General features: G+C 44.9%; 2 protein-coding genes across 2 annotated transcripts; both read right to left on the bottom strand.

Annotated features, from left to right (window-relative positions):
- Nucleotides 1-6,501: 6,501 nt before the first annotated feature.
- Nucleotides 6,502-17,541, bottom strand: GARIN1A (golgi associated RAB2 interactor 1A; the record flags this gene model as incomplete). The annotated part of the gene is given in 6 exon segments (XM_079711790.1): nucleotides 6,502-6,700; nucleotides 11,449-11,522; nucleotides 11,524-11,571; nucleotides 13,122-13,368; nucleotides 14,323-14,507; nucleotides 17,389-17,541. Coding segments are annotated over 6 exon segments (906 nt in total).
- Nucleotides 17,542-26,544: 9,003 nt separating this feature from the next.
- On the bottom strand, nucleotides 26,545-27,409 carry HILPDA (hypoxia inducible lipid droplet associated; the record flags this gene model as incomplete). The annotated part of the gene is given in 2 exon segments (XM_079711366.1): nucleotides 26,545-27,259; nucleotides 27,262-27,409. Coding segments are annotated over 2 exon segments (189 nt in total). The 3' UTR covers nucleotides 26,545-27,218.
- Nucleotides 27,410-66,737: the final 39,328 nt, after the last annotated feature.

Genomic DNA, 66,737 nt, shown 5'->3' with positions numbered 1-66,737 from the left:
CCAAAGGGACTTGAAGCCACTGACAAGGATAATGTGCCCTCGTAAAAGGGAAATGCACAAACATTCAGGGACCATGGGGACTCTGAGTTAACACCAGTGAGGGGACCCAAAAGGCTGTGTAGTCTGCCAGTCAAAATGGAATGCCTCAGATTCAATGTTGAGTAAAAAAACTGTTTCAGAGGAACATACAGAATATAACATCATCTGTCTAAACATTTTATCCCTATCTGAAACATGCACTTGGGTAAAACCACCTACAAACCACTCAAAGATAGGTAGGTGGTAGGTAAGTAGGTAGGTAGGTAGATAGATATACAGATATAATATATGGACAGATATAGAGATACCTAATGATATATATGGATATACATATCTGTTATCTATTGCTGCATAATAGATTACTCCCAAAACTTCATATGTTTATCCCCAAAACACACATTTATTATCTCACAGCTTCTATGGGACAGGAATCCAGGCATGGCTTAGTTGGGGTCTCTGCTTCTGGATCTCTTATGAGGCTGCAATCAAGGTGTTGGCCCAGGGTCTCTCATGAGACTGTAATCAAAGTATTGGCCAGGATCACCATCACCCAACAGTTCAACTAGAGCAAGATCTACTTCCAAGCTCACCCCGTGATGTTGACAGGATCCAATTTTTTACTATCTGTTGGCCTGAGGGCCTCAATTCCTCGCTGGCTGTTAGTTGGAGGCCACCCTTGTTTCCTGGCCAGGTGGTCTTCCCTATTGGAGCAAGCATATGAGAACAGCCAGAGAGAGAATGCCAGCAAAATGGAAGTACAGACTTATAATCCAACCTTGAAAGTGACTTGCTATTCATTAGAAGCAAGTCACTAAATCCAGCCTACACACAAGGGGAGGGAGGATTAGGGGTATTACAAAAGGGCAGGGAGGCTTCTAGAAGGAGATTATATATATATATATATATATATATATATATATATTTTTTTTTTTTTTTTTTTTTAAATTGTAAATTATAAGCAGCAAATTCAGGATAATAATCATCACTTCTGGGGTTCAAGGAACTGAGGACCTAACTGATTAACGAGGCGGGTGACAGAGGGACCTCAGCTGTACAGCCAATACTTCTGTTCATAAACTGCATAGCAAGATGCAAGTTTCTCCTGCATAATTTCTATTTTATCTTAATTTTTAAAGTATTTTCATCAGCATTTTACATGAACATGGTATACAAAGTCAAATCAAGGCCTGTTATCAAAAATAGCAGTCACAGGACTTCTTTGGCAGTCCAGTGGTTAAGACTCCATGCTTCCACTGCAGGGGTGTGGGTTCGAACCCTGGTGGGGGAACTAAGATCCCACATGTCATGCAGCCAAAAAGAAAAAAAAAATCAGCAGTCACTTGTTCACATACCCTCCATTGCCTCATTCATTTCTCAGAAATAAATAAACTCTTTTAGATATTTCTTTGAATAGTTATCCTCAGATCTCTCAAAAACACACTTACGTTGTTACTTCTTGATTTTTCAGTTTTGGGTATTAGCTACTGATTTCCAACTATAAAAGATGAAGATGTATTCTTTATCACCTCCCTCCTCTCCCACACCTTCCCCCCAACCTCCACACAATTGCCTTTCACCCATCCTCCAAATACAGCTCTTGCTTCTTTGATTAAATCTATATTCTATCTAAATGTACATAGTATTATGAATAGTCACAGACAAAGCATACACTTGAATTATATTTCTTTTTAGTACAATTTTTCTTCTTGGAGTTAATAATTATAGCATCGTTTTGGTTGCTTGGTTTTATATACTATTCTTAATACACCCCTAAACTCTGCCATATGTGTAAACCTCCTCTCATTACACTCAAGCACATCAGGTATTCCACCAGTGTGATCTCTGTGGAGACACATTCAGGCACATTTAGTTCCAATAAGAACTAAGTGCTCTGCTGTCATTCCAGGCTCTCCCTTCATCGACATCTTGGATTTCCTGCACTTCTCTCCTACTTTGAACCCAACCCTTTCCTGGGTCCATGTTTTCCTCCTTCTGAGGAATTTTAATGGAGTGCATCCTCCAGGAGTTCCCAAAGAAAGAGTTGTATGGAAAATTTTCGTAAGTTGCATGTCCAAAGTTTGGAGATTTTTATACCTAAGGATGGAAATGATTCCATCAGAGGCACAAAAATCATTCCACTGATTGAAAACTGAGCCTGATGCTGCTCGTTTGGGCTCCTCTTGCCATGAGGGGAACATGGCGATTATGTATAAAAGGGGGTTCTGGAGTTGTTTGAGAGCACTGACTCACTATCAAAGGCAAAAAGTGTTGCTTCTACACAATAGGGGCAGCGAGGAGTAGGAATGGAGCCCAGGTGTTCCTTGAAATGCCTCTTTACAGCACCTGCTCAGTTAACAGAAGAGCACATGACCCTACACAGCAAGACCAGCGAGGCCTTAGGTTTTTCAGGAATTAAGTTTTGTGTTCTCCCTACCAAGAGAAGAATCCCATCCGGCTGAGGTGCTCGTTAAAGAGAGATGTACCTGAAATGGAAGGTCATAAATACTAGCTACTGCCTGGTTACCAAGATGCAGAAACAAGAACTTCCACCTGTATTTCTTTCTTTGTGGTGATATATATAATTTATGTTATTCCTTCTCTCATTATTATACATAGGGTGTATTTGGAGCATTTCAATTTACCATTTGATATAGAATTTTTGGAATATAAAGGCAAGATAGAAACAAACCAGGGGAAGAATAGACATTGCCCAGTGAACCCAAATTTGGAAATGGATGCAGTTAATTGAGGAGGCTTTGTGTTTTCCCTATAAAGAGAGATTCCCCCACCGCACCCCAAACACAGGCATTATGTTAGTTGAAGATTATTTTTAATAGTGAAAATAACTATAGAATAAGAGTGTATACAAGGGGTTTGGACAGTATCAGAGAAGAACCCAGGTCTCACAGAGGATGGCAAGGAGAAACAAAGAAATGACTCCAAAGAAAACGGCTAAGGAAGCAATCAGATGGACTTACCAAAAGCCCAAAGTTGCCCAAAGTAGACAGCAAGAGTCAATAGATCGGGACTTCCCTGGTGGTGCAGTGGTTAAGAATCCGCCTTCTGGGTTTCCCTGGTGGCGCAGTGATTGAGAGTCCGCCTGCCGATGCAGGGAATGCGGGTTCATGCCCCGGTCCGGGAAGATCCCACATGCCGCGGAGCGGCTGGACCCGTGAGCCATGGCCGCTGAGCCTGCGCGTCCGGAGCCTGTGCTCCACAACGGGAGAGGCCACAAAAGTGAGAGGCCCGCGTACCGCAAAAAAAAAAAAAAAAAAAAAGAATCCACCTTCTAATGCAGGGGACAAGGGTTCGATCCCTGGTCCGGGAAGATCCCACATGCTGCACGGCAACCAAGCCTGTGTGCCACAATTACTGAGCCTGAGCTCTAGAGCCCACGAGCCATAATTACTGAGCCCACGTGCCACAACTCTGAAGCCTGTGGCTCTAGGACCTGCGTGCCACAACTACTGAGCCCGCGTGCTGCATCTACTGAAGCCTGCTCACCTAGAGCCCGTGCTCCACAACAAGAGAAGCCACTGCAGTGAGAAGCCTGGGCACCACAACAAAGAGTAGCCCCTGCTTGCCACAACTAGAGAAAAGCCCAAGCACAGCAACAGAGACCCAATGCAGCCAAAAAAAAAAAGGAGTCAATGGATCAAAGCAAGACAGTTTGTTATAACAGCACAGCAAACAGCAGGAGCATCAGCATGGCAGTGCCAGGCCCCCAATCCCCACAGGCAACATGATGGGCCCAGGTGAGGGCTATGCCTGCGGTGGATTACATTGCAGCTGAGGAACCCAGGTCTAAGGGCTCAGCAAACAGTAACTAAACAGTAACCAAACCAGTGTCCTTCCCCAAGAGCAAGTCATCGTAAGGTAGTCATGTGTTAGTCACCTTGATCTACTTAACTGCCTCTGTGACTAGCTACACAAATGGCTCAAGGTCAGAGGACAGTTAGGCCTTGAAATCTGGCTTCCTCAGCAAGGATGTACACAGATGCTTGAGGCCATGGCAGAGTGCCTCTCTGAACACAAAGTCAGACTGTGGTGGACATTTGTTATTATCAGCCACCAGACATCCATTCCCCTAATTGTTCTTTTGTAACAGCCCTCAGTTTCCTTTGGGGAAACCACCCAGCCTGCTGCAGCATTTGACAAAATGTTCAATTAGCCATCCTTACCTGAATCCCCAGAGCTGTTCTGGTGTCAGTGCGTTCCAAGATTGACTTTTCAGCTGTCCCTTTGATGCCGTGAGCCAACTCATATTTTTCCAATAAACTCCTTTTGGTTTCAATTAGAGTCAGCTTCTCTTACTGGCAATCAGAAAACTTTAATATAAAATGGTATCTCTTCTCATAGTCCCACCAAGGAAACAGACAGGTAAGCAACTACAGTGGTGTGAGAAAGGCTGTAAAATGGGTACACCCAGGGCACAATGGTAGCATAGAAGAACTCCATCAATAAGGACAAGTATCATGAGAGCAACATGTAGAAAATGCAAGGACAGGTATTTGAATAGAGTGAAGGATGTGCAACATCCTTGCACTATCTAAACACACGGTGTATTATGGAAACCACAAGAAATCTGGCATGGTGGAAGCATGAGGCTCAAGGTGAGCAGTGGCCAGTGGAGAGGCTGGAGAGAGAGGCCTGGTCATTTTGTAACAAAGAGTTTGCTTTTATCAAGGGTGAAGTGATGGATTTATGTTTCAGAAAGATGGCTTTTTAGAAGTATAGATGGGAAATGGATTGGGAGTAAATCGAATTCATAGGAGTATGAACTTCAGAGTTAGACGGACTGGGTTCAGATCCTGGTTCTGCTACTCGCTCCCTATATGACCTTAAGCAAGTTCTTGAACCTTTCTGTGGCTCGGGTTCATCATCTGTAAAATGTGATCATAGATTATCTACATCCTAATGAGTGTGTCGCTTAAGTGATCTTTGTAAAGTCTTAGCATAGTGTTTGGCATACAGTAAGTTTCTAATGAAATTAGCTATTATTGTTACAATGATGACAGAATCTGGGAGACCAGTTGGGGTTACCACAATAATCTAGGTGAGAGTTGATGGAAGCTTAAACCAAGGCAATAAAAATGAGGATGGAGATCTCCTAAATGTTTGTAAACTTACCATATTAGGGATACTTTTGAGAGTGGAGTGCATACCCATTAATAATGATGCTAGAACAACAGGCATAAATTGGGAAGAGTGGTCCCCCTTCACATTAGTCTTTTCTAAGGTCTGCTTCTAGATGTCCCTCACCAGCACCAACAATGCTCAGCTTGTTTGATTGTAACATGCTGAAAGGAAATTTGTTGCTTTAATTTTTATTGGAGGCAGGAAGAAATCAACAAATGCTAGGCATCCTCTCAGCTCAGTCTTTTCTGACCCAGTCTAGCTAGGATTTACCACTCAGCCCAACTGAGCATGCACAAGGGGAGGGCAGTCATGTCCTTTCTCCTTCCATCACTGTATTACCCACGTGTGAACTATAGGGAAGCAGGTCCTCCAGCCTTGATTTGCAGACCAGGTGGCTCAAACATCATGTCAACCTAAATGGCTTTCCTGTGTCTCCAAAACAGGGCTCAGTATCTCTCCCATATGCTCCCTAAAGGCAAGTATCATGTCCATCTGTCTTGTTCTCTCTAATATACCCAGCGACTAGTGCAGTGTCTGGCACCTAGCAGGAGCTTGATAAATGCCTACTGAATGCTGTGGTAGTATCCCTCAAGTCAGTATTCCCCATTTGTTCAGAGGTTGGTCAAGGGTCCTGTTCTATCCCTGATATACACAGACACTGTGTCTTCCACTTGGGTTTCATTAGGTCCTGGGTAGGAAGAGTCAATCAATTAGGACTTCCAGTGATGGGTGATCACCATCTTCCTTGACAGAAGCCCCATCTTCATTAGCAACCAAAGTTTGCATGGCCAGGATGACCTTTCATAGCTTTACCTTAACACAGGGAATGGGACAGGAAGACTCATGTTCTTGTTTGAGGTAAGTGGGGCAACACAAAAACATCTCCTAGCTGATCGCCATCACTCTCAGGATTCTTTCACTTTGGGCTTGTAGCAGCCCTGTCTCTGTTTCCCCCTATCCCTTTGTAAGAGGAAGTTGGATTGTTCCCCAGGTCCTTTCCTCTGGACTGGCTTTCTTGGCTTTGCTTGGCTGTTTGGGGGTTTCAACTGAGCTAACAGAATGTTTTTTCCATTTATATCCCAAGCAGTGAGCTATTGCTCCTAATTAGTCTTTCTCCAGCCCCTCCCCACCTCCACCCCCCATAGCACAACCTATAACAATTAGGGACTCACTTGGAGGTTTATTGGTGGAAGTACTGGAGCACCTTGTTATAAACACCATCTCCCATGGTCATCTGGGCCACAATAGGAAAAGAGCATTATAGAAGGTTGTAGCAAGTGGACTGAATGAAGCCTGGGAGGATGACCCTGTTTCAGCTAGGTGTTAGGGTCCCAGGAAGTTCTCTCCTAGGGAACTGGCTACAGGAGCCTGCAGGAAGTGCTCCTCTGGATTCTTTTGTTTCCAGAGACTGTGGCTCAAGGTGGCTCTCATGGGTATATTTGAATTGACAGGGGATGCCACTGGAGAGGATGTCTTGTCGTAGCAGTTGAAATTGTCTATTTCAGTGGTGGTATCGGTGTTTCTGGAGTAGCCCAGGATATCGGGGTCATTGAAAGCAATAGAAGAAAAAGAAAGCATTGTTAAGAATCTGATTTTGAAACTTTTAAAATTACGTCTTAAAAAATAAATAAATAAATAAATAAAATTACGTCTTTTCCAGCATGAGTGCCTTGAACCTAGATCTAAATATGGAAATGATGGGCAGTGACAACACGTATTTATGGCATGAGGTACCTACAAGCAACTTGAGCAGAGAAAGCCAAGCGGGAGGGAGGCTGGAGCGAAGGCATCTCTGCTGAAGTGGAACAGATACCCCTCCAAATCTTAAGCCTTGCTTTTATGTGTTGAGAATGTAACATGTTATGAGTCAAAGGCAAGACCTGAACCCACTGGGACCTGCCTGATGCCCACTATAGCCTGCCAGGTATCAGCATAAGTGCAAAGAAAACCTCAGACAGTTCTCCAAAACAGTAACAACTGAAAAAAAAAATCACAACCACTTGTGTGTCTAGAAAAACACACCCTGGGCTAAAATTTTTAAAAATTTTGATTTTAAGTGAAATACATGCTTATTTTAAATGAAAAAAAACCTATAAAAAAGCACCCAAAAGAAAATAAAAATCACTCACACTTACTATTCAGAGATAAGTACAGTGAGTTCTTTTTTTTTTCCAATGAAATTAATTTTAGGGTTATTTAGCCAGAGACTGGCAATATGGCCTAATATCTAAAAATGTCTTTGCCACAAAACACCTAGAAATGCTGAATAAAATACAATCTACACAATTTTAAATGCATTGTTAAATTCACAAAAAGTAAAGTAAAAATCCCAGGGACCAAAATTAAAGATCAGTGAAGTATGAGCTAAAGTGGGGCTGCCTGAGGGACTGGCCAGTCTTGGTGACCCAGGCCTTGGGTTTTTATGGCCACGTGACACAGGAGATAAAGTCTTGGGCCCGAGCTAGGTAGGGCATTAACTGAGGTATTTACATAAGTCCAGGACTTTCAAAGCCACCTTCTCAGCACCAGAAAGAAATCTGGGACACCAGAAAGAAATCCATCCACTGCCACAAGCTCATCTATATCAACTTGGATTCTGGGTCAAAACAGAAGTTTCTGCTGAAAATTCTTATTTTTGGGACTGTCCCAATAATGGTTTGAGGTCTGAAACGATATATGGTACAAGAACTTCCAAGCTGAGAAACTAATATAAAATTTTGGGGGGCTTCCCTGGTGGCGCAGTGGTTGAGAGTCCGCCTGCCGATGCAGGGGACACGGGTTCGTGCCCCGGTCCAAAAAGATCCCACATGCCGCGGAGCGGCTAGGCCCGTGAGCCATGGCCGCTGAGCCTGCGCATCCAGAGCCTGTGCTCCGCAACGGGAGAGGCCACAACAGTGAGAGGCCCGCGTACCGCAAAAAAAATAATAATAATAACTTTTGGACTTACTTGGTGGCGCAGTGCTTAAGAATCCACCTGCCAATGCAGGGGACATGGGTTCAAGCGCTGGTCTGGGACGATCCCACATGCCGCGGAGCAACTAAGCCCGTGCGCCACAACTACTGAGCCTGCGCTCTAGAGCCCACGAGCCACAACTACCGAGCCCGTGTGCCACAAACACTGAAGGCCGCGTGCCTAGAGCCCGTGCTCAGCAACAAGAGAAGCCACTGCAATGAGAAGCCCGCGCACTGCAGCGAAGAGTAGCCCCCGCTCTCCACAACTAGAGAAACCCGTGCACAGCAACGAAGAAACAATACAGCCAAAAATAAATAAATAAATAAAATTTACATTTAAAAAAAAAATTTTTTTTCTCCTGAGCCAGTAATATCTCTGATGTGGAATCAAACTTACAATGGCTCTTTGGGGTTAACCCCTGCCCCTCCAATTTAGGCCAACATGAGTCCCACAGATAAAAGCCTGTTTGAGAAAAGCTCAGATAAAATATTACAGCTACAGACAGCTCCAAGGCCCACAGGGTATCAGTCTCTGTGTGAGAGGAAGCAGAGAGAAGCAACAGGGCATCTGATATGCCTGTAAACAGGAGAGCTCCTACACCTCCTGCAGCTTCTCAGTGGAAAGTGCAGCCAGCCAATTTGAGAAGAAGGAAACTGGAAGTAAGTGCAAGGGGTCCGTGGTACAGTCTGAAGAGGCTGGTGAAGTATGTGCCTTAAGAACTCTCAAAACCACCAGAACACTCTCCCTTGCAGGACGCGTCCTCAAACAAGGAAAAACCACTGGAAATGGAATCCAAATTGAGTAGGACAGGAACAATAAAAGCAAAGGAAAGAGAGAGGTCAGGGAAAGATAGGAGAGAGGAACACAGCCCTGGAATCCTAAAAAATACAAGGCCATAAACACTTCACAAAAATGACACAAGAGGGAGCTCTGGAGCCCAAACCAGAAAGCTGCCTCGACCAACCCCTCACCCGCAAAGGTTCAGGAAAAACGTTCACATCAGAGATCATAATCCAAGGCAACACAAAATTATATAAGGAGGAAACAGGTTGGGACTTCCTCAGCGGTCCGGTGGTTAAGACTCTGCCTGCCAATGCAGCAGGGTGCGGGTTCGATCCCTGGTTGGGAACTAAGATCCTGCATGCCGCCCAAGGCGACCAAAAATTAAAAAAAAAAAAGAAAAAAAGAAAAGAGGCTATGAAGCATCATAAATCCTTACAGACAATGAATGCACACTAAAAAGATGTGCCTGCAAAACAAATGAAAAGTGCAACCTAGCATTTCAAAATGAGCTAAAAGAAGTTAAGACAATGACAGAACATATGAGAGAACAACTAAGTCAGAATTTAAAGATTTATAGGAATTCCCTGGTGGTCCACTGTTTAGGACTCTGCGCTCTCACTGCCGAGGGCCGGGTTCAATCCCTGGTTGGGGAACTAAGATCCCACAAGCTGCGTGGTGCAGCCTAAAAAATAAAAATAAAATATATAAATAAAAGATTTATAAATGCGCTGATAAAACTGAGAAAAGAATTAGACATTTCTAAAGAAATAAAAATTACTTCCTAAATGAAGCCTAAAGCCAGAAAGAACACAAAAACAAACAAACAAAGCAGATAATGCCTTAAGAGAAACAGGAGGGTAGAAGCAGGAGAATTTCAAGAATAAAAAAGACAAAGTGGCAGGTAATTAGATACGCAAAGATGATCCAACATACAAATAGTAAGAGTACCCAAAGAGGAAAATTTTACATTATAATTCAAGAATACTATCTTGAAGTTGAAAAAAAAAAAAAAAAAAAGGCTGGAAAGTACCTATAAAGGCGCACCATGACCTGGGAGAACTGACCCAGCATGACCACAACTGGGACCCTGCCCCAGAGCAAGGCTATGAAAGCACTGAGAGAGAGGATGTGTGGAGAGTCCTTTGTATAGAGCTTCTCCTTCGTTCTCCTCCAGCTGAACAACAGAGGCTTCCTGGGAACACCCAGAGACCTTGAGCAGTGGCCCCTGGGGTCTGGGAGACCCAGTAGGTGGCGGGGCACAACTCCGACCCAGGAAACATGGAGGGTGGCGGAACCGGGAGAGCAGGTTTCTTTGATGACAGAGTGAAGAGGAGCTGCTTCTGTGTCCAGGAGGCACAGTCCTCCCTCCAGTAGCGGGTCAAGGTCTGAGAGGACATTTCCTGAGGACAAGATGTCACACAAGATGTCAACTGTACCGGAGAGAAAGAGCCTGCCTGGAGCCACTGTAGACCCTACCCGCAAGGACTCCCTTAAAGGTGAGGGGACTCTGACAGCTCGTGCCTGAGTGCATGGATGCCTGCAGAGCCAGGGCCTGAGCGGGGTGGGGCTTGCATTGGGGTGAGGACTTCAAGGAACCCAAGAAAGCTCCTAAGAGAAAAAGCCAGCTTTAAAATCAGGAAACAGAAGGAGAGGAGTGACAGTCCAGTCCCCACATGAAGGGCTATCTTAATATGAGGCCAAGCTGACTGAAGGGGGGGTGATGTGATCACTTTAGAGTTTTGATAATTTTCAGGCACTAGATGTTTTAATTTCAGAACTGATGCTGCTTTTGCAGTTTAAAGGGACCAAAGAACTCTTTTATATTCTAAGAGGGAGCCCATATATGCTATGGGGCCTGCCCAGAGACCAGCTTTTATCCAGGGGCAAGAAGACAACTTCTCCCACTGAAAAAATTATAAAGGAAAGGGAAAAATTTTGCATTTTGATGATACCCTACAAGTTGTACTTCTTCAATGTATCGATTGAACAATCTTGCTTTGGTTTTCTATCTCTTGTTACAGAAAGAATCTAACACAATGACTTAGTAGATGAGTAAAACTTCGGAGCCAGCAGTGGTCTCCCATGTGGGTTAATGTCTATTCTGTCCATTTTACAGAATAGACAAGTGAGGCAAGGGGGCCTTGGGATTGTCTTACCCCAAGGGACCCTTGTGAGTTGGGGCTGGAGATAGTCAATATATAACTCCATGAGCCTGCTTCATTGCCCTTCTTTGAATTAATTTATTCATCCCTCACTCCTTTTACTGAACACCTTCCATATGAAAACACTGGGGTTTACCTAGGGACTATTCAGATCAATCAGCCACTGACCCTGTTCCCAAGGACAGGCTTATAATAAAATTAAGGGGACACGTCACATGCAGAGGTCTAAAGTGAAGAGAAGGAACTGAGATGGGTAGGCAGAGAATGTCACTGACCGCCGCCCCACCCCCACCCCCCGCCCCCCACCCCTCCCTGCGCCATGGCTCTGTGCTGCGGGAAGGGATGCCGGCGCTGCCTGCACGGAGGACCCGCCTGTCTTCTGTGAGCTGGGACCTTCCTGAGAGATTTGAGAAACAGTCACTGGTCTGCTCGGCTGCCAAGAGCTTTCATGGAGCTTTCACTGGACTGGCAGGATGACAGGAGGCTGCTTCCAGACTGGATGGAGAAATGTGCAGTCAGATGGCCAGTTCTGCTCCCTGATAGCCCTTGGCTTCCTCGGGCCATAACCTTGAAGGAACTCACTTGTGTCTGCCAGCCTAGTCCTGGGAACCTGCTCCTTCAACATCAAGCCCTGAAATCATCAGACCAAAAATGGGGCCCTAGCAGGATCACCTCCTCTCCCTGATGGGCTGCTGTGGCTATCTGCCCAGAGCACAGGCTCTGAACCTTGTGAAGCGGAGCAGCAGAGCTGACTTGCGAAGTCAGCGATAGAGTGCCTGAAGTATGCCACTTACATGAGACGAGGAAAGTGTTTCCATCCTGAAATCTGAAGGTTTAAGGCTATCCAATCTATCAAGCTTTTCCTTCCTGACCTTCTACCCTAAGCAGGTACTGGGAAAGCCTTCTATGGGTCAAAAGAAAAGAAAAAAAACCCTTAAATAAACTAAAAGGGAAAAGCAAATCCTTAGGGGAAATATTTGCAAAAACTTGAGATTAAAAGCTTAAAAATCCTGATATATAAAAAGCTCTGGTTTACAAATCAATTTAGAAAAATGCAAAGCTGCCAATAGAAAAATGGCCAAAGAACACAAGAGCCAATGCAAAAGAAAAAAAAAGGTGAGTGTTCAAATTCATTGAAAGATCAGAGAATCCACTTTTTTTCAGCCTATCATACTAGAAAATTTAAATTTATACTTCTCAATTGTGATAAGGATACAGTGACACAGTCACTCATATTATTGGAGAGAGTATAATTTGGTATGAACTTTCTGGAAATAATCTGGCAGTATGTATCAAGAGCCTTAAAAATGTCTGTACCCTTTGAATTCTGCTTCTAAAAATCAATTCTGAGAAAACAATCAGAAATGTGGACGATACATAAATGCTTGTTGTAGCATCAGTTACAATAATGAAAAGTCAGAAACAACTCTGAATGTTAAACAACTCTGAATGAATGATATTAGGGGAATGGTGAAGTAAATTTTAACCCATTCATACAACTGAATAGCATGAAATTACCAAAATGATGTATATAAAGGGCTTCTAAAAGAAATGGGAAAATGCTTATGATATAATCTAAATTGGAAACAAAAGCAACATTCAGAAATGTATATATATTTAATATCCTCAAATATATAAATTAAAAATTAAGATGAAAGAATAGAAGGAAATATGCCAAAATGTTCCAAGTGATTGCTTGGGGCTAGAGAGAAGTGGGGGTGATTTTTCTGTAATTTTCTGATTTTCTTCGGTGAGCATTATTCCTTTATAACACTGAAAAAAAAAAAAAACCCCAGCAAAAAACAGCAAACAATTTTTAAGTGAGTGAAGTACTTTATAGCTCTTTTTTTGGAAGACAAAATTAATTTACTTTTTATGTCTGTAGACCTCAATTTGGTGTGTGCGTATCATTGGCCCTTGAAAAAGAAGTCTGCTCATCCCCACACAACACTAGACTGTAATACCCATCAATTCTCAGGAGGTGATATGTTTCCGATCCCCAGCTGACCCTACGGATCTCTTGGCGGGATCTTGGTGAAACTTACTGTTTTGGTGGAGCTGCAGGGCAACTTGGGCACCAGGCAGTGAGAGAACTGGATTCTTGGGTCTTTCGTGGTGATAGACAGACCTCTCCGCAGAATTTTCACCAAGCGGATCCAGAATTGAAACACAGCCTCTGGGTGTTTTTCGTGGAGCCTCAGGTAGTAGATCTTTTCAGTCACTGTCCTAACCCTCAGGATGCGTTGGAGCCGGTCGCAGATTCGTAGCTCCACGTACTTCAGTGGGAGAATCCTGGACACAATCAGGAAATTCCCATGGCAGAGGCATCAGTGATTTTAATCAACCAAGCTGGTGCCTTCCTAGAGCTTGGGTCAACCTCACTAGGTGCTCACTTCCGCTTGGGGGACACCCAAGGGAGAAAGCTCATGGTCTGAGAGTGGGAATGATCACTAAGACCGACTCTTCTCTGATTTCCAGGGCCTTAGTTATTAAAGAATCTGCCCACACCAATAACAATGGCTGAGAGTCGATGTATAATATCTTGTTTAGTCCTCACAACAGCCCTTTGATGAAGGAAAGATAAGTAGTATTAATTCCATTTTACAGAATTTGAAACTGTGGCTCAGAGAAGCTAAGTGATTTACCCAAGTTTAGATCTTCTTCAGTAGGAAATGGAACTAAGGTTTTCTGGCTCTATTTTCAGGTCTCCTCCTCCCTAGATCCTGATTAACTGTGCTGAAAGATTAAGAAAATGGATGGAGGTCTCCTATACATCCAGTATTTTTTTTTCAATCTCAACACCTCATAATCCTATTTGACTATCATATCACTCACCTTTCTTTTTGAAAACCTCTAAGTCGATATTGACAAAAAAAAAAAAAAAAAGCAAAAGGAAGCCAAGATTCTCAAAAACTAGGCCAAGCCAGGGATTGGTGCTCTACCACAGCACCAAGCACAGCGCTTGGTACACATAGATACTAAGTAAATACTTGTTAAATGAATGAATGAAGTCTATATAGTTCATCAGCTAAAGAACACTGTCCTTGCTTCTCAGCTGAAGTCCAGCAAAAACTAACACAACATTGTAAAGCAATTTTACTCCAATTAAAAAAAGAAAATTATGTTGCTAAAAAAACCCAAACAAACACAAAGGCCACAAAATAAAAAAAATAAATAAGTCCAGCTGCAAAACAATGCAGTCATTCATCCTGCCCCATCCGGCCCCTCCCTCAAGCCTTTCTTTACCTGCTGAGGGTGATGACTGGGGCACTACCAGGTGGGCTCCAGGTGGAAAACTGACCCTGGGGCCAGGTGACATTGGCCATCAGGAGGACGCTGGGGAGTGGCAAGGAGGGCACCGAGGAGGTCACCCCGAGGATCACAGTGGTAGACCCTTCACAGACATCCATCCAGTTCCCGGGCTTAGTGACCTAGAAATCAGCCCCAGGCACATGGGTCAGAGAGAAGCAGAAGACAGGGGTGGAAGGTTACAGATGCTAGAAAATGGCTCTTCAACTTGGTGACAGGCTTAGAGCACCTGTGCTTCTTGCAGGTGTGTGGCACACTGGACCAGGTCATGACCTGAATGTGTCCTTCCTGTGGGTCTCCCCAGAGAGACTTAAGTTCATTGGCAACAGGAACGCTGTGTGCCCTTCTTCGAGTCCTTTGCATTACTAATTTTAAAAGGATGCACTAGTAAGAAGCCAGCACAGGTTCCTTTCTTCCTTTCTTCCTTCCTTTTTCTTTCTTTTCCTCCCTTCCTTCCTTCCTTCCTTCCCTCCTTCCTTCCTTCCTTCCTTCCTTTCTCTCTCTCTTTCTTCATTCATTCATTTATTGGCTGTGTTGGGTCCCTGTTGCTGCATGCAGGCTCTTGTCTAGTTGCGGCGAGTGGGGCCTACTCTTCGTTGCGGTGCGCGGGCTTCTCACTGCGGTGGCTTCTCTTGTTGCGGAGCACGGGCTCTAGGCGCGCGGGCTTCAGTAGCTGTGGCTCGAGGGCTCCAGAGCGCAGGCTCGGCAGTTGTGGAGCACGGGCCCAGTTGCTCCACGGCGTGGGGGATCTTTCCAGAGCAGAGATCGAACCCATGTCCCCTGCATTGGCAGGCAGACTCCTATCCACTGCGCCACCAGGGAAGCCCCAGCACAGGTTTCTAATGGTCTGGAAGGGAGATTGTGAGAAGAAAGTTCCAGCAGGGGAGGAGAGTGAGGAAAGAGCTGTTGAACGAAGACCCAGGCAGTCCAACTTGAGGGAGGTTTGGGGAGCTTCTCCCAAGATGAGGGAGTGTCGGGCTTGTTGCTGGGTCTTGAGTGTAATAAGGACCTGTTCTCTTGCAGCACTCGGGGCTGTGGCAGGACAGGGAGATGGATGCCTGGCACTGGGGCACAGTGTCTCAGCTAAGACACCCCTACCTCACTCTCCAGGGCGGGCAGAGAAGCACCAGGTCTGTACCCTCTAAGGAACCACAGGGACCAGGGTAAGGAACATCTGAGGAGTGACCCCTACGTTCCCAAGACCAGAGGGCCTTCTCCCAATATCCTAGGCTTTGTAAGACCAACAGGGCCATTCACAGCCCGTGGTGGAACTGGGGACCAGGGGAAAGCCCCAGGAATGACTGAAATGTTAGCTCCCACAAGCCTGAGTAGATGGTGCCCCAAGAAAAGTGAATTTTGATTTTTGAAAAAAAAAAAGTAACATTTCTTGGAGCCCATGTTGTGGAATGAAATTCATATGTGCTACAAAACACAGAGGGCCACACACACTGAGAGTAATAAATAAACGTTTGCGGGTGATGTTTCTTGGCGGTGATGATAGTGATGGTGATGCTGAGGGGAGGGAGCAGCATAACTGTGTGGGCTGGATCAGTTCAAGGCAGCTTTTAGCTCTGCAGCGGGCCAGCTTCAGCAGGCAGTCTTTCCCCCTCCCTGGCACAGTCTGAGTCTCTTGCTGCCTGAGTCACCTAGTGTCCATCCAGAGAATCTAAACAGTTTTAATACTAGGCCAAAGAGAACATATTAGGAGAATAAACCTGCCGCCATAATCTCACACCCAAGGACATGACTAGAATTTGATATCTTGAGTCTGGATTTCCCACGATACTGCTCATTCTCCTCTGAGTGTGTGTTAGGCATGAGCACGCCCCCCCCACCACGCCCCGCATGCTGCCAGCTGATTGCCCAGCTATGCAGCTCCCTGGGGCAGTGCAGGGACCACAGAGCACCCGGAGCCATGAACCTTTAGGGGACCTCGTCAGAGAGTAGCTCGCTGCTCTGTGAAGCGGTCTCCAAATTAAGCCCAACGCCCACTTCCAATTGTTCCCACCCTCTCTCCTGTGACTCCGCATCACTCTTCAACTCCACCGAATGGATTCCTGACTGCAGACCCTCCCGTGCATTCCAGCCTCCTGCCTTCACCCAGGAACTTGAAGTCCCTCTGCCTGGAAGGTCCTCCCCCTGCTCTTCTACCAAAGTCTCAGCAAGACCTCAAAGAATGGCTTACGACCCCGTCTTCTGGGAAGCCTTCCACTACCGCCCAGGTTGAAGGAGTGCTCCGCTCATGCTTTGGGGTTCAGCTAGTCCAAACCCTCTGACACAGAGCTTTCGTAACAGCTACCATTTTATACTATGTCCTTTAAACCTACAAATTCACAAGCTTCTTGTCCAGGGACACTATCTGATCTCTCTTTGCATCTCCTGCCTCTCACACAGCTTGCTGACTGGTTATGCCATACCCGCAACGGAGCACAAGTGGTCACCAGCCAGACCACTGGAGGGAAGGGGGTAGCACCTTGGTGAGATGTCACACGGATTGAAATGATCGCCCCGCACTCCTGGTGTCTCCATGCTTCCCAGGCCACAAACACTCACTTCCATAGGTCTGGGGGATGGTCGAATCTGGGCAAGGCTAATTTATCCAGGGACCTTGGTCTCATGCAAGGGTATTTGTATAATAATATCCCAGAAAGAAGGTTGGGTTTCAGAGCAGGGATTCCTACAGCTGCCTTCATCCCCTCTAATCAGCCAGTGTGGACTAGCGGCCCCAGGAGGGTACCTATGAACCCTGCCTGGAGAGTGGGTTCTGCTGTCTCCTTCTGCAGGTGTAACTCTATTTCCCGAAAGCATTTGACCTGCAGGGAGTCCCGTGATGCTGTGGGCACAAACTGAGGTGAACTTGGGACCCAGACCCTCTCGTTTCTCTGGCTTTCCTGGCTTCTTCCTCCTCCCCAGGGCTTTCAAAGGCCTTAGCATTTTTGGACCAATCCTCAGGAACAGGTTTGGAAAGGGAAGGAGAGCTGGCCCTGAGCTGCACAAGGGTACCTGGATAAAGTTGCTTTCAAACACCACCGAGTCAGAGAACAAGTTGAATTCTGGAGAATGAATCAGTTGACAAAGGAGGCCATCTTCCACCCCAAGTTCCACTCCAGGGCCTGGTTCCCTGACCTCAGGTGGGAGGCTCCTAATTTTACTCATTGGTTCTTGGGAAGGATGGGCTGGGGAACATCCCTGGGGCTCCACTCAGACCCAGCCCAACTCCACGGTGTTGGTGTAACCACCACTCCCCCACCTCCACAGCTCCACCTCCCCTCCTGACTTACGGGCTGTCCCCCAGGCTGGGAAGGGCCTGTCGGCTCACAATGGCAGGAATTACATCAGGGAATGTGACCTGTAACAACAGGAAAGGGAAAAAAAAAGAAGAGGCAAGGAAGGACTGGGAGTGAGCAGGGTGTTTTTCTCCCCTTTCCTACTCACTACAAACGAGCAATAATGTAGCCTGCTCCATTTTTCAGTCCATCTCCCCACACACAGGAGGAAAACAACTCTCCCAAGGTTATGGCCAGACTGCGAGCTGCCACAGCAGCAAGGGAGGCTATCGGGAAACCCACAGCCTTCAATCCTCCCCACTCAGGGCGAAGCCTCCCACAAAAATTTTCTCTGTAAATGTGACCTGTTCGCCTGATGTCAGGCCCTCACTGGGCCGAGAGAGCTCAGGATGCGGCCTGCAGTTCAGCCCAATCTTCCCTCCCCCATCTCATGGGATAATTTTCTTTTTCTTTTTTTTCTTTTTTTTTAACACCAGGCTATTAACAAACCAAAGAGGTTTATTTGGAAACTGTGAGCAAGTGAGGAAATGTGATACAGTATATGCTGGACCATCACAAAAAAGACCATGAGAACCAACTGTTAAATCTCCAGGAATTTTTTTTTTTTGCGGTACGCAGGCCTCTCACTGTTGTGGCCTTTCCCGTTGCGGAGCACAGGCTCCGGACACGCAGGCTCAGCGGCCACGGCTCATGGGCCCAGCCGCTCCGTGGCATGTGGGATCTTCCCGGACCGGGGAACAAACCCATGTCCCCTGCATCGGCAGGCGGACTCTCAACCACTGCACCACTAGGGAAGCCCATCTCCAGGAATTTTAATGAGTCAGTTGTTAAACACAGCCATTGTTAAAAATTTAATAATATAAACTTAAAATTAAATAAGTTATATAAAAAACAAGGTAATAAATGCCCAAACTCATCACTTCTTAATTATTTTACTATATTTCATGTCTCTCTATTCCCTTGAGGTTATCTGCATCTATCATATCTACATGGTAGAAATGATACATAATGTTGTGCTACCACTGCCTCTCTCTTCTCAGTGTGTACAGAAAATTCATGGTGGTCACTGTCTTGAGACCAGCCATGCTGGGAGTTACTTACACCATGGAAATCAGCCAATGCTACAAATTTGGCCTTGATTTATTGTTGTTTTGATTGTCTAAGGTGATAGAGAAAATGCCAATGATGCCGATTAAAAGTGTGTCTGTAGCTGATATATTGTGGGCACCAAAAAAAAAAAAAAAGAAATCTGAGGAAATGATCTTCCAGTATTTGAAAGGTATTATCTAAATTAGTAAAGAAGTTGCTTGTCTTTAACATTAACAGATCAATTCCAACATGCAATTTTATTTCACATTCCCCTTATTGATTAATGTAAGTGGAAAAATCAGCCAACATTCATGTCAGAACTACACTGGCTTGTCAGGTACATAGGTTGGCTAGGAATACAAAGTTTGACAAAAATCCATGAAAGCTTTCTATGAAAATCAATTGACTATCTGAAAATTACAATAAAGAGTATTGTATATTCTATTGTTAGTTGTAAATTGTGTGCTATGTATAAAGTAAATTTTATGAAGTAAAATTTTATGAAGTAAAATTTACTAATAAAAAAACATGTATACTGGACTTCCCTGGTGGTGCAGTGGTTGAGAATCCGCCTGCCAATGCAGGGGACATGGGTTCGAGCCCTGGTCCGGGAGGATCCCACATGCTGCGGAGCAACTAAGCCCGTGCGCCACAACTACTGAGCCTGCACTCTAGAGCCCATGAGCCACAACTACTGAGCCCGTGTGCCGCAACTACTGAAGCCCGCATGCCTAGAGCCTGTGCTCCGCAACAAGAGAAGCCACCACAATAAGCCCATGCACTGCAATGAAGAGTAGCCCCTGCTCGCCATAACTAGAGAAAGCCTGCACCCAGCAACGAGAACCCAATGCAGCCAAAAAATAAACAAAGAAATTTATTAAAAGACAAAACAGAACATGTATACTTATACGTATTATACATATATTTTTTCCCTCGGAAAGCTGGTTGTTAAACATTTACTATCACACCATTGTGGTGGCACCAACTCCTCCCCTCCCACTGTAGTCTCCTGTCCCTAGTATCAGGACAAGAAACTTTCACTTAAAGACTTCTTCAGGTTGCAGGAAGTTGAGGAGGGATGAGCCATCAGTTATCCCTCTCAGACTTCGACTGTACAGCTACAGGCTCTCTCACTTTGGCGCTTATTCAAGGAAAAAGCCAAGGGGTTGTTAGTTCTCGTCTTTTAGACTCTCAAGACACACACTGCTGTAGTCCACACATGACTGGGGTTAAATCTCCTGGTGTTTCTCTTATCATCAGGAGGGAAACCTGCTTCTCATTGTTTTCCCAAAGCTGTTGTATCAGAAGCAGGAGCTTATATCTCATTAGCTCATTTCTTCTTAAGACTTGCTCATTAGAAGAGAAAACTTTTCCTTTTTATTGATGCAAAGTCTATAATACCAGGCATTTAAACATTCCAACACACTTAAGGTTATTATTTTTGCTTTCTTAATCACAGTTCTCTCTGTTCTTGACATTTTTTCTCCTTTCCTTTTTTCTCCTAACAAAAAATAGGAAATTTCTCTTACAATGTTTGTAGCATAAACCAAAAATTTAAATGACACAGAGAACATCAGTATGACCACATGTGCTAGAGTACCTCACTTACTTGTGTAGAAAGTTCTAGTGTGAAATAAGTAGAAGAATATTCACTGCAACATTGTTTGCAGTAACAAAAATCCATCAACTGGGCACCAGTTAAATTATGACACAAACCCTAACCTTACCCCTAACCATAACCCATATGATGTAATTTTTTTAAAATTTATTTTTGGCTGCGTTGGGTCTTCATTACTGCATGCAGGCTTTCTCTAGTTGTGGCTTGCGGGCTCTAGAGCACAGGCTCAGTAGCTGTGGCACACGGGCTTAGTTGCTCCGTGGCATGTGGGATCTTCCCAGACCAGGGCTCGAACCCGTGTCCCCTGCATTGGCAGGGCGGATTCTTAACCACTATGCCACCAGGGAAGCTCCTTTGACTGACTTTTAAAAAACTGATTTAGGAAAAATCAAATATGTGCATCCATCAAAGACACTGAATTTGTTATCACACCACAAATAAAACTCTAGGCCCACACAGCTTCACTGGAGGAGCCTATCAAACACTTAAGGAATAATGTCAATGTAATACAAACTCAGGAAACAGAGTAGGAAATAGTTCTCAACTTGTTTTATGAATCCAGCATTACCAAAACCAGATAAAGACAATTTAAGAAAAGAAAGCAACAGACCTCAGACCAGCATTACTTGTGAACATAGACACAAAATTCCTTATCAGCACCACAGAAGGAGAGATATATCACGTTCATGAACTGGAAGATTCAATATCAAGATGACAATTCACCCCAAATTGATCTGTAGATTCAATAAAATCCCAATCGAAATTCCAGAAGGCTGGGACTTCCCTGGTGGCGCAGCGCTTAAGAATCTGCCTGCCAATGCAGGGGTCAGGGGTTCGATCCCTCATCCGGGAAGATGCCACATGCCGCAGAGCAACTAAGCCCGTGCGCCACAACTACTGAGCCTGTGTTCTAGAGTCCACAAGCCACAACTACTGAGCCCATGTGCCACAACTACTGAAGCCCACGCGCCTAGAGCCCGTACTCCGCAACAAGAGAAGCCACCACAGTGAGAAGCACATGCACCACAACGAAGAGTAGTCCCCGCTCACTGCAACTAGAGAAAGCCCATGTGCAGCAACGAAGACCCAACGCAGCCAAAAATAAAATGAATAAATAAATAAATTTATTTTTTAAAAAGTCCAGAAGGCTTTTAAAAATAGACATTATAAAAGGAAAAGATTGATTATAGGCATTTTTTTTTTTTTTTTTTTTTGCGGTACGCGGGCCTCTCACTGCTGCGGCCTCTCCCGTTGCGGAGCGCAGGCTCCGGACGCGCAGGCCCAGCGGCCATGGCTCACGGGCCCAGCCACTCCGTGGCATGTGGGATCTTCCCGGACCGGGGCACGAACCCGTGTCCCCTGCATCGGCAGGCGGACTCCCAACCACTGTGCCACCAGGGAAGCCCTATAGGCATTTTTAAAAATAAAATTTTGAACAAGTAACACATTCACACATACAAACATCAAAAAGTATCAAAAGGGAGACGAAGAGTCTCCTTCCCACCCGTCATTGGCTCAGTTCCCATCTTTCTCCCAAAATGAAGCCATTGCTGTCATCTCTCGTTTATCCTTTTAGACAATGTTTCTACATATTTATGCCAATATAGTACATTTAACTTTTCCTACCCCTTCTTATATAAATATTCTAATTCTAATAAGTCTTATGAATATAATGTTCTCCAATTTAGAATTCCTCAGATTACATAAAACTACCTGCTTTTATCAATTATTTAATTCTGCATTTCATATTAAGCAAAAGGGGAAAAGGAGTCCAAACTGACATCATACTTTTACAATATATGCCTGATGTGTATGGACAAGGTCTAGGAGAAAAGGGTAATAAAAAAAAAGAAACAGTAATAAAGACAGCACTCAAGTGACGAATTACGAGTTAAGTTGGTATATGTTTGCCATGTAAAGCAAATCAAGTTTGTGGGCATTACTGATATTCTATGAGCAAAGCAGCATGTAAAATAAACATCGTAAGTTATAGCCATTTTATAATTTTAATTTTGTTACAGGAAGTTTGCTTAGAAACAAAATCTCACATGTGCCCACATAAGAATTACCTCAGGGGTGAAAAAGCTCATTGTTGACATATTTTGCTGTACTGAATTTTGAGGAATCCTTGAAAAAGAAAAAAAAATCATGCTGTAGACAAAAGAGCTGCATACTGGAAATAGACCACCAATTAATTCAGTGATATTGTCTAAGTCATTTAGTTTCCTTCTGTTTCCTCTGTAGTAAAATGAAAAGACGCCATCCAATACACTAGCCACATGTGATTACTGAGCACTTGAAATGTGGCTAATCCAAATGCAGAAGTGTTGTAAGTATAAAATACTCACCAGTACAAATACACACTTAGTACAAAAATAAAAGAATGTAAGACATCTCATTAATAACTTTTAATGTTGATTACATATTGAAATATTTTTAATATATTGGGTATGTGGCTTGCATTATATCTTTACCGGACAGTGCTAAACTAGATCATATCTTCCAGTCCTTAATCTTCTGATACCTACCTTAAGCTTTAGGAGTGCAGCCCTTCAAACCCAGAAAGCATCACACAGCATACACTTGAAGTATTTCCTTCCTTTCCTTCCATTCCACGAGATAGCACTAGAGTTAAGGTTTCAAGCTAATAATTAATATATATTTTAAAATATTTAAATACATGCAGTTTTCTAAATATGTTGTGCTTAGTTTCATCTCCATGCCCTTCCTCACACTGTTTGCTCTACTGGGAAACTTCTTCCTAACTTGATAGCCTATTCATTTTTTAAAATTCAGATCCTCTGGGAATTCCCTGGCAGTCCAGTGGTTGGGACTTGGCGCTTTCACTGCCGTGGGCCAGATTCAATCCCTGGTCAGGGAACTAAAATCCTGCAAGCCACATGGTTCGGCCAAAATAAAAAAATTAAAAATAAAATAAAATTCAGATCCTCTAAGAAGCTTTTCCTTAACATCCATCTCCTGCCGTAAATAACTTTACGTAGCCACTGTCCTATACACATTATTCTCTAATAAAATCATGAAATATTATTTGTTTACATGCATCCCCCCTTTCATCTTGTGTATGTTATCTGAGGTAGGTAGTGATGAAATCTTAGTCAATGGCTGGCACCCAGTAGGGGCTGTAAGCAACGTATCAGTCAGGATAGGCAAAGTTAGCAAAAAACCCTACGTCACAGTAGCTTAAGACAACGAAGGTTTTTTTCTCACATACACTACATGTTCAACAGGAACCAGTTGAGAGCTCTATTCCATGGCATCCTCACTCCAGGACCTACACTAATGGAACAGTTCCATTTGGAGCATTGCTGGTCACTGTGGAAGAAGGAAAAAGAGGGCTTTGGAGGTTTTTGAACCTGTGCTTAAATGCTCCAACCTAGAACTGACACAAGTGACTTCTACTCACAGCTTATTGGCTGGAACTAATTACATGACCCCATCCAACCACAAGGATGTCAGGAAGTACGATTCTATCATGTGCTTGGAAGACAAGGGCAGAAATATTTGGGGAACATTAATGAGGACTACTAATGACCCTGCTAGTCAGTATTATCTCCCAGCTCACTATTCCTCAGCAGGTGGAATATATTCACTACATGTTTCCCCTCACCAAAGGAAACAACCCAAGAGTTCCCTATAGTCACAACGTCAAGTTCAAATTAAAGAATCTGAGTGATGCACAGTAGTTCCTATACCAGTTTCAGATGTGGCGTGAGCTAGAGAACTATAAACTAAAAAGACAAGCCATGTGCTACACACCTAATATACACTGGTGGAACAGGGACAGGATAGATGCCATAAGGAGAGAGGGGACAAGTGGGAGACACAGCAGCCTAGTGATTGTGATGTTCCACTGTGCAGATGTGATGAAAGCCCCTTACCCTGAGGGAAGGGGATATTTCTTGACTAGCCCCCAATTCTTTTTCTTGGGAGGGCATCCTTAGGCAATTGTTCTGTTTGAAGCTGCGAAGATTTTAGGGTTGTTGTTGCAGCATAACCTAATTTGTCCTGACTGATATGGAGATTGGAATCTAGAGGGGGGTGTTGCATACTACAAAAAAACAAAAACAAAAACAAAAAACCCTAATATGTATGACAATAACATGTGGAGGGCAGCAAAGAAATCTTATTGGAGGCTGGAAGGATGGCAACCCATGTCATATAGTAGCGAAGTATTTGGTAAAACTGTTGCCTGCAGTAACTTAGAAGTCATACTTTAATAATCTACCTAATAAACTAGGAGAAAGCATCAGAAAACAGAATTTTAGCAGCAGGAATTGTATACAATTGGTTGCATTGACAAAGCACTGCAGGATGAGTTCAGAAGAGAACTGGCCAGCTTACAAGTAGCCATAGGGATCCAGAGAGACTACGGAAATCATACGGGTTCACAGAAGCAACTGCTTCTCATCCCTAAGTGGGAACAGATAAAATGGAGAAATGTTTGGAGTGACAAAAGTCACTCATATGACAATTCAAACTCCAGTGACAATTCAAACTCAGCTTTGTAGGGAGGGTGACCAACCGTCCGGGTTTGCCCAGAACTGTCCGAGTTTTAACACTGAAAGTCCTGCAACCCTGCCAGGTGCAGGGACAGTTGCTTACCCTACTCATAAGAAAGATCAAAACAACGGTATGGCCATCATATCTTTGTTAAAACCTCTGAGTAGTTTAAATTGTTTTAGAGCCAAGACCTCATTAAGGCTGTGGCACCCAGTAAACCGTTTCAATTAAGCTAAACTGCTTGGGGAAGAGACTTCAGGTGCAGCTCTCCAAATGAAAAGATCAAAATGCCCCAAAGTAATTGGGGAGGCATGAGAATGAGAAAAGACATCAAATTTAAGAAATATGCCTAGAAAAGGGCAGGTACTGTCACATGACACTGCCTGAAATCAGAGATAAAAAGCGAACTATATTTTTGAGAGTACTCTGTTACCGACACAAGTCACATAAGACCAGCCAACCACAAAAGACCAGGGAGTACAATCTTATCATGTGCCCAGAAGGTGGGAAGCTGGAAACATTTGTAAACAGCTCTGACTACCACAGTGCAATAAATAAAAGCGATGCCCAAACCACTGGTTTCTTGGGTAGTGGCACTTAAGTTTAAGAACACTCAGGAAGTAAAACTGACTTAGCAGAGGACACCATGCACCATTCTTACCCTTTGGCAAAAGTAAATCAAACTCACTGTAAACAAAATGATGTGTACACCAACACGAGTGTGTAAATTACCATAGGCAGAGGAGGGAATGTGCTTCAACATGGGGTGGGGATGGAGGAGGGGTGAATTGAAGGAAAAAAAAAAAAAGACCTCCATTTTTATGGAAAGGCCAAGTTGCTAGGTCTGGGATAGCAGAAACAATCATCTGTGAGGTCCAGACATGTCACCAGCTGACCTGGAGAACAATCGTAACTGAGTCTGGTGGATAAGAACGTAGACAAAAAAGCCATGGCCTACTGGACTGATAGTCTTTTCTCCAGAGACTGAAGGTGAGGGGCTGGAAGAAATGATCATTTTTCTTTTTCTTTAGATATGGACAGAGTCAAGAGAGAACTATAATGGCCTTGGCCTAGGCTCAGAAAACTGGTTAATATAGGGCAGACCCAAGCACGCCGGCCTCCAAGTTCAGAGGTTTATTTACCTTATATTTTTTTTGTTTGGTTTGGTTTTTTGGTTTTTTTGGCCACACCATGCGGCATGTGGGATCTTAGTTCCCCAACCAGGGATCGAACCCACGATCCCTGCACTGGGAGCACAGAGCCTTAACCACTGGACCACCAGGGAAATCCCTACTTTATATTTTAAACAAAGCGTTTTATGTACTTTTCTGCTCCAAAGGTTTTTTTTTTTTTTTGCAGTACGCAGGCCTCTCACTGTTGTGGCCTCTCCCGTTGCGGAGCACAGGCTCCGGACGCGCAGGCCCAGCGGCCATGGCTCATGGGCCCAGCTGCTCCACGGCATGTGGGATCTTCCCGGACCGGGGCACGAACCCGTGTCCCCTGCATCGGCAGGCGGACTCTCAAACACTGCACCACCAGGGAAGCCCTGTTCCAAAGTTTTAAGATGTGAAACCTCAGATCTGCGAATTAAGACCCTTCCCTACCACTAATTTCAAGGGCAGAAGTCAACAAGACACATTGTAGAAATATACATTCAACTTTATTTCATTAGAAAAATTTATTTAAGCCACACGGTGGCCAAAATGCCCATGTCCTGAGCAGGCGCTGTCATCCCACTGCCCTCTTCAGACCAATACACACACACGTACACGTTATATTGGAGGAGTGACTTAAAAATGTAAAACAATGAGAACGGGACAGAATACTCCACCTTCCCCCTTCCTATAGCCAATCCACACACCTCTTCAACTGGTATCCGCACAGAGAGGATCTCTCATGGAAGAGAAACTGAACACCAAATAAACCGACTATAAGACACCCAAACCCAAAGGAACTCTTGGCAGATGCTTAGAAAGTAGGGCTGAAAATAACACGATCTCCCAACAGCTGAAGTTGCAGCACAAGTCCCCATCTAAGAGAAGACAGAGCCATGCTGCCAAAGACAGCAAAGCATATGGTGGACTGGGGAGAAGAGTGAGATCACTCCATTCCACAGCCACAGGCGACCCACTCATTATCTGTGTATTAAACAGGCTTTTTCCAGAGCAACGAGTATGCAGGTGGAGAGGCCCTTCAAGGGCCTAGTAACAGTTAGTTCTCTGATAACACTGATGCTGAGCTTGCCTACCCAGGAACCGGTACAGCTGGATGTATTTAGGCCAGTGTTCCAAGGTTACAGCTGGTGGAGGGAGGTCTTATCACACCCCTCTGGATGGATGGTCTGGAAGGCCCTTGGGGACTCTGTGTTGGCTAGTTGACCTCTGGTGGTCCAGGAACTCCCAGGAGATGGGCTCTCCAGTAAGCCCTCCAGGGACTCCATCAGTCTAACGAAGATGGAGAGCATGGTCAGCACCACACCTAAGAGATAGAGGTTCAACATATGCTTCATGGCCTAAAGTATCCCACTCCTTTGTAGAGCAGTAGAGCTGCCTTCTGCTTCTGGAAGGCCTCTGGATCCTGAGGAAAGAGAGCGAGGTTAATCTCCAGCCTTTTAGGATATGCGTGCCTCTGACCTTGACCCTGGAGCTAAGCAGGAGGCTCAGCCAGCCAGGGGGACAAGGACCACAGCAGAATCTCCAAGTATATTTACACTGTAAACTCCATGGCTGGGGAACTAGTCTAGCCTCTTGGACTAATTCAAGAGCATTCCTTAAAACTTTTACTTCCCTTAAAGTAAAAAACTTTTACTTCTCCTGTCGGGTATGCACAATCCCTGTTCCACAGTCCACGGACCAGAAACCTTCCTGAAGTAAGGTTTTGGTGAGGGTGGGCGGAGGTGGGAATATAAGAAGACGCCCTTGAGAAAGCAAAAGCAACCTGCCTTGAAGTCTCCCTCACACCTCAGTCAGGTTCGAGTTAACCATAAACTTTTTGAAAGTCAAAATAATTCTAAGGGAGTCAGATCTATCAAGCTCACCTACTTAACAAGCACACCTTGAATACCCACAACGTGTGAGGCACCTTGGAAGGTACTACGGCCACCGGAGGAGGGGGCCCCTGCAGACACGAACCCGGCCCTCACGGGCCTTACTGTCCAGGGGCGACAGGCAAGAAAACAGGCAGTTACTACAACAACCGGCCAAGGGCTGTGACAGTAAGGAGAGGCTAAGGGTGCTCTGGGAGGGCACGGCATGGGGGCCTAACCCAACGCTAGCGAGAAAGCAGGGCTGCGCGGCTGAGTGGGGCCCCGGGTGGCGGCGAAGCGATGGGGGACGCTCCCGGCAGCGTAGTCCCAGGCGGGGATTGCCAGGCGGCGCGCGGCGCAAGCAGCCTAGGGGATGGGGGCGGGCAGCCGGGAAGCCCACAGGGTCGCTCACCTCCAGGAGGAAGGGCCGTGAGTGGCCCGCTCGGTGTAATATCTGGTAGTGCGGAGTCGGAAGGAAAGTCGGCCAACCAGCAGCGCGAGATGACAACCCAAAAGCCTCTCCGAAGACAAAAGCTCAGCCCGCAGGAAAGCGCGGAACAGGATGCACACCACGTACTTATAGCCGCGGTGCGGCCCAAAGCCCGCGCACGCGCACTGGAGCCCTGACTCACGCAAGACCGCCGCCCCGCCCCTAGGCGAGGGCGGTCTGGGGTCCGGGGCGGTTGTTTGCGCTTGTGATCTGGGCTGTTTCGAGAAACCCACGTCCTGCGGCTCTGAGTCATTGAGGTGGGCAATGGGACTAGGCGTGTGGGTTAACTTCGACTGCCTTTTCTTGCTGCAGGAAACTTTTGAAGGAATCAGAAAGCTCATTTTTCCCTCATACCAAGTCGGTGGAAAATACACCTGAGACGCCCCAATCCAAGGGCCCGCATATTGCATGGGATGAAGTCCGGGCGGCTGGGGATGGGTTCTTCACCGGAGATTTCAACAAAGCACAGATTGTCAGAGGGCCTCAGACCCCCACCCTACCCTCTGCTCCCAGTTTTCTCCATTCCAGGGACTGAAAAGCTGACTTTGTTTCACTTCCTAGGGGTACCAGGATTCCAGACGCCACCCACTCAGCCTCCAAGTCCTGAGGTTTAATTTGCCATTGATGTCTCTGGAATGGTGAGACCTTTTTACAGCAAAAATTCCGTTTTCTATGAGTTTGTCACATTAAGAAAATGTGAAATACTCACCTGGCCCTGGTGTCTGCGCTTAATTGCATGTGGCTGAGTGAGTCCCTTTGCACGCAGTCTCAGTTTCCTCGTCTAAAACTGTGGCCACTAAATGAAGTTTGAGGATGCTTTGCGATTGAACCAAAGAGCTAGGAGGTCACAGTCCAACTTTATGCCCAGATTTGGGTGCTGGGAAGCCATATTAACCACCACCCTCTGGGGAGGAACGTCCACGCGGAAGGCTGTCGTGGTTTCATTGCCTTCCTCCTGGGGAGGAGGAGGGGAGAGGGCTAAAGCTCGGGGGCTGGTGACTCTAGCAGGTCCACTGAGCTCTAGGACTGTCGGTTCCGCGTGCCTGGACTGGACGAATGACAATCCAGGAACTCCCTCGTCTCTGCGGGCTCCGCGTGCTCTGCGGAAAAGGGACCAAACGAGTCGGGAAAGAGCCAAATTCCGGCTGCGACCTTTAACCTACTTTCCTGGCTCAATCTGCTGTCAGAGGAGGAGGGGCTGGAAAGGCCGCCGGGAAGGGAGAACGTTAGAGACGGAGACGTGCAGGCAGGCAGGCAGGCAGGCACTTTGAAATTAACTTTTCTACTCAGCCCGAAGGAATCTTTTGGCTCTTCATTGTACTAGAGTTTCGTCTTTTTTTTCGCTGGACTCAGTGGCTCTCCTCTTGCACAGTTATTTAGGAGAGGCTCCAGCTCTGAAATCACCTTACCGGGTGTCCCCCACCCTTGCTAGTTAGGGGCCTTGGGCGAATCCTTTAACCTTTAAGTACTTTAGTTTCCTCAGTTGTTATATGGGATAATAACAGTCCTCACCTGGAAATTAAATGAGTTAATCGACATAAAGCACTGAGAATGGTGCCTGGCACATAGAAAACATTGTGTATGTGTTAAAATTATCTGTATCCTCTACTGCAAAACTCCCAGTGAGGGACTTTGCTCACAGTAGACTATGTTCAGTGAGTGAAAACAGGACTTCCACAATAACCCTCTGGGCTCTGCTTATTGGGAGCTCTAAAATTTTATTTTTACATAACTCAAAGGAAGAGATGGGCACCTCTCCAACAAGTCCCTCCCCCATATTCACTGCCATTGTCTAAACATCATGCCAGATGGAAACAACCAGAGTTTGGGTGAATATAGCCCAGTGCTTTCCCGTCTATCAACTACAAATACTATTGACCATCATCTCTGGGTAGGTATCGGGCCTGCCTATATCAAGATTCTTGTCCTGTCTCCACCAACTTGGCCAAGTTAATTAATCCCTTTGAGCCTTAGTCTCCTAATCTGTAAAATGGGGGAAATAATATATAAAACAGAGTTGTTGTGAGGATTTGAAATCATGCATGTAAAGTATGTGTCACATAGTAGATGATTAATAAATATTAGCTCTTGCTTTACTAAAAAGTATAAAGGTGGGTTCTTATCCTAAAATACGCTTGTCACCTGGTTGGGTAAACAAGACCTAAGAAAGATAACTAGCAACCCAAGTCATGGTAGGGTAGTGGTTAGAAATTAGTCAGACTTGAGTTTGAATCCTGCTCTGCAATTTGCTAAGTATTGTCCTTGGGCTCTTCTTGCCTCGGTTTCTTCATTTATAAAATGGGAGTAGTAATAGTTCTTATCTACTAAGATTGTTATGAAGATTAGCTTAAATAATGGATGTAAAGTTCTTAGTGTAGATTAGGGCAAGGTAAGTAGTAGTTATTCATCTTATTAGCTTCTAAGGTGGACTGTTCTAGATTTACTGCAGTGCTTGGGAGCCCAAAAATGGAGGAAGAGACAGAACTGGCTGATTGAGAAAAATGAAGTAAGAACATAATTAGGGTGGCAATGCTTTGCTTGGGGATCTAGAATTTTAATATTCCTCATGACTGAATGGAACAGTGGAAACAAAATAAGCATTCTCCAAGTAACAGACATGCTAAGCATTTTGCTAAATACAGCACATAAATTATTTAAGTTAATTTTCATAACAACCCTATGAGGTAGGTATTATTACCTCCTTTCTTTATGTGTTAACCATGCTTTTTCCACCAAAAGAAAAAGAGACTTCCCTCTAGCTAGTCTTTTATTCATCCTTCATATCTCAATTCAAACATGTTTCCTCTGGAAACACTTTGCTGACCCTCAGGCCCTTGCTACAGGCTCCAGTAGCATGATATACATTTCACTCACTGTTTGTTACCTTACTCTTAGTTGTGTTAATGTCTGCTACCCTTCAAGAACCTGAAAACGTCAATTCAAGGAGTATCTAGTCTGATTTTGTTTTCATTCCATCCTAGCACCTAGCACCACGTTGGAGGCTTTCAATAAATATTTGTTGATAGAAGGAATAAATGAACAAATGATTTTCTTGCCCAGCATCTTCAGGGAGTCCCCACTGTTCCACCAAAGGGTGGATAGAGCTCCAAGACAAACCTGCTTCAGGGTCTACCTCCTCCTTGGGAACTGCTAACCAAGGAAAACTCCATATGAGGTGTATCCTTATCCCCAAGCCCCTCAAAAGAAGTGATTCAATAGTTGGCTAACACAGGAGTACATACTAGGAATACATTAGCTTCAGAAATTTGATCTTATGATCCTGGGTCCATTTAAAGAACATGTGCCCACATTGCTGATGAGTATAAATTGGTACACTCTCTATGGAAATCAATTTGGCAATACCTATAAAAATAAAAGAATGCACATGCCCTTTAATCTAGAATTCCACTTCTAGGAATGATCATTACAGGCAACTCCTGCATGTGAAGAATAGAATATGAGGCAGCCATTGCAGCACTTTTTGTAATAACAAAAGATTGGGGGAAAAAAATAGAACAGCGAGCTTATCAGTAGGGGACTGGTTAAGTCTATGACCAGTAGCAGGATTGCATGTTCATACAATGGGTTACCATGAAGCCAGCAAAAAAGAATAAGTAGTTTTGCACATATGAACATGATTTCCACAAAATTAAATGGATAAAGCAAGTGTATAGTGGGTGTAGAGTATGCTACAGTTTGTGTTAAAACAAACTCACAGGGCTTCCCTGGTGGCGCAGTGGTTGAGAGTCCGCCTGCCGATGCAGGGGACGCGGGTTCGTGCCCCGGTCTGGGAGGATCCCACGTGCCGCGGAGCGGCTGGGCCCGTGAGCCATGGCCGCTGGGCCTGCGCGTCCGGAGCCTGTGCTCCGCAGCGGGAGAGGCCACAACAGTGAGAGGCCCGCGTACCGCAAAAAAAAAAAAAAAAAAAAAAAAAAAAAAAAAAAAAAAAAAAAACAAACTCACAAGATAAGATGTACAAAATGAGATACCACCTCCTACCCACTAGGATGGCAGAAAATAAAATTACAAGTGTTGATGAGGATGTGGAGAAAACGGGACACTTATACATTGCTCTTGGGAATGTAAAATGGTGCAGCTGCTGCTGAAAACAATTTGACAGATCCTCAAAAAGTTAAACATAGAGTTACCGTATGAGCCATCAATTCCACTGCTAAGAATATACCCAAGAGAACTGAAGACATGGGTTTACACAAAAACCTGTACACAAGTGTTCATAGCAGCATTATTCATAATAGTTAAAAAATGGAAGCAACCCAAATGTACATCAACTGATGAATGGGTAAATAAAATATGGTACAATGGAATATTATTTAGCCATAAAAATGAAGTATTAATACATGCTACAATATGGAGGAACCTTGAAAATGTTATGCTACATGAAGAAGTCAGACACAAAAGGACACTTATTGCATGATTCCATATACAGGAAATGTCCAGAATAGGCAAATCCATAGACACAGAAAGTAGGTTAGTGGTTGCCAGGGGCTGGAGGGAGAGGGGAATGGGGAGTGACAGCTTTTTGAGGATGATGAAAATGTTCTAAAATTAGACAATGGTGATGGTTGCACAACTCTGTAAACTGCTGAATTGTACACTTTAAAAGGGTGAATTTTGGCATGCGAATTATATCTGAATAATAGGTGTTATTCTTTAAAACGAAGGACAAATTAAAGACATCTTCACAGACTCAGATACAGAGAACAAACTAGTGGTTACCAGTGGCAGGGGTGTGTGTGCAGTATAGGGGTGAGGGAGTGGGAGGTACAAACTGTTGGGTGTAAGACAGGCTCAAGGACGTATTGTATCATACGGGGAATATAGCCAATATTTTGCAATAACTGTAAATGGAAAGTAGCTTTTTTTTTAGCTTTTTATTTTATATTGGAGTATAGCCTATTAACAATGTTGTGATAGTTTCAGGTGCACAGCAAAGGGACTCAGCCATACATATGCATGTATCTATTCTCGGAAAGTAACTTTTAAACTGTATAAAATTATTTAAAAAGATATCTTCAGATGACAAACAAAAACAGAATTAACCATTATAGAGCCTTTAAAATTTATTTATTTATTTATTTATTTGGGGCCCGCCACACATCTTGTGGGATTTTAGTTCGCGCCTTCACAGGAAAACGCGGAGTCCTAACCACTGGACCACCAGGGAATTCGCTATAGACCCTTATTAGGGAAACTTTTGAAGCATGTACCTAAGAAGAAAACTGAACCTTAGAAGGAAATAGTCAGATGCAAGAAAATGTGAGTAGTCATTTAGAAAACATATGAATAAATCTAAACAAATAATGACTACTTAAAACCATTTTTTTTTTTTTTTTTTTTTTTGGTATGTGGGCCTCTCACTGTAGTGGCCTCTCCCGTTGCAGAGCACAGGCTCTGGACACACAGGCTCAGTGGCCATGGCTCACGGGCCCAGCTGCTCCGCAGCATGTGGGATCTTCCCGGACCGGGGCACGAACCCGTGTCCCCTACATCAGCAGGCGGACTCTCAACCACTGTGCCACCAGGGAAGCCCTAAAACCATTTTTAATGATAATGATTACTTTGGCAAAATAAAACCAGCAAGATGAACTAAAAAAAAAAAATGGTAAAGGTTTAAGAAAGAACTGGTGAGCAGAGAAAGTTGAGCATGTCTTCTTATATAAGAGGAAGGTAGATATTGATTAATTTTAGACCTTTGAAGTCTTTATTAAAATGTTAAGCATGGCTTTTCCTCAACCTTCCTTTCCTGAACAATTCAGTCTTCAAGCCATTGGGTAGAATAGAGCAGGTGTCTTGCAGTAAAGAGAAGGACCATGGCCCAGGGTGGAAAGTCTCTTATTTTCTGCTGTATACTCAGTGTCTAAAACATCATTCGATGTATATCTGTTGAATGCATGGACTCACTCTCTCCCTCCCTTCTGGACCCCGTCAAATGTCATCTCTCAAGGAGGGCTTCCTAATCACCCTACACAAAGCAACACCCCTCACCCTCTCCATCTCCCTGACTCTGCTTCATTTGTTCTTCATATTACTCAACACCGCCAAACCTATTTTATATTTCCTATTTAATTGTCTATCTTTCCTCACTAGAAGGTAGCTCCTTGAGGGCAAGGACTTGGGCTATTTTGTCAGTTAATATATACCTAAACCCAGAGCAGTGTCTGGCATATAGTAGGTGTTCAATAAATATTTATTGAATGAATGCATAATAATTTTTGTATATCAGATATTTGACATTTTTAAAAAAAGAACAGCTGCTCAATGATTGGTTCTATTTATTTGTATTTATTGTGCAACAACATTTTAACAGTGATCATTTCTGGGTGATATGGTTATGGGCTTCTTTTTTTTTTTTCCTCAAATTTCCTCCCATATGCAACTGATATTTATACCATTAGAAGAAAAATTTTAACTTACTAACATTTTGTAAATTAATTGCTTATGCAGCATTGTGACCATGACACATAGGCAATAAGGGGAAAACAGCCGAGTGAGTTTAGATGGGGAAATCAGGGCAAGAGCCCCGGGAGCTGTGGGAAGTGGGAGGGCATGGGAGGGCTATGGCAGTGCAGAGCACCGGAGCAGGGTGCCCATGGAGGGGAGAGCCAGCCCTGAAACATGGGCAGAGGGTACCCGAGGCAAACAGTGGCTTCTTCACCCCTGTCTAGGCCAGGGATCTCAATTCTGAGTCTGCTTCTGGCACTAACTACCCACTGACCTGGGGCAAGTCACTTCACCAGGCCTCAATTTCCTCTTCTGTGAAATGCAGGACTAAGGGAAATGAGCTATCTCTACGTCTTTCTACCTCACAGATTTGTGGTTCCAGAACCTGCACTCAGAGGCTGCAGCCTGGATAGTGTGTGTGTATGTGTGTGTGTTATATATAGAGAGAGTCCTGAAGGCACAATAAACCTCTGTCCCCAATCTCCGTTTGGGAAATGCTGGATGAACCATTCACAGTAGGAAAAACAGTATTTAAAACTACAGGACTTCCCTGGTGGCGCAGTGGTTAAGAATCCACCTGCCAATGCAGGGGACACGGGTTCAAGCCCTGGTCTGGGAAGATCCCACATGCCACGGAGCAACTAAGTCCAAGCATACAACTACTGAGCCTGCACTCTGGAGCCCACGAGCCACAACTACTGAGCCCGTGAGCCACAACTACTGAAGCCCACATGCCTAGAGCCCATGCTCCGCAACAAGAGAAGCCACCACAGTGAGAAGCCCGCGCACTGCAATGAAGAGTAGCCCCCACTTGCCACAACTAGAGAAAGCCCACGCACAGCGATGAAGACCCAATGCAGCCAAAAATAAATAAATAAATAAATAATAAATAGAATTTATTAAATAAATAAATGAATAAAACTATAGGACTTCCTTGGTGGTGCAGTGGTTAAGAATCCGCCTGGCAATGCAGGGATGCTGGTTCAATCCCTGGTCTGGGAAGATCCCACATACTGTGGAGCAGCTAAGCCCGTGCACCACAACTACTGAGCCCACGTGCCACAACTACTTAAGCCTGCACACCTAGAGCCCATGCTTCGCAACAAGAGAAGCCACTGCAGTGAGAAGCCTTCACACTGCAAGGTAGAGTAGCCCCCGCTTGCCCCAGCTAGAGAAAGCCCGCACACAGCAATGAAGACCCAATGCCACCCAAAAAATAAACAAACAAACAAATAAATAAATAAGTAAAACTATATGGGCCATATAAGTTAACAGTGAAAAATTTATATATATTGAGAGACTGATAGGATATACTCTTAAATATTAACATTAACAGTATTTTTCACTAAACAGGGCCTTGTATCCATTAGTCACAACAGGCACAGTGCCTGCGGCCTATAGACTTTACAACAATTCTCAAAAATATTTCAGATGTGAAAATTGCTTCAAGATGGTGGAGTAGAAGGACGTGAGCTTACTCCCTCTTGTGAGAGCACCAGAATCACAACTAACTGCTGAACAATCATTGACAGGAAGACACTGGAACTCACCAAAAAAGATACCCCACATCCAAAGACAAAGGAGAAGCCACAATGAGACAGTAGGAGGGGTGCAATCACAGTAAAATCAAATGCCATAACCACTGGATGGGTGACTCACAAACTGGAGAACAATTATACCACAGAAGTCCACCCACTGGAGTGAAGGTTCTGAGCCCCACGTCAGGCTTCCCAACCTGGGGGTCCAGCAACGGGAGGAGGAATTCCCAGAGAATCAGACTTTGAAGGCTAGTGGGATTTGATTGCAAGACTTTGACAGGACTAGGGGAAACAGAGACTCCATTCTTGGAGGGAACACACAAAGTGGTGTGTGCATCAGGACCCCGGGGGAAGGAGCAGTGACCCCATTGGAGACTGAACCAGACCTACCAGCTAGTGTTGGAGGGCCTCCTGCAGAGGCTGGGGGGTGGCTGTGGCTCACTGCGGGGCAAGGACACTGGCAGCAGAACCTGGAAGAAGTACTCCTTGGCCTGAGCCCTCCTGGAGTCTGCCATTAGCACCACCAAAGAGCCTGTAGCCTCCAGTGTCAGATCGCCTCAAGCCAAACAACCAACAGGGAGGGAACTCAGCCCCACCCATCAGCAAACAAGCAGATTAAAGTTTTACTGAACTCTGCCCACCAGAGCAACACCCAGCTCTACCCACCACCAGTCCCTCCCTTCCTTGTGCAAGGAAGCTTGCACAAGCTCTAAGATAGCCTCATCTACCAGAGGGCAGACAGCAGAAGCAAGAAAAACTACAGTCCTGCAGCCTGTGGAATGAAAACCACATTCACAGAAAGATAGACAAAATGAAAAGGCAGAGAGCAATGTACCAGATAAAGGAACATGATAAAACCCCAGGAAAACAACTAAATGAAGTGGAGATAGGCAACCTTCCAGAAAAAGAATTCAGAATAATGATAGTGAAGATGATCCAGGACCTCAGAAAAAGAATGGAGGCAAAGATCGAGAAGATGCAAGAAATGTTTAAAAAAGAACTAGAAAAATTAAAGAACAAACAAACACAGATGAACGATACAATAATTGAAATGAAAAATACACTAGAAAGAATCAACATCAGAATAACTGAGGCAGAAGAATGGATAAGTGACCTGGAAGACAGAATGGTGGAATTCACTGCTGTGGAAGAGAATAAAGAAAAAAGAATGAAAAGAAATGAAGACAGCCTAAGAGACCTCTGGGACAACATTAAATGCAAAAACATTCGCATTATAGGGGTCCCAGAAGGAGAAGAGAAAGGACCCGAGAAAATATTTGAAGAGATTATAGTCGAAAACTTCCCTAACATGGGAAAGGAAATAGCCACCCAAGTCCAGGAAGCCCTGAGAGTCCCAGGCAGGATAAAACCAAGGAGAAATATGCCAAGACACATAGTAATCAAATTGACAAAAATTAAAGACAAAGAAAAATTATTAAAAGCAACAAGGGAAAAACGACAAATAACATACAAGGGAACTCCCATAAGGTTAACAGCTGATTTCTCAGCAGAAACTCTACAAGTCAGAAGGGAGTGGCACGATATATTTAAGGTGATGAAAGGGAAGAACCTACAACCAAGATTACTCTACCTGGCAAGGATCTCATTCAGATTTGATGGAGAAATCAAAAGCTTTACAGATAAGTGAAAGCTAAGAGAATTCAGCACCACCAAACCAGCTCTACAACAAATGCTAAAGGAACTTCTCTAAGTGGGAAACACAAGAGAAGAAAACGACCTACAAAAACAAACCCAAAACAATTAAGAATATGGTAATAGGAACATACATATCAATAATTACCTTAAATGTGAATGGATTAAATGCTCCTACCAAAAGACACAGGCTTGCTGAATGAATACAAAAACAAGACCCATATATATGCTGTCTACAAGAGACCCACTTCATACGTAGGGACACAGACTGAAAGTGAGGGGATGGAAAAAGATATTCCATGCAAATGAAAATCAAAGGAAAGCTGGAGTAGCAATATTCATATCAGATAAAATAGACTTTAGGGACTTCCCTGGTGGCGCAGCAGTTAAGAATCTGCCTGCCAATGCAGGGGACATGGGTTCGATCCCTGGTCCAGGAAGATCCCACATACCACAGAGCAACTAAGCCTGTGCACCACAACTACTGAGCCTGTGCTCTAGAGCCTGCGAGCCACAACTACTGCAGCCCGTGTGCCTAGAGCCTGTGCTCCACAGCAAAGAGAAGCCACCATAATGAGAAGCCTGCATACCGCAACAAGGAGTAGACCACGCTCGCCACAACTAGAGAAAGCCTGCGCATAGCAGCGAAGATCCAATGCAGCCAATAAATAAATAAATAAATAAATAACTGAAAAGAGGGAGAGGACTCAAATCAACAAAATTAGAAATGAAAACAGAGAAGTTACAATGGACACTGCAGAAATACAAAGCATCATAAGAGACTACTACAAGCAACTCTATGCCAATAAAATGGACAACCTTGAAGAAATGGACAAATTCTTAGAAAGGTATAATCTTCCAAGACTGAACCAGGAAGAAATAGAAAATATGAACAGACCAATCACAAGTAATGAAATTGAAACTGTGATTAAAAATCTTCCAACAAACAAAAGTCCAGGACCAGATGACTTCACAGGTGAATTCTATCAAACATTTAGAGAAGAGCTAACACCCATCCTTCTCAAACTCTTCCAAAAAATTGCAGAGGAGAGAACACTCCCAAACTCGTTCTACGAGGCCACCATCACCCTGATACCAAAACCAGACAAAGATACTACAAAAAAAGAAAATTACAGACCAATATCCCTGATGAATATAGATGCAAAAATCCTCAACAAAATACTAGCAAACAGAATCCAACAACACATTAAAGGGATCACACACCATGATCAAGTGGGATTTATCCCAGGGATGCAAGGATTCTTCAATATAGGCAAATCAATCAATGTGATACACCATATTAACAAATTGAAGAATAAAAACCATATGATCATCTCAATAGATGCAGAAAAAGCCTTTTACAAAATTTAACACCCATTTATGATAAAAACTCTCCAGAAAGTGGGCATAGAGGGAACCTACCTCAACATTGTAAAGGCCATATACGACAAACCCACAGCAAACATCATTCTCAATGGTGAAAAGCTGAAAGCATATCCTCTAAGATCAGGAACAAGACAAGGATGTCCACTCTTGCCACTATTATTCAACATACTTCTGGAAGTCCTAGCCACAGGAATCAGAGAAGAAAAGGAAATAAAAGGAAGACAAATTGGAAAAGAAGAAGTAAAACTGTCACTGTTTGCAGATGACATGATACTATACGTAGAGAATCCTAAAGATGCCACCAGAAAACTACTAGATCTAATCAATGAATTTGGTAAAATTGCAGGATACAAAATTAATGCAAAGAAATCTCTGGCATTTCTATACACTAACAATGAAAGATCAGAAAGAGAAATTAAGGAAACAATCCCACTCATCACTGCAACAAAAAATAAAATACCTAGGAATAAACCTACCTAAGTAGGTAAAGGACCTGTACTCAGAAAACTATAAGACACTGATGAAAGAAATCAAAGATGACACAAACAGATGGAGAGACATACCATGTTCTTGGATTGGAAGGATCAACATTGTGAAAATGACTGTACTACCCAAAGCAATCTACAGATTCAATGCAATCCCTATGAAATTACCAGTGGCATTTTTTACAGAACTAGAACAAAAAATCTTAAAATTTATATGGAGACATAAAAGACCCTGAATAGCCAAAGCAATCTTGAGGGAAAAAAGCAGAGCTGGAGGAATCAGACTCCTTGACTTCAGACTACACTACAAAGCTACAGTAATCAAGACAATATGGTACTGGCACAAAAACAGAAATATAGATCAATGGAACAGGATAGAAAGCCCAGAGATAAACCCATGCACCTATGGTCAACTAATCTATGACAAAGGAGGCAAGAATATACAATGGAGAAAAGACAGTCTCTTCAATAAGTGGTGCTGGGAAAACTGGACAGCTACATGTAAAAGAATGAAATTAGAACACTCTCTAACACCATACACAAAAATAAACTCAAAGTGGATTAGAGACCTAAATGTAAGGCCAGATACTATAAAACTCTTAGAGGAGAACATAGGCAGAACAGTCTATGACATAAATCACAGCAAGATCCTTTTTGACCCACCTCCTAGAGAAGTAGAAATAAAAATAAACAAATGGGACCTAATGAAACTTCAAAGCTTTTGCACAGCAAAGGAAACTATAAACAAGACGAAAAGACAACCCTCAGAATGTTGGAAAATATTTGCAAGCGAATCAACAGACAAATGATTAATCTCCAAAATATATAAACAGCTCATGCAGCTCAATATTAAAAAAACAAACAACCCAATGAAAAAATGGGCAGAAGACGTAAATAGACATTTCTCCAAAGAAGACATACAGATGGCCAAGAGAAACATGAAAAGCTGCTCAACATCACTAATTATTAGAGAAATGCAAATCAACACTACAACGAGGTATCACCTCACAGCAGTGAGAATGGGCATCATCAGAAAATCTACAAATAACAGATGCTGGACAGGGTGTGGAGAAAAGGGAACCTTCTTGCACTTTGGTGAGAATGTAAATTGATACAGCCACTGTGGACAACAGTATGGAGATTCCTTAAAAAACTAAAAATAGAATTACCATATGACCCAGCAATCCCACTCCTGGGCATATACCCAGAGAAAACCATAATTCAAAAAGACACATGCACCCAATATACATTGCAGCACTATTTACAATAGCTGGGTCATACAAGCAACCTGAATTCCCATCGACAAATGAATGGATAAAGAAGATGTGGTACATCTATACAGTGGAATATTACTCAGCCATAAAAAGGAACGAAATTGGGTCATTTGCAGAGATGCTGATGCACCTAGAGACTGTCATACAGAGTGAAGTAAGTCAGAAAGAGAAAAACAAATATCTTATATTAACGCATATATGTGGAATCTAGAAAAATGGTACAGATGAACCAGTTTGAAGGGCAGAAATAGAGACACAGATGTAGAGAACAAACGTATGGACACCAAGGGGGGGAAAGCAGGGGGAGTGGGGGGCGTGGTGGAGGTGGGATGAATTGGGAGATTGGATTGACATATATACACTAATATGTATAAAATAGATAACTAATAAGAACCTGCTGTATAAAAAAATAATAAAATAAAATTTAAAAAAAGAATAAAAAAGTATTTCAGATGTGGAAAACACAATATATTGGCTTCAAAATTTTTAAAAAGGCAAAATTAAAATGAAAAAACATTTAATCAAAAGTCTCCAAAATATGACATTATCTCAACTAGACAATTTCAACTCATCTCGATAACCATCAATGTGGGATGTGGGTGTATTTTAATGTGATGGGGGCATCATATGATAGGCATGTTGAGGGCCTGTGGAAGTTCTTAAAGTGGGTGGATGGTAGATTATGGATTCATTTCATAGTTTCCTATCGTTTCCCATTTTTGACTATAAGCATATATTGTATAATAATAAGAAAAAAATCAATGAATGTTTTGAAAAAATGTTAATGAAAAAGCTTAGGAGGATTTGGGGTGAAGAAACCCTGTTTCCTCATCTCAGTAAAAGCTTGTGGACGGTCTAGTCTTCTCTTCTGTAGGCAATAAGCATCAAAGGGGAAACTCACTCAAAACGTGTATTTAAAAGTGTTTTGTCTTTCTGTGCTATCTACCAAACTATGTCCATCCAAGAGTCTGGGATAAATCTGTGTGTTGACACTCTGCTCTCTCCTTCCTTCATGGAATCATAAAATTATTAAGCGTTAAGACGAAGTCTTTCCCCGTCCTGTCCTCTTGTCTTGCGATCAAGGTGAGCTCTCTGAGAGCAGGGGAGCCCAGGCCAGCTGTGACCAAGCCAGGCATGGAGTGAGCTTCATGCCACCTGGCAAGTGGCTGCGGGAGCTACAGGAGGTGGCAGGTGTCCTGCCATCTTATCAGGGAGCTGGCAGTTGGGATAGAGAACTTGGGAGGCAATGGGGTTCTCCTGATTTCTGTGCTGTTTTCATTCATAATTGCAATAACACTTCCCCCTCTTCTGGGTATGGCTACACACACATGCCCTGTATTGACATATATGTGCACACATGGGCGCATTCTTCCTCTTCTTGGCTGGCTGGCACCTTTCCCCCAGACACAGTTGCCCAGCCATTTCTGCTGCCAGCTGACTAACTCCTTGGCTCTGTCCTAAGTTGGCTAGTGAAGATGCAGGCTGCCCTGCTGCCTCTTATCCCAGCCAAGAAGGGCAGAAGCTGCCGTGGGGAAACACTGTCCAGCCAGAATCTGCCCCTCCATTCCCCTCAACCAGGATGGCTTGGTCCCTCCTGAGCCTGCCCCCACCAACCCACTGGCCTGACGGATCCTGAAAGGCAACTAAAACTACTCAGTATCTTAGGCCCCCAGCTCTCTTCTTTGGCCCTGGAAACCTCCCCAGACCGCCACCAGTGGTTCTTTTGCATATTCAAGTATTGCTTCCTGATGTCATAGCATTCAGTGTTTATGCCTCTCAATTGATAAGCATGTTCTGTCTAGAGAACCTCTTGTACTGTTCCTAAAAATTATCACAAACATTTTGCTTATTCACTTCCCTCCACTGTTAGATTGTAATCACTTTGAGAGGAAGAGTTATTTTAAGACTTAAAGATGTATTATATCCTTAGTCTATGCCTTGTGCAAACCAGCTGCTCAGTGGTTATCTGTTGATCAATCTCCTATCACATGCAAGCACTGAAGGTCATTAAGCCCCCTGAGCTCACCAAACCCTTTAGCTAGACTGAACCTGTACTCTCTCTGCCCATCCCACGCACGTCACCAAACTCAGGCTCAGCCCTTCCCAGCCCAGAGCAATGGGCCAGTCTCTTTCTGCTTTCAGCCTCAGGGTCCTCACCAGTAAAATAAATGGACCGAGTTCTGTAATGTTCCTTCCAGCTGGTTAGATTCTATAACTCAGTGCTTTTATGAGGTCCTGGCAGCCTCCCATTCTCAGCCTTCTGGAATGAATTCATAGCTGTCCCCTGCCTCTTCTCTCTCTGCTAAACAGGGAGAAGTCAAGAAGAAAGAAGAGTAGAGGGTTGTGGAGAATCTCCTTTCACAGCAAAAGAACCAAGCAGCTTTGGGACTTGCTCAAAATGGGGCCTACCCAAAAGAATGAGCTTGGTGTGTAGCGGGATGTAGAGCTCAGGGGGCTCAGAGTGTGCACACCAAGATGGGTGTGTGTGCTTCAGGGCAAGCATGTGAACACTAGGAACCTTGGCACCGTCAGTGGCTCCAAGCCTGTGGATGTTCTCATTGTCAGTGTGACTCCTGATGCCCGGAGTGTGTGGGCATGTAGCTTTCACAGCCTCCTTGTGCAGGTCACTTAGTCAAGGGGCATGTGACTATTGGTGATATGTGTACCTGAAACTATGTGCTGGGCTCATCACTGCAGGAAGTTGAGGTTCTTTCGTTGGATTAGTGAATCACCTGATAAATAGTGGACATGGGCTGCCTGAAGCTCCCTTACTTCTTCCAAGCCAGGAAAGGAGGGAAGTCCCCCAAGCTCCAGAGGCCAGCACACCTGAACAGCCCCTTTCCCGCAAAGGGTGTGCACTGTGAAAGTCACCCTTATTTCCTGGGGGTGAGTTCTCAGTTATCAGACCCCTAATGGGAAGAGCATGAAGTCAAAGTCATTCCAGCATCTGGAGACAAGACTAGGGCCTGGAAGCAAGCTCAGTAACCAGTCCTGCACTTGCTAAGCCCCTGAGTCACATTGCTTCACCTGATTTCTCACAAGGAAAAGATATTTTCACATGCCAGACATGTTGCTACTATCATCAGAGCCCAGGTTCCAACTCACCCTGCTCCCAAGGCTGGGCTCCTGTGACCTGTCAGGGCAGGACAGAGCTGGCCCTGCCCCTCCCCAAGCACTCTCCCCAAGACTGCTGTCCACCTGCTAGAGTTGAATTTCGTCCCCAGAGGATGAGCTCACCCTCCAACCCCTTCCCAGTAAAGCCACATTCCTGCTTCCAAATATCTCTGATTTTTCTGGCTGCTTTCTCCAACTTGCAACATCTGATCACCCAGTCAGTCCCCAGAGCAATCCCTCTCCTGCTCTCTCTGGCTTGTCTGAAAGAGGTCTAACCCAGCTCCCCTGCTAAACTCCATGCATTTTCTGATTACTTCCCTCTTCTCACATTCCTGAAGTCCACTTGTCCTCATATGGTCCCCAATGCTCTCTTGAAAAATTAAGGTGCTAACTTCCAGGAGAGGCATCTCTCCGGTAGCTCCAAGCCAACCATTCGTTCATTCTTCATTTATTTGGTGTTTGCATTTTTCTATTAAAGATTTCATATTTTTTGTATCAGTTTTCCAAGTTCTTGATATATTTTCCAAGTTCTTGATATATTTGAGCCCTTCTTCATATATTGAGCCCTTTCTTATTGTATTTATGAAAATATTTCCCCAACTATTTGCTTTTAATTTTGTTTATGATTATTTCCTCCTTTTTACATGCATTTATTCAACAACTATTTATTAAATGTCACTACGAATAAGCATTGGGTGATGCATTTTGGAGACTAAACTACTTGCCTTTAGGACTCTTCCTCTCTCCTACCCCAGTTATTCAACTTATAGATCTAGAAGTTTAATAGTATAGGCATACTTTTAGTTGATAAAACTCTGATTTTCTTTAAGGCTTATCACTTAAATTTATATATAGCTCACTCATATCAATAAAATTTTGGAAAATTAACTTAAAATATAAAGTTAGTTATTATAACTCAGTATTAGTAAAACTCACACGAAATTGACATAAAAGTACTTATTGATTGATTTCCATTTATTAAATCTCAGTGAGGAGTGCTTTCTTTCCTCTGTACGGAAGTCCATTTGGGGATCCAACACATGACAGTTGGTAGCTCGAGGCAGTAGAATCGGAGCTGGGGGAGCTGGTGGGGCATCTCGGAGGTGAGCATTGCCAAGCTCCACCAGCCTGCTGTCCTCACTGTGCCTCCACGAAGAGATACAACAGGACTGGATTTCTCATGTAGGTGTTTCAGAGTTAAGAGCAGTGGCCTCCAGGAAAACTGGACCTGAGTTAAAACTCAGCTCCACTACTCAGTGACTAGTCTTTCTGAGGCTTACTCTTTCTGAGGCTCAGTTTTCTCTCAGTGGGATTAATGCTGCCTACTCCAGTAAGACTGTTTTTTTTGTTTTTCTTTTTTTTAGGCCCCACTATGTGGCATGTGGGAACTTAGTTCCCCAATCAGGGATTGAACCTGTGCCCCCTGCGTTGGGAGTACGGAGTCTTAAGCACTGGACCGCCAGGGAAGTCCCATGTTTTGAAGAATAAATGAAATTTATGCAGACAAAGCATTTGGTACAGTGTTTGGCACTGATGTGCTCAACTGATGTTAGTTATATTTTGTTATTATTATCCTTATGTTATGTGCCTGAGGCTGTAATGGGTGCTAGGGATGCAGCAATGAACAAGACAGGGTCCCTGCCCCATTCTACCCCCAGGCATCTAATACCTGGATTCAACTCCCACTGCCACACTTGATCAAATGAGATTTGAGTTTTCCACACCAAACTCAGATAGCCTCAATTATACACATGGCCTCGTATCCCTTCCTGCACTGCCTTGTTGAGAAAAGTAAATTTAAATCAAGTAAAATCTTGAATTATAAGTTCTTTGAGGGCAGAAATTTAAATTACTTGTTCCACTGAAGAGCACAACAATACATGTTTGGAAAATTAATGAATTGTAATCATCCCTTACATATGCAGAGGACTGTTAGTTGTCAAAGCACTTTCTTTTTTCTTTTTAAAAAATTTTTTAAAAAATTTATTTTATTTATTTATTTTTGGCTGCGTTGGGTCTTTGTTGCTGCGTGCGGGCTTTCTCTAGTTGCGGCGAGCGGGGGCTACTCTTCGTTGCAGTGTGTGGGCTTCTTATTGTGGTGGCTTCTCTTGTTGCAGAGCACGGGCTCTAGGCATGTGGGCTTCAGTAGTTGTGGCACACAGGCTCAGTAGTTGTGGCACGCAGGCTCAGTAGTTTTGGCCTGCAGGCTCTAGAGTCCAGGCTCAGTAGTTGTGGCACATAGGCTTAGTTGCTCCGTGGCATGTGGGATCTTCCCGGACCAGGGATCAAACACGTGTCGCCTGCATTGGCAGGCGGATTCTTAACCACTGTGCCACCAGGGAAGTCCTATATTAGGGTTTTTGAAATATTAAAAATAGCCCTGGGGAAAGTTTTAGTGTGGATAAGGCTGATTTCCTAATTCTGAAGGGTGAACAGAGAGCACATTTTTTTTCTAACCTTGTGACCCCCGCCCTTCCTCCCCGCCCCGGCGACGCGCCAGGGACCCTTTCCATGGTTAGCTGTATTTAGCTTTGAGTTTCTCTGCGTCTGGTCAACCCCCGTGTGTATATAACCCAGGCCATTGCTTGGGAAGAAGCAGGGTGCTCACCCCCGCCAGTGCCTTTTTCTGGAGGAGAGAACTCCCCCGAGCGTTCTCCTTCCTTCTGCACCCCTCTCCCCACTACACCTTTGGAGAAAACTGAGCTGTTGCAACCCCCTGCACAGTGTCTGTCAAACAGACTGCAGGTGTTCTGTAGCTTCCTGAATAAAGGCCCTGGAGACCACGGTGAAAAAAAATATATATATGTATATTATTCCTTTGTCATTTAGCTTACGTTAATCATAGAAGGTAAGGATTCATGTCATTCATTGCTTCTGGACAATCCTCAGCCACTATCTCTTGGCCTCTTTTTATTCTATTTTCTCCTTACAGAATGCCAATTCGATGAATATTAGTCCTACTCATTCTGATCATCATGTCCCTTAATTTTTCCTTCATATTTTCCATATTTCTCTCTCCCTGCTACATTCTGTGTAATTTTTTAGATTTTTTTTTTTTAGTTCACCAATTTTGTCCTCCATTCTATCTAAACCTTCTGTTTAACTTGCCCATTTAGTTTTTAATTGTGACTATTATGGCTTTCATTTTTAGATGTTCAACTTGATTTGTTTTTCAAACCTTCTTCATCTTTTTTTGGTAGCATATGGTCCTTTTCTCATGTTTTCAGTTTCTTCTTAGTTTTCTTTAAACATTAAAAAAAAGTTTCTTTTTTTTTTTTTTTTTTGTGGTATGCGGGCCTCTCACTGTTGTGGCCTCTCCCGTTGCGGAGCACAGGCTCCGGATGCGCAGGCTCAGCAGCCATGGCTCACGGGCCCAGCCGCTCCGCGGCATATGGGATCCTCCCAGACCGGGGCACGAACCCGTATCCCCTGCATCGGCAGGCGGACTCTCAACCACTGCGCCACCAGGGAGGCCCAAAGTTTCTTTTTTTTTACTCTGTACCTAATAATTCTATTATCAGAGTTGGAAAGCCTCTTATGCAGCTATTTATTGGGTCTGCTGACATTTGTTCATGGAGATTTTTTCTATGTGTTTTCAGATTGTTTTTGGGTTTTTTTTGGCTGCGCCTTGCAGTTTGCGCGGGATCTTAGTTCCCCAACCAGGGATCAGGGATTGAACCCTGAGCTCGTAGTCCTAACCACTGGACCTCCAGGGAATTCCGTAGCCTTTTTTTTTTTTTTTTAATTTGAGCTCTACTTGTCCAAACTTTTTGTGTGGGAATCCTATGTAGCCTGGGGTGAGGGGGAACTCCTCCAGAGAAGCTTTGTACAAAGCTCCTTCAAAGAACCACCAATCCATTTCCAATTTTTGTTAATGTTCCCTCTTGTGTCTTCCCAGACCACGCGTAGTATACATTTTACTCTCAAATTCACCGGAAGCACAGAATCGCAAATTCTCACTGGAAACTGTTTATTCAGGTCAAGAATGCAGGTAGAGACAAACACATATCACTGACCCCTCCCTTTGCTGGTGGCCAGATTTCTCCTGGCCCACCCTTCCTGGAAAGCATAGCCTTGAGGGCCCTGCTGTACTCCAGGTTATCAGGATTGGTCAGCACCCTCAGGACAGCCACAGCTTCACTGACAACACCTACAACAGCACACGTTTTGTTCTTTGCATGTTTGTTTGTCTTTTGCCCCTATAGATTCCCCCCCCTCCTTTTTTTTCTTCAAGCTCTGCTATGCATGTAAAAGAATCTTTGCTATGTTTTAGGTGTTTTGTGTTGGGAAGATTGTCCTATTATCTAATTCTTATGTTTTCTGACATAGAACTCCTAGGGAAAAATGCACAAATTGACAAACACATGATTTCCAGTGTTCACAGCCCCACCAAAGCCCTTTATGGAACCATTTGCTCCAGAAAATGGGTTAATCAGATAATGGAATTCTCACTGCTATTAAATATCTAATGTATGACCTCTCTGGGTAGCCTAGAACTTTGACCCACCAGAATGCATCACCCTTAAGAAGGGTTTGAAGAAGTGAAATCAGTGCTAAATCTTTCAAGCAGTCAGGAGGAGAAAGATTGGAGACAAAGGTTGATCTTTCTGAGACTCTTAAATCAATCACCCTCCACCTAATTCTCCTGTGTGGGGCTCTAGGGGAAGGCATGTGAAACATGATGCCTGGCACATAATAAGTGCTCAATAAATACTTGCTGACAGAATGTTGAATGTATAACTGAGTCATTGTGTCACAAGAAAGCTCCTTGATTTCCTGCAGTAAACTTCCTTCTCTATTGATGTGACCAATTCCCCAGGATAGTGTTAGGGAATGAGTTTGTTAAAATGTTGATATCCAGAAATGAAGTGCATTTGGGTGGTATGCAACAGATAGGCATTTCAGATTAATCAAAGAGTTTCTTGTATAGGGTGTACTTGGGTTGAATGGTGAAAGAAAAAGGTGGGCTGCTCCAAAGCTTACATATGAATTGGGAATAGTAACATCTAACATTTATGAAACACCTACTATGCACCATCACTGTTCTAAGTTCTTTCCATATATCAACTTATTTAATCATCCCAACAACAATAGGAGCTGGGTATTATTACTATGATTCTATTTTACAGATGAGGCACAAAGAACTTAAGTAACTTGCTAATAAGTAATAGAGCTGGAATTCAAACCCAGGCAGTATAGCCCATGAGTTCACGTGCTAAGCTATTATGCCGTAGTGCCTCAGCCGGGACCTAGATTCCTTTACACAGAGCCGGATATTATTCCACAGAACATGTCCTGGGAAGCCTCTGAGCCTTGCCTGTGCTCGTCTCAATACTTGAAATGACCTATTCTTTCTTTATCTGATGAACTCTTATTTATTTTTTCAGACTCAGCTGAGATTTTTCGTGCCTCCAGAAAGCAACTCTAGATTAGACAATGGTAAGTTACAAGGACAAATGGGAGGGGAAGAATCTATACTCTGTGATTAAAAAACCAAATATCAAGTTCTCTGTTGGCCTAGTGGTTAGGATTCCAGGCTTTCACTGCCATGGCCCGGCTTCAATCCCTGGTTGGGGAACTCAGATCCCGCAAGCGGCGTGGCAAAATAAAACAAATAATAGACATTGTATGAAGCCAACATGGAGACATCTACGTTGCCTCTTGGCTTGTGGCTCTGGGGGACTGGGCTGAGACCTTGTGTGGGGCGGAGGGGGGTGGGTAGGGGTGGGGAGTGGCAGATGGGAGGATTGGTCATTTCAGGAGTTTTAGGAAGCCCTCTAGCTTCCTAGTTCCTAGATGCCTTTAATTAGGATTGTTTTTGTTACCGAACCATACTTAGGTTCGCTTGCCCGCGTGCAGTAAAGCCAATCTACTGACCCTGGTTGTTGGTGTAGGAAAATGCAGCGTTTATTGCAGGGCACCAAGCAAGGAATCCAGGGCCGCTAGTGCTTAAAAGACCTGAACTCCCCGAAGGCTTTCAGGGAAAGGTTTTTAAAGACAGTGTGAGGGAGGGGGATTGTGGTATGTGTGATCTGCTCATGGACATTCCTCTGATGGGTTGGTGGGAGTGGATATCTTCAACCTTCTGGTTCCAACCGGTCTGGGGTCTATGTTCTTGTGTGTGGCATACAGTTAACTTCTTCCACAAAGAAGAAGTTTCAGTATCTGCAAAACAGCTCAAAGGATCTGGCTCAGAATATTACCTATGGCCCTTGAGGAGGAACTAAAGGTCCTTGACTTTGTCTTGCTTGACTGTTTTTCTTTCTTTCTGCATTTTCTCACCTCTCTGGTTAAATTTATTCTTTGACTAGTTCTTCTACAGACGAAAGGCAGGCAGAGGACGTGGGGGGAAAGATGGGGAGTCCCGTTCCGGGAAGGCCCCATAGGGTCCTGCTCACTTACATTTTATCCAGGAGGGAAACTGAAGTGGCTGGTGGGAAACATGCTGTAGTCTACTCTGTGATTTGGGTGGCCATACAAAACCCGCCTGCTCAAATATATTTTCCTTTTGTGTGAAATCCCCACTCTTTGGGATGAAGTGCTGTCCAATAAAAGGCACGTTTTACAACCACGTACTGAGTTGGTACTGTGTGCCAGGCACCGTGTTAAGCGTGTTCCACGTTTGTCTCATTTAATCCTCACAGCAATCCTAAGAAACAGGTGCTGTAAGAATTATTATACATTTTGCAAATGAAAAAACTGGCCCCTGAGAAACAACAGAAACTCACCTTGGGTGACACGGCTCAAAAAATGGCAAAGTCAGTACTCAAACCCAGGTCAGGATGCTAGAATCCATCCTCTTAACTATTCCTTACACTCCCTTTCATACTTAAGCCTCAGGTGTCTAGATATCTTTTCCTCGTGCTTCTTGAGAGTGGAAGGGGCCATCAGAGGCAACAACTTCTTCCTTTTAGCAACAATAGTTACTTTACTAGGAAAGTCCTGATCGGGGAAATATCACTCTTTAACGCAAGCCCCTGGAGGATACTAAGTTTGTCCCAGGTGGGAAGGGAAATCTAAGCAGGGCCCAGACTTGCTGGCGTCAAGGAGTCCCTTCTCTGGCTGGACAGCGCCGGCTTCCAGCAATCCAAGGGGCCCAGGACCCCGCACTCGCCCACCTGCTCCCGGCTCCCCTCTAGCAGGCTGGTGCTCGGGGCTCCCCCGCGGCCGTCTGTCCATCCGCCCATCCACCGGCGGGGACCCAGGGGCGCGCCAGGGGCTGCCCAGCGCCGGAGGAGGGGAGTCGGCAAATCCCTGTTGGCGAGCCGAGCCCTGAGCTGGCCTGAGCCGCTCTCCCCCGGAAACTGACTCAGCCGGAAACTGCTCTGGGCTGCCCTAAGGGGAAGGAACCTGTCCTCACCTTTACCCTGAACAGAGACGTTGAGGCGGGGAGAGTCCCGCCCTCACCGACCTACCGACCTACCGCAGAAACCAGTATTCCTGCTCGCTGGGCGGGGCAGGGTAGGAGGGCTCGGAGGTGGCTTGGGGGCACCGGGTCTGCCCTCTTCTGGGTCTTAGCAGAGGGGTCTGTGAGACCCCTCTGGGTACAGACTGTCCTTCTCGTGGAGGGGCCTCCAGCAGGCAATGGTCCCAGAGCCCAGTGAGGCAGCTGCTGCACCTTCCTGAGGATGGCCACACAGCTACGCGTGCCCTAGGGAGCCCCCCAAACCTGAGTGGGCCAGAATCATAAACCCCTGTAGGGTGGCAGAGTCCTGTCAAACTCCTGTCCCCTGTCCAGCACACCATCCTCCCCTCCCCCTCTCCAACACACATCAGAGGAGTCAGGCTGTGTGTGACAGGTGTCTGCCTGCACTCTGTAGGGACCTGGCTGCAGCAGGGAAATGAGTGGGCAGGAAGGAGGTGAAAGGTCCTCCTAAGCCTCCACCTGCACCCATGAGATCAGCAAAGCTGGGCTCGGCAGGCAAGGCCAGAGTGACTCTTTCCAAAAGCTGGGAAGGGCATAGGTCTTGCCTGGCTACAAGTAGGTCAAGGACTGAGCAGCCAGGCCTGAAGCCTTCAGTGGCTTCTCAGAAGCACTGTCTCCTTGGGGACCATTTCTATCCTGACTGATTTTGCTTATATATATATTTTTTTAAAGATAGTGAGTTTGGTGTTTTACAAAAGTGGTGAGGTGTGTGTTTTCGGTACTTGGAGTCGAGGGTGGGGTGGACATCAGGACTGGCCCAGGACATCCTGCCAGGAGCTACCACGTGGAAATGAGTTAGCAAGCATGTTGAGATTGGCTGTTCTGACAACACCCCAACCTTCTGCCTTGCACAACCTGGGAACTCCAAAGGTCTAAATAGAATAAGCCAAGTCCTCTCCTCAGCTGTGGTCAGAATGCTGGCGTCCAACCCTCAGCTACTTTTGTAAATATCACCTTTGCCACCTTTCCCTGTGTTTAAGTTTCTGATAGGAGCAATGAGATATCTCCAGGCCTCTCAAGCTCAGAATGGGTGCAGTGCCACCTTGCCTTGTCCCCTCACTTCTTTTGTTTTTTTTTTTTTTTTTTGCAGTACGCGGGCCTCTCACTGTTGTGGCCTCTCCCGTTGCAGAGCACAGGCTCCGGACGCGCAGGCTCAGCGGCCATGGCTCACGGGCCCAGCCGCTCAGCGGCATGTGGGATCTTCCCAGACCGGGGCACGAACTCAGTGTCCCCTGCATCAGCAGGCAGACTCTCAACCGCTGTACCACCAGGGAAGCCCTGTCCCCTCACTTTTGACCCACTGCCTCTGGAAGCTGAGGGGTGAATAAATACAAGCCCTGTGTGAGGCTGGAACTCTCTCATCAGGGCTGCCAGAATGCAAAGCATGTCCATAGCTAGGACACATGAGAACCAAGACTCAAACCAGGCCTGCCATCAACGTAGGATGCCAGCCTGGGATTATGAGAGTCTTAAGGAGGTGGTGTCCAGATGTGGCAAGATAGGGAAGGTTAATGTGGGGCTCCTACTGTCGTGGTATGTAGGTTTCCTCACATACACACACCCTCCCCACATCAGCGGAGACTCTTTGCACGTGGTGGGAGTTCAGTAAATAGTTGTTACATGAAAATTTTGCCTGAGTTTGGACTTGAAAAGACTCAAAAGCAGGTCATAACCATGTCCCAACCCTTTGCACAGTTGTAGGCACCTAATTCCCACTACGCTTTTCTATCCCTGGACCTTATCCTGTGTAATCCTGCTTTCTCTACCTGGAATGCTCCCCACCTTTTTCACTTGGCTAACTCCTTTTCATCCTTTAAGTTTCAGTCTAGATCTCACTTCTTCCAGGGAGTCTTTGCTGATTCTCTAAGTCTGGATTCTGTCCCTCTTATGTGCCCCCATATGCCTATACTTCCTTCCTGTATTAGCGTATATCACATGGGATATGTAGTTACCTGTTTCCTAGTTTGTGTCCTTTAGACCATGAGCCTTGAGGGCAGTGACTGAACTTTGTTCATGCCCATGCCCCTGTGCCTACCACATAGTAGTAGATGCTCACTAGATATTTATGAGATGACTGTGTTTGGGACACTGATTCTTCTTTCACTTCCTCCCCAGAAGCTGACCTGAAGTTTAACCACCTGCCAGGTGAGACATAAGATTTACCTCTTACAGAGAGAGTTCTATTTTATAAAAAGCCTTCAAGCCCAAAGAAATAATATCTAAAGGTGAAAGCTCAGGTACCTTGACTGGTTGTAGGGGTTTCCTCCTGTGAGTAACATGTTGGGAAGGTGGTCACCTGTTCTGGGGCTGACGCTGCTAAGAACCAATGGCGGCGGGTGTGTGTGTTGAGATGAAATGGAAGATGTTTTTAGGTCCTGAGCAGCCCTTTGGTCCCGCGTCATGTACAGTGATATACTGGGCAACTGGAGAGGCGGGGTGGCATGGATCTAACTGAGTCTGCATGATACCGTGGGGCTGGCAGAGGATCTCTCCATAGCAGTAGCTATCCATGGAGGCCATGTGGAGAAAGGGGAGTGAGTTCAAGAACTTTATTTACTTCATTATTCTGTCAGTTTATTTTGTGCCGATTTAATCGCCAAGGTGCTGTGATTATAGGTATATATGTGTGTATATACAATGTGCTTGAGGTTGACGACTGGGCACAGGCAGATGGTTAGATTACATGTGTGTGTTTCACACCTCTGTGGACACTGGTGTGTCCCTCTGCCTCCAGGTCTGTCATGGAAGTGAGGAGGGAAGAAAGGGAAAGAACATTTATTGAGTACCTGTTCTATACCAGATGCTTTATGATTTTTATCTTGTTTAATCCTCACAACAACTCTGTGGTGTAGATGTTGCTATCCCCATTTTACAGATGAGGAAACTGAGGCTCAGGACATTCTGTAACTTGCCAAAGGACATGGTAATAATTTGTGGTCCTGATAGTAATGTTCAATTTATGTCTGTTCTACCATTTCCAGGCTGACTCCTAACTCAGTGTTTAAGGTTTGGCATCTAGGCCAGGACACAGAAGTAAAGCACTGACTGAGCCCAGTTAAGAGGAGAGGTTATGGACTTCCCTGGTGGTGCAGTGGTTAAGGCTCCACGCTCCCAATGCAGGGGGCCTGGGTTCAATCCCTGGTCAAAGGAACTAGATCCCACATGCATGCCACAACTAAGAGTTAGCATGCAACAACTAAGGAGCCCACATGCCACAACTAAGACTAGGGGAAACCAAATAAATAAATATTTTTTTTAAAAAGAGGAGAGGTTAAGTGTTCAGGCTCTGGGTCAGTTCAGACTGACCAAATTCAAATGCTCCCTCTGTGTCTTCACTGTGTGACTTTGATATTAGAGTGGATGCCCTTGGTGTGTCAGTGCCTTTTTTCCCAAATGCCACAAATTTCCCTTTATTAAGTAGTCAGGTCCGAACAACTTAATAAATATTTTTGTCCTAACAGCATAGCCATTTGAAAAAATGACACAAAAGTTGAAAGAGAAAAGATTTTAATTCATTCTTAAATTACAACAGTTACTAATGGGGTATCTATGACTCTTGGGCATTGCCTTGCTTCTCTAACTTTGGAATCAGAGTGAACACCACCAGACTCATTTCCTGTTCCACACTGATTTCATGTTGAAAAATCCAGCTTTGCAAAAAAAAAGTGACGTCATTGGAAGGCATGTAGCGCCATCTACTGTAGAAGCGGCGAGTTGCCTTAAGCTAGTAGTGCACATGATGCCTGACAGATGACGAGTAATTTGTCCCTGAAATTTTTCAAATATCCTGTGGAACCTCACTGTGCCAACTTGGAGCACACAGTTTGGGAATTGTGGTAATAGGGACTATCCAAGGTGAGTTGGGCAATTGACTTATCCTTTCTGTGCCTTGGTTTCCTCACCTGTAATGTGGGTAACAGTACCTAGCTGATGGGATTGTAATGAGGTTTAAATGAGGTGCTTATAAAGTACCTACACAATGGCACGTGACACTCTACATTGGAGTCACCTGGGAGAGTTAATGAAACTCATGGATGCCTGGAACCCTACCCACAGAGTCTGATGTATTTGGTTGGGGTGGTGCCCAGGCATGGGAATTACTTTTTAAAGTAGCCCGGGGGATTTTAATGTTCAGCCAAAGCTGAGAATCACTGACCTGTCACATCGTAAATAGACTTTTAAAAATAAAAGTGATATTTTTATTATGGTTAGGCAGAAAGAACACAAACCTAGGTAACCAAAGTCCTGGATTCTAGAACTTTTTCCCATTTAGGGGAGGTGTGGTCTTAGGCAAATCACTTACTGTCTCTTAACCTCTGTTCTTCTATGTAAAATGACAAAAACTTTTGTCCAGTCTTAATTCACAGGGTTATGACGTGTGAAGTAAAGTGCGTGAAACTGCTGTTTAAACTGTACAGCACTATACCAATGTATCGTGGGGAAATAGAAAATGTGATCGCTTTCTTCAACGAGTAACAAAACCCCAGGAAACTTGAGAGCCACTGTGTCTGCTGTTCTGTGCAGCATGGGGAGACCTTTAGACCCACAGCTGAAATGATGGAAACACATGGGCCCCTTCTCAGCTGGGGTGGAAGGCCCACAGCCTGCCTCTTTAAGGAATCATTACAGTATTGGAAAATTCCAGAAGGGGGCAGCCTTGTCTCAGCCCCAGACGGGTTTGAGTATAACCATCAGACAGACCCATTTCGTTTTGAAAAAGTTGAAGTGAATGTTCACAGATTTTATTTATTTTTATTAGCCACTATACCATAATACATAAAGTTTCAATAATTACAAACTCGAAAATTAAAACCTGAACAGCAATGTAAAAACTGTAAAAGACATGAAAGCTAATTTTTACTTGCTTAAGGCTCTTTGGCAGTAGATCTTAGAAAAAGTTTCTCTAGATTTCTTTTTAATCACCATTTGGACTTTTGCTAATTACATCTCTGTTCATACTGGGCTTATATATCAGCCATGCAAATTAGGTGTGCACATGTAATGAAAACAATAACAGTGAAATAGTTATTTCAATAGTTAGGAGACAAAGCACTAGTTTTAACCAATTAACAATAATACTCCATCCTTTCACTCTAAGCATACCCCAAGGTCAAGGGAAATCAAGTCCCAGGCCCCTAGAACTCACTCACTGCAGAGTCTGACTGAAAAATGCACAGAGCTTCTATTTAGCTCTAAGTATCATGGTGATAATAGCTACCCTTTATTAAGCAAGTACTATGTGCCAGATGCTTCATTTACAGACTATTCCTCATAGCATGTTAACAGAGGTCATGATCTTCCTCATTTTCCAGATGAAGAAACAACTCAGAGAATTTCTGCTCATGGGCGCACAGCTGATGTGGGGGGAATGAGGGAGGCCTTCTGTCTGCCCAGCTCACCGTAATTCACGTGAGCTGTTCTAGTACTCATACTCAGCTGTTCTAATCCCGGTAGCTTTGGCTTGGAGACTGTCTGAGGTCTAGTCCAACGACTTAGGCAGGACCATGTAGAGGAGGTATCCTTCTCCACAGCTCCCTTCTCTAGCCCACCTGAGCTGCCCTATAGCTTTATGACCCTGAGGCTCAGAGGGTACCTGGCAGCTACTCTCAGAATGAAGGGCCTTGCCCATAGTCACAAATCAAGGGGAATTAGGGAGTGGCTGGAATAACAATATGAATCTGAGAAACAAAGTAAGGGGCTGAAAGGTTGGATTTTCAGTCCATTGCTGGGCCTTAATGGAAACTATGTTTATAAGCCATGTGGGCTCTTCCTGAATCCAGGGAAAATATTAGCGGAAGGGCCTGCCTGTGTAGTGGCAGTGCCTCTGCACCCAGCCAAGACTTTCTGAGGCAACTGTGAAAAGCATGTTGAAAATCTTGGATAAGACTAACCTTTAGAATAATGCGATGCTTTATATGAACCCCTTTTCATTTAGCGTTACCTTGCATCTTCTGAATGATCAACAATTATCTACAATACATATAGTAGGTATTAAAGCTGTTCACCAAATTTTTCCTCTTCTCTGCCTTCTGGCCACATGCTAGGATAGCATTGCCTGGTCCCTGGTCCCTAGTGATTAAGGGTGGCCATAGACTAGCTATGGCCAATCTGGTGGAAGTGGAAGTGATGGTATCACTTGCAGACTGAAGCCTTTAATCGTCTCTGTGAGCCCTTCCGAGCTCTCTTCCCCTCTGCAGAGCAAGTGGTAAAGCTCCAGCTAGTGGCTGCTCCATCAGCCTGAGTTTACAGTGAGGAGAGCATTGAGTAGAGGTCCCATCTGACCCACAGAGGACATGCAGAATAAATGAGAAAGAAACCTTTGTTATCTGAAGTCACTGGAGTTTGGGTTTTGTTGTTGTTCTTACTGCAGTGTGACCTGGGCTATTCTGACTGGCAGAGTGGGTTTACCAGCTACTTGCTCTGAGTCAAGGTAGAGGAACTGGATTATTTAAGGAGCAGTATGCATAGAGGAAGGGGAATGGATTTTGGAGACAGAGAGATTACAATTAAATATCAGCCCTGCCACTCACTATACATACGATTTTAAGCAAATTTTAAAACCCTCTTCATACATACTTATTAGAATGGCAAAAAAAGCAAGCAAGCAAAAACCCCTGACCATACCAAATATTGGCAAGGATACAGAGCAACTAGAACTGGGGATGCAAAATGGTATGGCTACTTTGGAAAATAGTTTAGCAGTTTCTTATAAAATTAAACAACACTCGCTGTGTATCCCACTCCTATTTGCCCAAGAGATATGAAACCTTATGTTTACATAAAAACCTGTAACCTTTGTCCCTCAGTATCCTCAGGGGATTGGTTCCAGGACCCTCAGCAGATACCAAAATCCGCAGATGTTCAAATCCCTTATGTAAAATGGCATAATATTTACATGTATCCTAAAGCACATCCTCCCATATACTTTAAATCATCTCTAGATTACTTATGTTACGGAATACAATGTAAATAGTTATAGATACAATGTAAATGCCATGTAAATAGACTCCACATGGCAAATTCAAGTTTTGCTTTTGGGAACCTTCTGGAGGTTTTTTTTTTTCCAACCAAGCTATCTACCGTTGGTTGAATACTGTGGATACAGAAGGCCGACTGCCCGTGAATGTTTTTAGAGGTTTTATTCATAACTGCCAAACGTCCTTCAGATGATAAGTGGATTAACAACCTGTGGTTGAAGGAACTACTGATATAGGCAACAGTCTGGATGAATCTCAACTGCATTATGCTAAGTGAAAAAGGTCAGACTTGAAGGGCTACATATCGTATGATTCCACTTATAGGACACTCTGGAAAAAGCAAAGTTATAGAAACAGAAAACAGATTAGGGGCTGCCACGGACCAGGGGTGGCAGGGGTACAGCTGGCTACAAAGGGGCAGCATAAAGTAATGCGGGGGCTTCCCTGGTGGTGCAGTGGTTTAGAATCTGCCTGCCAATGCAGGCAACACGGGTTCAATCCCTGGTCCGGGAAGACCCCACATGCCATGGAGCAACTAAGCCCGTGTGCCACAACTAATGAAGCCTGAGCACCTAGAGCCCGTGTTCCGCAACAAGAGAAGCCACCACGATGAGAAGCCTGTGCACCGCAGCGAAGAGTAGTCCCCGCTCACCGCAACTAGAGAAAAGCCTGCACGCAGCAATGAAGACCCAAAGCAGCCAAAAATAAATAAATAAAATAAATAAATTTATTTTAAAAAAACCCTTCCTCAGCCAGTTTCCTCATCTATAAAATTAATATTTCTACCTGATAGTTTGTCGTGTGGAATGATTTAATATAAGTAGAGTATAGCATAGTGTTGGACGCTCAGTGGACAGTTAGCTCCTGCCAGGACACTAGATCTGGCTGAACCCCTCCATGTGGTGTTGGGAAGACCACTTCACTGAGCCTCATGTTTTTCATCTGCAAAATCAAAGAGTTGGATTAGATGAACTCTCAGATCCCTCTGAGTCTGGCAAGGACTTATGACACTCCTTGATGGTTGGAAGCACTAAGAATAAATAACATGCATGTGCAGCTCTTGACATTTGTTAAAGCTCTTTCAAGTAACTTACTTCATTAGTTACCTCACCTTTTGTTTAATATCTTCCGTCACAATGACAATCAAGCTTCAGAAAAACAAATGATGAATTACCGGAAGCAGAAGCTAAGGTGTGATTGGCCGGGAGGTGGACACACACGTGCAGAGAGGCCCCGGTTCAGCATGGCCGCAGCAGCTCCCACCTGCTCCCGATGTTAGGGGCACGCTGCCCAGGGCTGGAGCCAGGTGCCAGGAACTCACTCCCCATGCCAGCCCCGTGCCAGGGCGGCAATGGCAGAACTGCCAGTGAGCTCGGTGGTCTTGTCACAGACACCCCGCTCCAGGGTCCCTCCCCCAGCTGGCTCAGGTTTCTAGGCTGCAGGTCAGTGGTGATGTAAGCTTTCCGAACCACTTCCTAAATATGCTCTCAGTCTTGGGAGAGTTCTTTTCATTAGCTGGAAGCTAAACAGGGCAGTATCTCCCAGCATTTTAGGACTGCAGATATAACGGCCTTTTTTCCTTTCTTCAGTGTACGGAGGGAGAAGGAGCCTAGGGCATCCCAGCACGATCTCACCCTGGCTTGGGGTCCTCAGGCCCACCTCTGTACCTTTGAGGGGGAGAACTGTTGCCTCCCCACCTCACCCCCAAGCTGCCCTTTTGGGTACTTTGGTGCCTTAGCCTCCCCAGCGGCTCTGGGCTGAGGTCCAGCTGCACCTAAGGGAGGGGAAGCCAGTGCTGTGGGTACAGGGCCTGCCTGCAGGTAACCAGGTGAGGCTGAAGCCTGCAAGGGGCCCTGGGGATTTGCCAAGAGGCCCAAGTCTCCAGCAGGGAGCCTGGGCAGCCCTCACCCTGAGGACGGAGTTGGGGTCGGAGCTGGAGGACTTGGGGGCAGGGGTGGAAAGAGCAGAGAAGATGATTCCTCTCCAAGCATCCCCCTCATAGTGTTACAGAGTGGGTGGGTGGGGCAGGAGGGAGTACAGCCTGTGGGAGCCAGCAGGGTCTCAAGGCCTGGGAGCAGGGTGGGGAGGTGACACTCCCAGTGGTACCCGTGGACGGATTAGGCAAGTGGGAGGCTATGCCTGGGGGTGGAGGGAGGCTTGGGGAGGTGAGGTGGGCATGGGGCTACCACTCCTGTGACTGGGCCCTCCCCCTTGTCTCCCCCCCTCCCAACATCCAGGCCTTCAGTCCAAGGAGGAGGCGGAGGCCCCATTCACCTCTCTCCACTGCCCTCTGTCCCACTGCCCACTGTGACCTGGCAGGAGGCAAGAGGCAGGGGCTGGCAGGCAGGGAGGGAGGGGAGCTCTTTCCAAACTTGGGAAAGTTGATGCCCAATGACCCTCCCTCCCTGGATGGGCACATCATCCCCTTCCCGCCTTCAGTTCCCTCGGGGCACCCTGGGGACTGAGAAGCACCCACAGTAGCCACTCCGCAGGCCACACCATGCAGTGACCAGGGTGGGGGGCCTGCCCTGACACCCTGGGCCCAAACTGGCCCCACCAGTGCCCTGCATCCCTCTGCTCAAGCCTCGGGCAAGAGGCAGGGGTGGGTTGGGGTGAAGGCCGGGGTTTGTTGTGGCTGTGATAAAGTCAGGGCCTCCCAGGCAGGAGAAAAGTGCAGTCTGCGCATTGCTTACATTTTTCTTATGCAGCCAGGCTGGGAAATGGTTGGAACTAAAAGCGTGGGAGGGTGGACAGACTGTTCTCAAAGACAGGATTTTGGTGCCACCTGTGCCCCTGGGGGTGAGGGGAAAGGCATCTCCGTGGGGATCCAGTGCAGAGGATGCTGTGGGCATGGGCACAAGGAGTTGCTGTGGTCTTGGCATAGATGTTTCCTGGACCAGCGATCTCCACCCACCACCCCAATCCACGCTCCACGCTCACCCATGCACCAACCCTGCATGACCAGAACCTCATCCTCACTGGAGATGCAAAAGCAATCAATAACTGGGTGACACATGGCAAAGCTATCAATCTATTTAAGCCCTGGAGGCCAGGGCTGGGATAAGGAGGGGTGAGGGAGAAGAGTCATGAGGCCGGCACTGGGGTCCCGCTTCCTCCCATGGGCCCCATCCTTGGATGTGGATGGCCAGCAGGCGTGGGAGTGAGACCCAGGTTTGGGGCTCTGCCTCCCGCAGGACCTCTCATCTAATCTCCAGGGTGCTCCTTCTCCTCTGACCTCACCCCCCTCCTCCTCAATGTTTAGGGCACAGGTGAATGATTCCTTGACTCTGTGAAGCCTGCAGCTGCCCCTGGCAATCCACTTGGTGCTTTCCCCAAGTCCCAGGCCCCGCATCATCTCAACTAGCCTAGAACACCTGCCCTTTGTTCTCCTTTTCACCCCTTTCTGACCCTGTTCCCAGATGCTTTGCCTCCGGGTCTTTTCTTCCCTAAATGTACACTGGAGAGGAAAGACTCCAGGTGGTCAGAACAGACTCGGGAAGGGGGGTTTGTGATGGTTCCCCAGGACCCTGGACCCTCCCTCCTCAGATCAGCATCGGCCTTTGCCCTCACAGCACCTTGGTCTAGTCTCCTCAGAGTGTCTGAGTGGAAAACTCCTGGTTCTCCCTTTCGCTCCACCAAGTGAGATTTTCTCCCCATTTCATCTGCTCTGAAGACCTACCTAAGACCTACCTGTCCCTGCTCCTTGCCGCCCGCTCCCCCGCGCCCGCTCTCCCGGGCACGGTGACCATGTGACAACACCACAGCCAGCCAGAAGCTGCTCTGTTTCTATTGAGCAAGTGGCTGCTCTTCCCCCAGCTAGTCTGTTGACTGACTATTAATTTTGAGTTTGTGTTCTTTAGAACGTGATTCCATTTTCTACCAGCCTTTCTCTCCATTTCTGGCTTTAGAAGTGTGTGAGTGTGTGTATGTTTAGATTTCTACAGGGTGTCCTTTCAAATAAAGAAATAGTGCTCTTCCAGAGTAGGACAGCTGGATTCAGGACAGAAGGAAGCTTTTGTTTGGATGATGCGTCTCATGGCAGATACCGGTCCAGGGTGGGACCATGACTCAGGTGAGGGGGACTAAGGTGGAGAAAGCCCAGGGCCCGGGCAACAGGAGGACTGGCCTCTTCTCCAGCTCAGAGACCATCACAGGATCTGCTCTCAAGCTTTCTGTGCTTTGGTTTCCTCATCTGTCACCTGGAGATGTGACACCACCAGCCTGACCCAACCCACAGGCTGTGGAGTGGAGATGATTCTCCATCCAGGATGGTCTGCTCACTGTTCCAGAAACCTCCTAGTTCACCTCACCTCAGCACTTTCGCCCATGCAATATTCCCTCCTCGGAATGTCCCCTCTAGGTCCCCTCCCTTCCTAAATCCTAACTCCTTCAGAGACCCAGGCAGGTCCTTTTTCCTCTGTGAAATTGTCCCTGATTTCTCCAGCTATAGCGTTGGGTCTCTTCTTGCAACTTCTATAAACATAGTTGGCATTACCAACGAGAACGTAATTGCTTTATATTGGGGATTCTCAACCTCAGTGCTACTGACATTTTGAGCTGGATAATTTTTTGTTGTAAGGGGTTAGCCTGTGCATTTTAGGATTTCAGCAGCATCCCTGGTCCCTACCCACTAGATGCCCTTAGCACCCCTCTGGTTGTGACAACCGAAAAAACCAATTGCAAAAGTATCATTTCAGAACATGCAGGAGTATCCCTAACCAAAGCATGTCTTCAGACATCCCAAAATGAACCCTGGGGACAAAATTGTCCCCAGCTGGGAACCATTACTTTATATTGTTATTTAGCTTTTAATATTTCATTTTCCAGGCTCGATTCCTTTGTGTGCCCTAATGTGCCTAGCACACTATTATACACGTCAAGTGCTCCATAATTATCTGTTGAACAAATCAATGCACACTTTACAAATGTTAAAAGTGCAAGTAGAAGTTATTATGATAGCTACCTTTTGGCCTAAGTTACGCTTTTATGGGTTGGAGATATTCATATTTGCTCCTAAAAGGTCAGTCCACTTTCTTTCCCACCATCAGATCTTGAGGAACAATTGTTGGCAAGGAACTTTGCTCTATCAACTGCAGAAACTCTGTTATAATAAATGGAACCCACAATAAAAATATTTCCAAGCTAAACTCCACTTATTTCAAGTGATACTTAGATCAAAATCTGAATCACAAAATAATCTGAACTATCTTTTGAAGTCCCCTGCGATGGGCTATATACCTTGTATTAGATTCTCCACTGATGGTGTCAGGTTCTGTACGAGGGAAGAGAAGATGAGAGTTACTAGGAAGATATTTAAAGGCTCAGGTGTTGGAGGAAACAGGCCCAGGGCCTTTCCTGGGCCCCACCAATCATCGCTCTCTGCCTGTGGACAAGCTGCTTATCCTGCCTGAGCCTCAGTTTCCTTGCCTGAAAGATAATAAATAATGGGAAGTAGGATTAATGAGAAAAGTATGCCAAGTGTCTACCCTAGTGTCTGATGCATATATACTCAATTAATTTTGGTCTTTGATTTGGTCTTTTAGTTATCCTTGCTTTTCTCCCACTCCTACATTGTAGGTAACTCTAGGGCAAGAGCTGTATCTGATTCCTCTTTGCACCCCTCTAACACCCAAGCACAGCACCTTGCCCATAGGTGTTCCATACATTTTTTATTTTTTATTTTTTGGCTGCACCGCACTGGCATGCGGGATCTTAGTTCCCTGACCAGGGATTGAACTCATGCCCCTTGTAGTGGAAGCGCAGAGTCTTACCACTGGACCGTGAGGGAAGTCACATTCCATACATTTTTTAAAGATTTTTTTTATGTGGACCATTTTTAAAGTCTTTATTGAATTTGTTACAATATTGCTTCTGGTTTATGTTTTAGTTTTTTGGCCGTGAGGCATGTGGGATCGACCAGGGATTGAACCCTCACCCCCTGCATTGGAAGGCAAAGTCTTAACCACTGGACCGCCAGGGAAATCCCTCGTTCCATACATTTTTTTAATGTAATTAAAATTTTTTAATTTATTTTTGGCTGTGTTGGGTCTTCATTGCTGTGCGCGGGCTTCCTCTAGTTGCGGTGAGCGGGGGCTACTCTTCGTTGCTGAGCGCAGACTTCTCATTGTGGTGGCTTGTCTTTTTGGGAGCACGGGCTCTAGCACGGGCTCAGTAGTTGTGGCACACGGGCTTAGTTGCTCCACGGCATGTGGGATCTTCCCGGACCAGGGCTCAAACCCGTATCTCCTGCACTGGCAGGCGGATTCTTAACCACTGCAGCACGAGGGAAGGGCAGGAGGATTCTTAACCACTGCTCCACCAGGGAAGCCCCCATTCCATACGTTTTTGATGAATGGACTATGCACCTGACTTCAGGAAGTCTGGAAGGTAAAGAAATGCAGACACACTAGCATCTGGACTGACCACCATCCCTCAATCTTATAGCCCCACGTTAATTGCATCCTAATCGTATAAATGTATTTGATTCATAAACTTTCAAACTGGAAAGGACTTTCTACAAGATCAAATCCAATACTCTCATTTCTCAGATGAGGAGGCCCCGTGAGGATACATAACTCTTTCACGTACAAAAAGCCAAAACAGTCCATTGTCCTGTGGCTTTAGGAAAATTAAGTAGTTTTTCTTTAGTTCCCATTTCTTCAAATAGTTCCTCTGGACCAGAGTCTCTCAATATCAACTACTGACATTGGGACTGGATAATTCTTTGTTGTGAAGGGCTGTCCCATGCACTGTAGGAGTTTAGCAGCATCTCTGGCCTCTACTCACCAAACACCAGTAATATACTCCCTCCCCCACTTAGTTATGACATTCAGAAATGTCCCCAGACATCACAAATGTCCTGAGAACCACGGTCTAAAAATTACTACAGGTAAAATCCCTTCATATGACATACTGAGGCCCTCAGGTTATGTGATTGTTTTAATGAATAGTTTGCTGATAAATCTCATTTGTAGTCAACAAACTCTGGAGAAAAGACAGAGCCACTCTGTAAGTGAGACCAGGTCTTAGTCACTGCTGGGACCCACTCACCATGTATGTGTGTGTCATTTATTTTTTATAACCTGCCTACCTCCAGGGATCTTTGAAGTGGACCCTGACTCATTTCTTTCTCAGAACAACTGGCTATGTTCTGTGTGTTGCCCAGGAGTCTGGGCTGTGTGGAGAGGGGTCCTCCTGTGTCAGAGCCCTTTTCACATTGTACTCTCACTGCCTGTTTGTCTTTCTGCCCCAGGGGACGTTAAGGCCCACGGCAGCACAGTGACCATCTTGCTTAGCATGCGCTCCCAGTTGGCACATAGTAGGTGCCCAATAAGCATTTATTGAATGAATATGTAATAGAAATTATAATATATTGCATTTAGTTGTGGGTCAAAAGTGTAGAACTTAGCCACAGCTTACTTAGCTTTAAAATAATCATTACTTCTGTTTATTAAGAGCCTACCGTGAGCCAGGAAGTTTACCTGTGTTATCTCACTAATGGCAAAGCAACCTTAAGAGATACATATTGTAACTCCATTTGAAAGATGAGGAAACTGAGGCTCAGAGAGAGATTGTGACTTTGGTAATTATATAAGAATTATATATGATATAATATATATAAGAATTATATATAATATAATATATGTAAGAAGCACAGATTTGGACCAAGGCCCACCTAACTGCCAGTCCCAGTCCTCTTTGATATACTACCTCTCCTGTTTACAGTCATAAACTTGTGTTTTGGCTCTTTCTGTGTCTAGAATGATCAGTTCACAAATAGGGACCAGAAAAATGACTTAATCACTGCATACAGTTTAGATTAGTCTGCCCTTGCCTCTTTGGGATACCTGCAGGAACATGGTAATAATCTTTTTTTTCTTTTTTTTTTTTTTTTTTTTTGCGGTATGCGGGCCTCTCACTGTTGTGGCCTCTCCCGTTGCGGAGCACAGGCTCCGGACACGCAGGCTCAGCGGCCATGGCTCACGGGCCCAGCCGCTCCGCAGCATG

Source organism: Hyperoodon ampullatus, assembly GCF_949752795.1.
Source record: "Hyperoodon ampullatus genome assembly, chromosome: 9".
Taxonomy (NCBI): Eukaryota; Metazoa; Chordata; class Mammalia; order Artiodactyla; family Ziphiidae; genus Hyperoodon; species Hyperoodon ampullatus.
Note: the sequence above shows the minus strand (reverse complement) of the source record. Positions and strands in the feature narration are given on the sequence as shown.